Source organism: Ascaphus truei, chromosome 2 (assembly GCF_040206685.1).
Source record: "Ascaphus truei isolate aAscTru1 chromosome 2, aAscTru1.hap1, whole genome shotgun sequence".
Lineage (NCBI taxonomy): Eukaryota > Metazoa > Chordata > Amphibia > Anura > Ascaphidae > Ascaphus > Ascaphus truei.
Genome location: NC_134484.1, coordinates 453,246,010 through 453,314,423, shown reverse-complemented (window position 1 = coordinate 453,314,423; position 68,414 = coordinate 453,246,010). Strand labels below are relative to the sequence as shown.

Here is a 68,414-nt window from a genome sequence, read left to right as displayed (position 1 = left end):
ACATTAACCCTTTGCTAATGAGATGCATCACAGGATTTGTTTTTGCATACACTTAGCTTTGACGATACACGTTAACTTTGGGGGGGAATAGTTCCCGGTTTAGATAACGTCACGTTATTTGTCATGATTTAGTATAACGCATATTGGGCCTACGTTCTATGTTTTGCAAAATAACTGTTCAAATATGACCATGGTACCCACCAAGATTTTCAGGAACTGGTTTTTAGCTGCCCCTGAAAAATGTTTAGCTGGGTGGCAATTTGCCTAGAATGGCGGTGCAGTTCCACTTGATAGGATCAAAAAAAAAAAAAAAAAAGTGTTTGTCTGCCAACTGTATCTTTTATACGGATCAAATACATCCCAGTATATTTTTTATTTGCAAGTTTTTTTTTTTAAGAGAGTCTAAAAAAAATAGAGTTAAAATCATTAAACAGGGCTTTATAAATTAGCAGTGATCACCGCGATGGCAGGATCACCTGCTGCATCGTTTGATCAGGGGTCTCAAACTCCATCCTCAAGGGCCACCAACAGGCCAGCTTTCATGGATATCCCTGCTTCAGCACAGGTGGCTCAATCAGTGGCTCAGTCTGGTTTACATGCTTATATTAGTATATTTTTCCTTGTATAGCCCTGACCGTGTACGCAGTGTTGTACATAGAATTTTGCTGTGATGATTCACTGCTCCGTAGAGCCTAGAATCTAATTTGGTGAGATTGAGTGACTGGCCCCAGAGTCACAAAAGCAGACACTAAAATTCAAACCGGGTTCACCCGCTTTACGTGGCAGTCTCAACACCAGAGATACTCCTTCGCTCCTTTATCAAAAATATATTATACATCATAAAAATTAACCAATGCCCGTCACTATTACAATACCGAGAAGAAATACCAACTATATCCTTTATTTGGAGTCTGCAATATTCTAGGAAGTTCTGCGCTCTATTCCTTTAACATGGAGAATCAGCTTTCAAGTACAATAGGGCCCCGCTTCACGGCGCTCCTCTTTACGGCGTTTCCCAATGTATACCCATATTAATTACGTTCAGTGTTTGTTCCGTTTTCCCGGCGATTTTCGGCATGACGTGCACAGTAGCCAAGTATCCGGCTGTCACTAAGCAACAGTTTTAGTGCGTGCGCAACTCCTTGTCAGATGCCATTTGTCAGCGAAACAAGTCAGTTTACAGCTCTGCATCTGTTTTCAAAAAGGTACAATACAGTCCAGCAGGGCCCCGCTTTACAGCGATTTCCGCTTTACGGCGGCGGCCTGGAACGGAACCCGCTGAATGAGCGGGGCCCTGCTGTATACAGAGAATTTGTTTTAGTAGACTTTTTTCCTCAATAATATGTATTGTACAGCGATGCCATTTTGTCATCTAGCACAATACAAGGCAACTTCCACCGTAACCATACAAATTCTTTGCTTTATCAGATGTTCAATCACTGTGCCAGAAGATTTAACTCAAAATATTTTTGGTGAGAATTCGGAGTAAAAAAAATAAAATAAAAAATCAACTCTTTAAAACAGCAGATACGATGGTGGGGAGATTCAGTAAATTCTACTTGCTTCATTTAAAAAAAAAAAAAAACAACGAGTCGTCCTGTTTCGGCTTATATCAGGGGTGCTCAACTCCAGTCCTCAAGCCCCCCCCCCCCTCCCCTCCCCTCCCCAAACGGGTCAGCTATTCAGGATATCCCAGCTCCAGGACAGGTGGCTCAGTCGATTACTGAGCCTCTGATTAAGCCACCTGTGCTGAAGCAGGGACTGCTGGAACCACCTGTGCTGAAGTAAGGATATCCTGAAAACCTGACCCATTGGGGGGAGATTGAGAACTGGAATTTAACACCCCCGCCTTACAAGTTCCATGGTAGTCTTGCCTATGTACTCATGTGACATCCCCCTCCTGTATGCATTGAGTAAACATGTACACTCACAATTATACAGAATACCGGCAGAGTAAGAATAAGGCGGCACTCCAGGTTGCAGTTTATGTTTATGTTCTCTGGAGCAGAACGGCCTTCATTTCAGCTCCGGGGACCCCCTGCTTCCCAAAATACTTACCTCAATGGCAGCTTTACAAAAATGCCGCTTACGTGGGGGCCCGCTCCCCCTTCGTGCCACCCTCCTCCTTCAGTGTCAAATGACACTGCGATGTCACGTGGCGTCGCGTTGCCATGGCGACGGGGGAAAAAAAATTAATGGAAATTTGTTGGCCCGGGCCTAAATGGGAAATCTGCCAGTCCGGGGAGGTGCTGGTACCGCTGCGGGTAGCAGCTCCGGCAGGGCTTGCTGGGGCTAACATAATGGTGGCATTAAATGTGCCGTGTCTTGCGATCCAATAAGAAGCCGTGACGACATCCCGTTGCTGCGGACGAGGGACATATGAACATGGAGATACCGGCGGCTACTGCAGAGGGAAGTATCTTGGGAAGCAGGGCGTCCCCACGGCTGAAATTAACGTGGTTCAGCTCTGTAGACCCCGTTTCAATCCAATAACTACAAATAGTAAAAGAAACAAACTGCAACCAGGAGGGCTGTTCTAAAAGCATCTATCTGCCCTACATTTAAAAAAAAAATTTGCATGATATAATTATGAAAAACGGGTTTTTTTTGCATTGGAGATTCAAACAAGAAATGCATTGACATGTGAATTCCAGCAGTGTCACAGTAACTACTGTACAGTCATAATGGATCTTACCTGGGATTCGGAGGAGGTAGTACTTAATTCCAAAACTACAGGTTCATTTAAAAAAAAAAATGCCACGTGGACCATTGATGCTCGTCCATATCAGAAACAAACCTAAAATCTCTCAAACTGTGGGACTGCTATAATTAAGTGAAAGTAACTGAGGCAACAACAGTAATCATTTGTACATCAATTGTTTTAATGTGACCTATAAACAATAAGTCAGTGTATTTCTCAAACGTTAAATAATGCACAAACCCTCAGAATACTGGCAATTGGCACTTAAAAAAAAAAAAAAAAAAGACACTATTTGTGGTTCCCAAACTTCATAGAAAAAAAATATATATGTTTTGTGGAGAGAGGAAGACATTATTTTTCATTCCCTGAATTACAACTATCAAAAAAACATCAGGTCTACTCCGTTAACAAAATAACTTTAAGAGTAGACCGTCACGAAGAACAGCAGACCCAGGAAAGTCAAAATAATCTCTTCCACCCGTCACGGTGCATAAAAAATACAAGAAATATCATCTACATTCAAAAAAGGAATTTCGTTTACAGGAAAAAAAAAAAAAAGACATAATACTGTGCTGCTTTAGCCTTGCATCTACTTAACCAAGAATATTTTAATGTTATATCATAATGTACCTACCGGTACATTACTAAAATAGTTTAAAAAAAAAATATATATCTAAACATCGACACTACAATTGAAATGATCTGTGCATAGCAAAATGTGAGTGTAGACTGGAAAACAAACGAAGGGGCTTATTCTGGAAAGTGTGGTAAGCGCAGATGATGTGCTATTGCATGAAAAGTGCCACTCGCTCTAATGGGGCTTTTCCTGTGCTAGCACGTCACCTGCGCTTATCACCCCGTACAGAATAAGCCCCTTTGTATGCTTTCGTATGCTCCTTGGGTCCGAGGTCATCAAAAGAACAAACTACAAAACACACAAGTTTTATGCAATCTCAATGATGATAGTTCCTTATACGCAAAGGTAACACTGCAGGAGAGCAACACGAAGATGAAGCATATTGGAATACGCAGTACTCGCAAAAGTTCATTGGGGTCATTTCCATAGATGTACTACAATGCCTGTGAGCAACGCTGGCATTCTAATACAGGGAAATAGCACCCTGCTCATCAGCACACAGAAGCGGAACAGACTCTGCAGGACCATATAGCTGTTTCTCAGTTTACAACGGGTGGGCTGTTAGGGTTTTACAGGGTATCAAAGTTTGAGGGGCGAGTGTCCTTAGTCGCAACAATGTATTGTGACTCAGAAATGGTATTTTGAGACTAAATGTTGCAGTCGGGAGGGTCAAAACGACTTTAAAGAACAAATAGTGTAGCAAAATGTTACATTATTCATTAGATATAGACAAATCAGAAGCCACAAAATGAATAACAAAGAAAAGTGAACATACACTTTGCAGGTCCGGCAGGGCGGCCTTCCTTTAAACAGCACTGTGGGCCGTCGTTACTAAGTGGTGGTGTGCTATAAGACAGGGGTGCGCAAACCAGGAGGCGCGGCGGTTTCAGAGGCCCAGAGTTCTTCCCCAAGGCATTTAAATTAAATGCCAGGGGGCGCGTTGCCATGGTAACGCGACGGGGGTCACGTGACCCCGCAGCGTAATTGGCCGCCGGAAACAAGGTAAGGGGGGGGGGGGTTCGAGCAGGGAAGGAAGCAGGCAGGGGGGTGGGGGGCGCAGCGGGGAAAGATTGCGCACCCCTGCTATAAGACACCTTCTGGGGCCTGAAGAAAATACTTACGGCTCATTCACTTGAACGGGTTGTACATTTTCTTGTAGTGCCGGGAGGTGTTTAAAGCTGCAGTTCAAGCAATATCCTACAAGAGGTTTTTTTTTTTTTTTTAAACAAATCAGTTCTGTACTAGGAGAAAATACTTGTAGCATTTAAAAAAAAATATATGTTTTAAAGACATTTTTAATGTTTCTAATGTAGGAAGCATTTCCAAAGTGACAGCCCCTTTCCCCTTCTGATAGGCTCTGGTTCGAGCCCCGCCCGCTGTCTAGCAGTGAACCAATTGTATCTAGTAACTGCCCAGTAACTCATATTCTAGGAACTAGATTGCCCAAAATGCTGTGCAAGAACTGAATTAAATAACCCCGAGCAAGCAATTACAGTCGATTACAGGAGAACAGAGCGATCTGCAGCTTAGCTAATCACTTGCCAGTGTGCAGATTGTATTGATGCACATATTGAATGGGAAAAATATATATATATTTTTTTTAAAAACGCAGCTTGAACTACAGCTTTAATGTTATAGCACTGCTCAGTGAATATGGCCAACAATGTTTATAAGCAGTTAAAGCCCCTTAAAGCGGCTGCCCAAGCTGTTTTTTCTTTACATAGGATTGAAGCAGGGGGTCTCCAGGGCTGAACCCTGTTCATTTCATCTCCGGGGACTCCTTGCTTCTGCAGATACTTACCTCAGAAGCGAGTGCCGGAAGCCGCTCTGGCTCGCATCCAGGGTTCACATTATGACCGCTTTTCAAAGCGCCTGCAGGCCAATAGGATGCCGTGATGTCACCTGGTGCGGCTTCCTATTGGCCCACGTAATACAAGAGCTATAAACTGCAGAGAGATACCAGCACCCCTTCCGAGGCATCTCCGGAAGCAGGGGGTCCCCAGAGCTGAAATCTATGGGGTTCAGGTTCAGCTCCGGAGACCCCCTGCTTCAACCCTGTATAAACAAATACATTTTTTTTTTAAATGCGTGAATTGCTCCTTCAATATGCTATGAAGGTCTTAGCCGTGCTGGAGAACAGTTCAGATCCCTTCAACGGTATGGGGTTCAATTCCTCTCCAGCGCAGGGAGAGGGCTTCACAGAATATTGAATAGGAGCATACATGTGATGGGACAAAGCTGAAGTGCAACCTACTCATCCAGTTAGGGAAGATATGAAAAGGTAGCAAAAAGCTTGCTATATACAGTATTTAAATTTAAATGCAAAGCAATGAATGGAGGTCAGATATGAAGTCAAATTGCATATAACAACTCCCACCGCCTGAATATTAAATATTTGAATTGTTGCGGACAAGCAGAATTTAATGATGCAGAGGATGTCTTCAGTGGGATTACATACTTGGTTACTTTTCTAGAAGTAGAAATGTAAGTGGCATTGATGCTTTAAATAAAGAATGCAAGTCAGTAAACTTTTTTTTCAATAAAGGAGAATAGCAATAAATTGTGTTACCTGAAATCCACGTCAATATTCTGCAAACGCTTACAAAAAAAGTCAATACGTACGTTTACCACTTCAGTGCTTACAACTTACATTGGACATTACAAGGGCTGGCATGGTAGTGACCCTTATGCAGAGTATGTCGTGCTTAGGGCTGCTCGAGATCGAGTCGAGTCGCTTTCTTGATCAGAACATAAAAGGAGGACTTACTCATCCTATTTCCAAAATTAGTGAGGTTTGTCACATGACCTCGGAGACATGGGGACATATTTACCAGGCAGTAACAAATCTACAGCACTCACTGTCTAATAGCTAAATGATGAAAACAGTTGTAATGCAGAATAAACATTTAATAATAAAACGAACCAGAAATAAATCAAATGTGTTTGCAGAAACCAGTATCACAAATGGGCATGTCACAAAGTGAGGGGTGGGGGGGCAGGCGGGAAGGAAAAGGGGAAAAAACATGAAACAAGGAATATACACAAAAAACGGAGAACGGCAAGTATGCTAGGGGGGCGGCGTTTCGAGGGACTACCTCTTCATCTGGCCCATTCCCCCTGGTCCAAAAGGTCCCAGAGGTACTTCCCTAAGCCTCCCTTCCCCTATAACTGGTCACATCAGACACCCCTGAAAATAGATAGCAAACATACAGTGTAGGCTAAATACAGCTAAACAGCTAATAGCAGGGCAGCAAGAATCCGCTAAAGTCAATGCACAAGGAGTCCACAACAGTCAATGAATGGTTAATGGGAATAGCAAATGAAGACAGTAATCAAACCCTCTGTGGCTCTGCTCCCTGTGCTCATGTGGAGAGCACAAGGAGCAGAGCCACAGAGGATTTGATTACTGTCTTGTATTGTATGTCTTTATTTATATAGCGCCATTAATGTACATAGCGCTTCACAGTAGTAATAATCGAATGTGGTAATCGAATAAATAACAGATAATATAAATAACAGATCATGGGAATAAGTGCTTTAGACATAAACATAACATTAAGGAAGAGGAGTCCCTGCCCCGAGGAGCTTACAATCTAATTGGTAGGTAGGGAGAACGTACAGAGACAGTAAGAGTGAGTTATGGTAAGGGCGTCTGCAGGGGGCAAAGCTTTATGTATCATGTGTTCACAATATCCACAGTGCTATTCGTATGCTTCTTTAAGCAAGTGTGTCTTAAGGTGGGTCTTAAAGGTGGATAGAGAGGGTGCTAGTCGGGTACTGAGGGGAAGGGCATTCCAGAGGTGTGGGGCAGTCAGTGAAAAAGGTTTAAGGCGGGAGAGGGCTTTAGATAAAAAGGGGGTAGAAAGAAGACATCCTTGAGCAGAACGCAAGAGTCGGGATGGTGCATAGCGAGAAATTAGGTCTTCATTTGCTATTCCCATTAACTATTCATTGACTGTTGTGGACTCCTGGTGCTTCTTTGCAAGCTGCTTTCTTGCAAGCTGTGTTCAGCCTTTACTGTACCATTTCCCACAGTTTCTTGTGGTACTTGAACTACTTGCATTGACTTTAGTGGATTCTTGCTGCCCTGCTATTAGCTGTTTAGCTGTATTTAGCCTACACTGTATGTTTGCTATCTATTTTCAGGGGTGTCTGATGTGACCAGTTATAGGGGAAGGGAGGCTTAGGGAAGTACCTCTGGGACCTTTTGGACCAGGAGGAATGAGCCAGATGAAGAGGTAGTCCCTCGAAACGTCCCCCCCCTCTCCCCTAGCATACTTGCCGTTCTCCGTTTTTTGTGTATATTCCTTGTGTTTCATGTTTTTTCCCCTTTTCCTTTCTCCCCCCCCCCCCCCCCCCCACCCACCCCTCACTTTGTGACATGCCCATTTGTGATACTGGTTTCTGCAAACACATTTGATTTATTTCTGGTTCGTTTTATTATTAAATGTTTATTCTGCATTACAACTGTTTTCATCATTTAGCTATTAGACAGTCAGTGCTGGTACTTACGTAGATTTGTTAGTACTATACAGGGGAATAAGGGTCCCCTTTTGTTCCGTGCACCCTGCAATTGCATAAATTTAACACTATCGGAGTGCTGTCTATCGTCCCCTTTTACCCTTATATTTACCAGGCAGGTTTCTGACAAAAGACGCCTTGTGGTGCTGGAAGACACCTCACAGCTCATTTAAGTCAATGGGCTATAAGGGCTCTTCCAGCACCGGAAGGCAGAAGACTGCTTAGTAAATATGTCCGATAATGTCCACAGCATTGCAAAGAAAGGGTTAATACATCCGTTTTTGACTAAACATCTAGGGGTATAAAAATGACTTTGATTTCTGTAGACCTTCTTTCAGAAACTCGATGTAAGTAGAAGTTGATAAATCCTCCAAACCGTCAGAAAAGCTAAATATGCCGCTTTCCATTTCCTCGGGCTTCATGGAAGTGACATCCAAGAAATAGTTGGCATTAATATGGTGGACTACAGTCCCATTGGGAAGACATATCATCATCTCTACTGGGAAGTTATATTTCTCCAAGTGAAGAGAAGCAAACGTTGCATGCAACTCATTTTCCTTGTTACTCTTCAGGTCTTCCAGTTCACTCACTAATGACCAGCTACTAACAAAGCTCTCATTCAGCAAAGCAAGAACGGGCAAACTCTCTAGGACTGTCTCCCGGAGAGTTCGCCCCGAACCTCAGCAAGACTGGTCATCTAATGCACCCCAGAGTACGATGGAATGCACAAGTTTCTTTTCGGCAAATGCTCGGTCAAAAGCTGCCGTGAAAGGAAGGTATGCTACCTTCTTAAATGGATACATGGAAACCTCCAGTTTTTCAGCAGCTTCTTCCCAGCTTATTTCAGACTGCCAGATGATATCCTCAAACATAAATTCGATGGGGTCCCCTTGAGAATTCATGCTGTCAATTACATTACCATTCTCATCATATATCACAGAGGGGATGGAGGGGCCCAAGGACTCTAATTCCATCAGAGGCAGGTAACCAATGTCGACCTCCATGTTACTGCTTTCACTTGCTCCGTACAACCACTCCATGTCAACATTGAGAGAACGGTTATTAGGGACAAAAAGCTTGAAGTATCTTACATGAGATGCATCTTTTGAGATCACAATATGACCAGTAAACTGACCAGGAGAGAACCAAAAAGGGAAATTTGGATGTTCATTTAACTGGAACTCGGCATGGATCCGGAAGGCAATATCATAGTAAAAGTCACTGATTGCTCGGACGCACGCCACCGAACCTTGTGGAGCAAATCTAGTTTTGATGAAAGGACGCGGATGAAACATAGACAGAAGCTTATGAATGATAACTTCTTTTCCTGTAGGAGTGGGCGGATAAAATCTGTTATTAGGGAGATATCCTGTATATAGGTTTAACTCGCTTGGGATTATCCACCAAGGTTCACCCAGATCCAACGTGTTTATTGGTGGGAGGAACGGTTTGAACTGCCTGGCAAAAAACACATTGTTAGACAATTCTGCGGTGGTCCAGTTTCGCAGTCCTGACAGAGCACTGCGGGCGATACCTAAAAACCCATCTTTGCTCTTTGTCATTGTGTCCATGACCAGAGGTTGAAAGTGTGCAGCCATAGACAATGTCTCTCCACTTGGATCCAGCATCTCTTCTTCTTCATAGTCAGAAGCAGTGGAAACGACAGTTAATTTCTCGGCTATTGGTTTAAACTCTTCAGGACTGATGTACATATCCTTGTCAGTGTCCAGTGAGGAGAATATGTACAGACCTTCTGTGCCGAGCAATCTCACTGCTGCCTCCTGCTGCTTCACCATTTCATTATCACGGTAAAACTTCACTCCAAACCCCGCAGCTATCATCAGTAAGACAATCATTACATTTCGGAAGCATAAATAGCACAAAGGGTCATTTCTTTCTTTCTGGCTTTTTTCTTGATCCGGAATGTCTTGGAATATGGCATTGTCGTCATCGGTGTCTTTTTTCCTTTTTCTAAGATCGGTTGACATAACTAGAAAAAAAATAAATAAATATGTGTGTGAACTAAAATTAGATTCAAGACAAGACAGACACACGATACAAGTTCCAGTAGGCAAAGAATTGTGTCTGTGCTGATCCTAGCACATCCAGATATCCCCAAGGACATCAATTCACCTCCACAAAACTTTCTCCCGCGATCGAACGGGGCACACTGCAAACGACATACAAACAAAAAAAAAGGGAGCGCAAGGAAAGACCATATCAATTCAAAAATAAAACCACTTTATATAAAATAGAAACAGTTAGAAAACGTACAATATAACATATATTGGAAGATATCCACACAGTCCCTCCCAACTGATGGACAAGATGGTCCTGTGAGGTCCCTCTGGTAGATGAACACCGTGCAAAAATAGCCGCGAAACAGCAGAGGGATCAAACTCCAGTCCAAATGTAAAGAGAGAAAGTTGCAGAGCTCTAAGCAACTTCCTCCGTGGGCTCAGGGAGGAAACGCTAAGCGTCTGATGTCACGGCGTCCTGCGTGATACTGTATGTAGACCTGTCACCTCTACGCGTTTCCTACGCTTCGACAGGGGGTTTATTACTCTAGCGGTGATCCTATATATACGAACCAAAACTTCCCTATTAGCTAGCTCAAAAATAAAACAATTTAACTCTTCAGGGTGAGAAACATTAAAGCATAACAGAATTGAAAAATAATCAAGAAACACATTGTACTTGAAAACTATGACTAATATTAAAACCAATTCTGTATATTGGGTAATATAATGCAGTATTAGGTGCTGTATTGGCATACATATGGGAAACTCAGAGTATGGGTCTTGAGAAAAAAAAGGGATAGAATACTCCACTTAATTTACTTATTGTCATATGACTAGGGCTCAGATCATAAACTAAATCAGTCCCCAATATATCATGTAATGATGTATATATCATATAATGGATATTGGTAGCACCAGAAACCACATATAAATATGTATTCATGGCAATTTTATAACGAAAGAATGCTTCCAATACTCAATATTCCCCAAAATCTACTACTTAGATATCATTTTCCCTCATGGTGCAATATCCAGATTTCACATGCATTGTACATACAAAAATCAGAGGCTCAAAGGATCACAATTGGAAAATTGTCATGTGGTTATGGGAAATAAAGACCCTTCAGGCTAGCCGGATTACCTCTGCCTCAGTACCAGATTATGACCCATAGGTGTAGTGGAATAAGGCCAAATATTGGGTTTAGTGACAGATCTCCGCACAACTTGTGCAAGAAATTTATACGTTTTTGAAAAATGTGTCCGATAGAAATCCTTCATTGGTATACATCATAATTACATACTATAAATGTATAGAACAGAATGGCATGAGTTAGTCCATGTTAACAAAAACCTGCTCTGTCACTTCAATAACCCATTTATTAATATAATTTGCTAGCACTTGGGAAATCAATCGATGGTACTTAGATTCAAAAAGGGGAGGCTAAATGGCTCCACATGATCTTCTCGTTACAATATAACTATAGCTCACATAATGAACTACATCATTCCCCAACATGTCAAACTCTTGATAGTACCAGAAACCACATAAAAATGTATTTTTAGCAACGGATAAAGAAAGAACGTTTCCAACACACAATATTCACAAAAATCTGGTACTTAAATCTAATTCTCCCTAATGGTACGATAATTCATATCCAGACTTCACAGTGAAAGATCTTTATAGCATGTCATATATAAAGATGTGTATACCATGCCATAAAGATCACAGGTTCAAAGGATCACAAATAGATATAGGATATAGTAATAGACCCGCCCCCTGACGAAGCGTAGGTAATGCAACACGCGTAGAGGTGACAGGTCTACATACGGTATCACGCAGGACGCTGTGACGTCAGGCGCTTAGCGTGTTCTCCCTGAGCCCACAAGGAAGTTGCTTAGAGCTCTGCAACTTTCTTTCTTGACATTTGGACTGGAGTTTGATCCCTCTGCTGTTTCGCGGCTATTTTTGCACGGTGTTCATCTACCAGAGGGACCTCACAGGACCATCTTGTCCATCAGTTGGGAGGGACTGTGTGAATATCTTCCAATAATATGTGATATTGTAAGTTTAGTAATTGTTTATATTTTATATAAAAAGTGGTTTTATTTTTAATTTATATTCTCTTTCCTCGTGCTCCCTTTTTTTTTTTTTTTTTAGATACATGATGGAATTTTAGCGGCCCATAAATTAACCACTGGAGTCATGTTAAAGCAAAACTGAACCATGAGCTTTAATGAAATACAAATTATTCGGATCACAAGTAAATGCAGTGATTATATGTAGTATTTATTCCCTGGTCTACCTCAATAACAGAATATACTGTAGTGCAGGGGTGGGCAACTCCAGTCCTCACGGGCCACCAACAGGTCAAGTTTTAAGATATCCCTGCTTCAGCACAGGTGGCTCAATAAGTGTCTCAGTCTTCGACCAGGTGGCACTTGAGAACTGGAATTGGCCACCCCTGTTGTAGTGTATAGTGGTGTCGAGTATGGCTAAGCACTTTTGAAAGCCTTATAAAAGTTACCCCTAAGTTAAGCGCTAGTCAGTTGGCTCACAAAAAAAAAAAGGCTTTTTCAAATCTTGTCATCATTAAAGCAAACATTTTCCATTATTTGGTTTCTTATTAGATACATAGAATGGTTCATTTCAGAACCTTGAAAAGGACAATGCATGTCAACCATGTTATTTTCTCCCTGCTACAGAAGTTAGGGAGAAGACATGCCTTCCTCAGCATCCAATGACATACCAGGAGGAGTAGGAGCTCAATAAAAAGTCAAACACCTTTAGCTTAAGTTAAAAAAAAAAAATATATACCACTATTCCGAAAAATGCTCGATTTGTGAAAACAGTAAATCAAAATCAACCAGATGTCTCCCCTCAGCCCGACCACAGCCATTAATTCACGTTGATTCTAGAAAGGAACTCTGCGAATCTCTTGAGATGCTACACCACTTTCCTTCACATGCCTTTGCCATCCAACGCGGGAGGGTTGTGAGGGAAGGGTGCAGCAAAGGACTCCTTTGTTTAGTTCACGGGAGTCTTGCTGTGGTTAGGAACATTATTTAAAACCACAGCATGTTCCTTTTCAGGAGTGATGGAGACAGAAGGACCTGTGTTGTGCTATTTTTCCAGCTTGTCTGCATTTGTTGCAATGTAAAAGCACGTTTATTATGAGATTAACATGCCACTTGCACATTGGTGTAACAATGCATTCTTTTATATTTCCTATTTGTAGGCAGTGCACATTTACAAGAATGAAGCCCTGCACCAAGGAAATTGAAAGTCTATTGTAACCAAGGAAGAGTAACTTGGTCAAAGTCCAGAGAAAATGGTACTGAGCCTCACACCCTGTATTCTTACATATGTGCAAACTTGGGGATTCTCTGTCCTAACGTCTGCTCACTGCTGACTCGGGCCAGTTTATGTACTTCCTACTTGCAGCTGTGAACATTTCCTACATTTCTAGCAGATAGTTAGTCGCCTGGTGGGAGGCGTTTTCTTTTTAAAGGAAAGAGGAACAAATGCTGACTGGGTCAGTGAATTTGCTACATCTCACCATGATACGTGGATTGCTTATTCGCCCCCCAACTCCTATTATGGTCTCGAAGGCTGGGTCCATGGTGCCTTCGCCCCTTGCGGAGGCTGGTCAGTGAGCGGGCGCTTACCTGGCCATGGTGGATGGGCCGTGGGGTGCGTGCCGAGGGACGTCACGGAGCTGGTTCGCCTTCATTGGGCGAACCGCTCACGTGACCGGCCTGTTGCGCCATTAAATCAGTTTGAACCGATTTCTTGCACAACGCGCGCCCCCTCCCGCTTCCGCACACGCGCCCGCACGCCGCATGGATGCGAACAATGCCTTAGGCCTGGGACATAGTACGGTGAGCCTTGCAGAGCCGCGTTGAGCAGATGCACTTACCCCCTGTATCTGTCATCAGCGCGGCGTTAGCAGCCGCTTCCGCATGCGTGCGGAGGCTCAGATATTTTGGAGAGACAGGCAAATGTAAAATTTGCCGCTCAGGGGAGCAGAGGAGCGGTCACGTGACCGCTCACATCCAATGGGAGAGAGGGACTAGCCCCGCCTCCTGCCACACCTGTTCCGCCTCCGCCCCGCCCCCAAAGCACGCTCACTGCCTCGCCTGCCAGGACACAAAAAAGCTCCAGTTGAGCAGGTGAGGCAGAGCAGGAGCGCGGATTAGCGCGTCCCGAGGCACCATGCCCGAGGCCTTAAGGTAGTCTGTTCGCTCAGCGTGCGGACACTACCATGGCCCCAGCCTTAAACTGCCATCTGAGGCTCATGAAGAAAAGTAGGTCCAAAAGTCAGCTGAATGATAAACTGTCACTAAGTGGTACAATACACCTTCTATACCAGGACTGGCCAACTCAAGTCCCACCAAAATGCCAGGTTTTCAGGATTCAACAACTGAGCCACCTGTGCTGAAGCAGGGATATCCTGAAAACCTGACGTGTTTGTGGCCCTTGAGTTGGTCATTCCTGGTTCAGAGCAGAGTACCAGCAACATGCAGAAAACAGCCCCAAATAAATAGATTTCAGGCATGCACTAAAGAAGGGGGGGGGGCAACTCTAGTCCTGAAGGGCCACCAACAGGTCAGGTTTTCAGGATATATGACTGAGCCACCTGTGCAGAAGCAGGGATATCCTGAAAAGCTGACATTTTGGTGGGTGTGGAGGACCGGAGTCGCCCACTCCTGTTATATACTGTTATATACGATCATCATTAGCAGCTTCGTGTGTCGGTAAGCATAGAAATGAAATATCTGTACTTTAAGCTGCCAAAAAATGTTTACATTACCAAAAATAAAACGTGCAATGCGTGTTATCTTTAGAGAATAAAACGTGCTTCAGATGTTATGTTAAATAGAGCCCTAAATAGTTTCTCTAAGGAATTTGAAGGTGTAAACGTGTACGTCAACAGAAGTGCCCCCCCAGGGGCGATTGCTTGCCAAATGATAGCAACATAATTAGAGCTAATGGGAAAAGAACAATAATTACCAGGTAGCATTGGATTTAAACGTAAAAGGAAACCACTTTTTTTTTTTTTTTTTTTAACTTGGAGGAATTTAGGATCACTGGAAACAATGACGTCAAGCAGGAATGCCCCTTTAACATGGAGGGAACAATTCATTGGAGGGGGGCACATTGGCCCACAACTGGAAAGAAATGTAACAAGGATGAAATGTTCTGACAATGTGCTCACAGCCCCCCAGCGCAGGGCACGTATTACACCGGATAAATACCGTAGTAGCTAATTACAGCATGCAAGACTGGATACTAGTAGCATTAGTGGCTCCAGTTTCAGCCCTTCGAATGATTTTCTTGCACGTGGGGGGACACGGAGATCAGTGCAAACATCTGACCAAGCGCAGCCCACTTTGGCAGATCTGAGGATGAAATAACACGCATATAGGATACAGCCAGCAAGCCCCTCTGGCACTCAAGGTGTTAAAAAGAAAGCCCTACACAGGGTTATGTTGGCTGTATACATGCATGTGCCTTAATCCATGCAAGCCCCTCTGGCACTCAAGGGGTTAAACAGACAGCCCTGAGCAGGATTGTGCTGGCTATATGCATGCATATTAATCTATGCAAGCCCCTCCGGCACTCAAGGGGTTACTGGGATAGAATGCGGGCTACCAGGATAGAATGTGGGTGACACAGCGTTCCACTCGCCTGTTCCATGCAGAGAACGCGCAGCGCCGCTCTTACCTCCCCACACTCCCACACCAGACTGAGGGCTCTGCAGCCTGAACACAAGGCGGGCCCACCCGGCACATTTACCGGGGGGGAAGAAACCTTCACCGTGTGCTCATGACACCCCCGGGACTCGGCTGCAGCGAGGGTGATGAAAGCGAAGATCAGGATTGGCGATGCCCTCCCGTGAAAGGGAGGTGAAGAAGCACCAAAAGATCCTCTTTAAGCTTGCTTCCCCCCCCTCGTTAGTGAGAATGGTATGGTCGAGGGCATCATAGTGTTACGTAGCTCTGCCCAGCTATTCCACATTAACCTGTTCAGTGCCAGTCCCTTGCATTGGATCCTGTTCCATCTTTGTATTACACTGTTTGGGGTTTTTGAGATTTATTAGGATAACAGAGGGTTGCAAGTGTCTGCTTAACCCTTTGTCACAAATCTAAACAGTAAATATCAGGGCTGCATTCAAACAATAGGTTGGACTTCATGGATACATATTTATTTGGGGCGGGGAACCAACCTCAGCAACACTGGTACTATATAAAAAGACAAGTCTGTGTAGCCCCTTTTCCCTAAGTGAAATACATGGGCAACTATGTGTGCTGCTGCATGCTGTAACCTGTATGCTCACAGGAGGCCGAAGCCTTCGCTTCTGGGAGCCTGGGGCGAGCTCTATCTCCTTGTTTTGTGCTTGTGACTCGGTTCGGGTTCAACATAAGAGATATCTTCATCCTTATCCTCATAGGATCGGAAGGGCCACTCTTACGTGGGGTAGGGTTCATTACAGGAACGCCTCATCTTGTCCTCCATTTTGGGGCTATTAGGTGTATTTTTCTTCCTGACCTCAGGAGGCGCTATTGCAGCTGTTTTCACTAGAACCCCAGTTGGTAGTCCTACAGGTGAGCAGACTTTGCTTGCAGAGTTTGTACTGTAGCTCTCACAGGCATCTCTATAGACTTTTTCTTTTTTAGTTTGGTAGGTTCTGAAACATCAGCGGTACTGTGCACACATTCTTTCTCAGCAGTGATACTGGATGTGCCCGTGCCAAGTAAAACTTCTATATCTTCCTTGTGACCACAGCGCACTGCTTACTGCTGCAGTTCCTTGGCTCGTTGAAAAAAAATATTCCTCTGGCTGTGCCCTTTTTCTGTGGCTACATAGGTATCATCCTCATCATCGGAAACAGGCCCGAAGGAACACTGCTCTGTGTGGCTAGGCTCTTTACACCAGGAACATATTTTCTTCCCCATTCTTGCAGTCTGTATTTGACTTCAGCTGGGTGGCCATTTTAAAATTCCATGTTTTTGTTTCTTTTCTTTCCTGCTTGGATGTGTAGCCCTTTAAATCTGGTCACTTCTGCATGTGATTTTGTTTTGTTGCTCAGACAGTATGCAGGCAAAAGCACAACAAATTTCACAGGCAGTCTCCGGGGGCCCCTTTGAACTTCAAGGGCCACCTCTCATCCCACTTCTGACACCATATGTAATAGATGTGTGCAGAGATACATAAAATGGAGACCGATTTGGGTGCAATTATATCTTAGTTTTATTGAGCCTGTTCCTTTATCCAGGCAAAACATACAAAAACAACAAAATAACAAACCCCTATCACTTTGTAAGGTCTAACTTATTTCCCCAGACCCTATCTGCAGGACTGGAGGGATATTCCCATTATCAGCCTATCACCCCAAAGTCTCAGGAAGTACCTTAAGCAGGTGGCCCTTCATGTCAGTCTCTGACAGGTTCCTGGGTCCTCTGTGTCCAGGAAATATAGGTGTCTGGATGTCTTGATCTCAGCACAACCTTTGTGCTCAAGACAGTGTCTGTGTGCAGGCTTCTCTGCTCTCCTCCGTCAGACCAAGTGTGAGCTATCACTCTGCTATCTGAGAAATCTCTCCTGTGTCTCACATGAGGCTTTTTACAGAGCTCTCAGTCCAGGTGGAGATTAGTTAATTGAGTGGCTGCAATTAACTCTCTCTGCTGGATGCTCAGAGCTCTGAGGCTTCTTTATTTAAACAGGGATAAGTCCCAGTTACAATCCCATTTTAAGTAGCATGCAGTGCTGGAGTTTAAAAGGGGGTTCAAAAGGAGTGGACAACACAAAAACCTACTGGCCCTGATTCCTGCATTTGAACTAGCTGGAAAGGAGGATATGATCTATCCCAGACTGCACAACTCAGCACTTAACTATTGGTGCCATGCCTCCTTTACTATTTACTAGCTGAGAGACCCGGCGTTGCGCGGGATGTAAATGCGTAATAGGTAGTATTATTTATAAATCGTGGAACAATAGGTGAGTATTTGTTGTAAAGGTTTGGGGGGGGGGGAGAAAGGGGAGCAGGGGGACGGGGGAAAGGGGAGCGGGGGGAAAGGGGAGCGGGGGGAAAGGGGAGCGGGGGGGGTGGAGAGCAGTGGGCATATGTATTGTCATAATTTATGTATGGGCATTTCCCCCCCCTCCTCCGTGCGTCCGTCCCCCTGCTGGTTCGGCTGGTGGCCCCCCCCCGTTCCCCGTGACTCCCCCCCCCCCCGTTCCCTGTGACTCGCCCCGCCCCCGTTCCCCGTGACTCGCGCTCCCCCCCCCGGCGCCCGCTTGGTCCCCCGATGTGCCGTCCTGCTGAGTGAGGCGTGCAGGCGGCGGCAGGAAGCGCCCTGTGTGGGCCTGAGACTCGCGCTCCCCCGCTCCCCCCCGGCGCCCGCTCGATGTGGCGTCCGGCTGAGCGGCGGTAGGAAGCACCCTGTGTGGGCCTGAGGCTGAGGCGGCATGCGCAGTGGGCCTGAGGCTGAGGCGGGACGCACAGTGACTTACCTGAGCGGGTGGTAGCGCCGGGGAGGTAAGGGAGCGGCTGGGGTAGGAGGGCCGCGCTTCCCGTCCGGAGCCAGTGCAGGGCGGCGCACGTGATGGGGGGGGGGGGGGCGGACAGAGGGTGTGTGTGTGTGTGTATAGAGCTGCTGTGTTGTGTGTGTGTGTGTGTGTATAGAGCTGCTGTGTTGTGTGTGTGTGTGTATAGAGCTGCTGTGTTGTGTGTGTGTGTGTGTATAGAGCTGCTGTGTTGTGTGTGTGTGTATAGAGCTGCTGTGTTGTGTGTGTGTGTGTGTGTGTATAGAGCTGCTGTGTTATGTGTGTGTGTGTGTGTGTGTGTGTGTGTATAGAGCTGCTGTGTTGTGTGTGTGTGTGTGTGTGTGTGTATAGAGCTGCTGTGTTGTGTGTGTGTGTGTGTATAGAGCTGCTGTGTTGTGTGTGTGTGTGTGTGTGTGGCCCGTCACTCCGCCTCAGGCCAATGAGAGGTGTGCGGGGGCAGGCGGCCCAAGGGACCAATGAGATTTCCCCTAGGGACACCGGACATCCAGGCAGGCAGGCATACAGTGCTTTCACTAATATAGTATAAGATATTTGCTGTGACCTCACTTCTTCTCAAATTACACACTTCTTTCTCCCATTGAAATTTGATAGGGAGCCATCTTTTATACAAGGGGATGGTCCCACACCTAAGCTCCGGTAATATGGGCAGTACTCCTCCAGTGAGCCCACCCCCGGCACATGCTCCAAAGGTTTCCAGACTGCACCTGGAAACCAATACAAATTAACAGCTTGCTACATGCTCAGTTACTGTTACGGCTAATCAATGCCCCAACCATGGTTCCCACGTTTTATAAAAGTCGTCAGTCGAGTGTTTCAGAAAAACAGTCATTTTTTCCATCATCAGCATCACCTCATTTATTCTTTTCTCTACAGTTTGTCGAGCGGGGGGGGGGGGGGTTCCAGGCCACAGCAGCACATCTGGCCGCCGTCAGTATAAATGAGATTAGGTGCCTCATAGAACAGCTGATACCTTCGACTGGTTTTGCCAGCAGAAAACTCAGCGGGTCCAGGGGAATAAGAGGCCAGTTATATCTTCGATAATATTTTGGATAGTGAACCAATATTTCTGAATAGCTGGGCATGTCCACCAAATGTGCGCCATGCCGCCTCTTTGTCCACAGCCCCTCCAACACAGATCAGACACTGCCGGGTAAATTTGCTTCAGTCTGCGTGGCTTGAGGTACCAATGAAATAGGATTTTGTAAATGTTTTCATTGATATTGGTACATATTGTTACGCCCGCAGACCAGACCCGTCCCTTGTACTGAGGTGGGGACGTATATGTGCACGCACCCGCAGCAGAAGGAGCGTGTCCGGAGTGTGGTGTTTTGGTGTTGCCAGGCCAGGTGGATATAGCTATCGCAATACTTGCCGGTACCGGGTAAAGAAGAGACGTAGTAGTTGCCGTTCGTTAGCCAAGGTCAGGGAGAGATCCGGAAGGTCGAGGTCCAAGCTGAGATCTAGGGACGTGAGAAGCCGCGTAGTCAGGAGGGAGCCGGGATCAAAAGCCAAAGAGAATAGTCAGCCAAGTTGTAACGCAGTTGTAACCTGCGTAGCAAAGAGAAGACAAAAGCCCAAGTACACATCCACAAGTGGAAACTATGTCGAGCGATGTGGGAATGCTGGACAGGCATTATATAGTGCGGCTGGCGAATACCAAGAGGGTGCAGACTTGGAGGAGCGCGTGGAGCAAACCTGGATAGGCTGCTTTGAGAAGTATACAGGTGAGCAGCTTTAGGGTATGATTGCAGCCTATGCGTGAGCTGGGGGCGTGGCTTCACTGCAGGAGCAGTGAATAATTGAACTTGGTCCGGCGCGCGCTCCGTAACGAGTTGGAGCGCGTGCCCAGGAGCAACAGCAGCCGCCTGAGTCCCAGCTGCCCGCGGAACAGCGACCACCCGCCGGGGATAACGGGGAAGCCCCCCAACCACGGGGAACGGGCAGGACCGGTGAGGGAGACGTCTTGCAGCAGCGGGAGCAATGAGAGGTGAGGTCACGCTGCGACCACCGTGACCCCCGAATCCTTTGGGAGGTCTTTGCGGCAAACTCCCAAATATCCTTCCAATCTTCTCTATCAATTTCAAAGTTTAGGTCTGCAGCCCATTTGAGCATATAGTTGTGGTCGAAGGAGTCCACCAAAGCCTCCATACTGGCATAGATTTTCATGATCAGGCCTTTCTGATATAGGCTTCTTCTACAGAATGTTTCGACATTTGAGAGATGGGGGAATTCTAGCTTTCGAGAGATTTTTTGCAAGAAATGTCTAATCTGGAGATATTTAAACATGTGGAGATCTGGTGCTTCGTTTCTGGTTCGATGCTTTTGGAAGCTACTGTAAGAAATTTCCCTTTGTGTAGTAAATCGGCTATTACCCTAATGTTCTTAACTTTATATTGGTTGAATTATTTAGGTTCACAGCCTGGGGGAAAATTGGGGTTGTTGAAAAGTGGGGTGAGTTGTGAAGCGGGTGATGTGAGTTTAAATTTAACCTTGGACTTAGTCCAGGTATCCCAGGTGCATCTCATTGATCCCAGCTCAAACGTTTTCATACTCAGGTCCCTCTTGTCCGGAGCCCATAGGAACATCAGCAGAGAAGACGTTTTTGCGTATTGGTATTCTATGGCCGGCCAGCCAGCAAGCAAGGAGCTGAGAATTTCCCTTAGAGGAATTCAAATTATACAGTTTTGTATAAAATTTGGTAAATTCTTGAGCGATTCCTTTATTGTCGTAAATAATGGTGCAATTTTTACCTTTGACCACCGTTATTTATGACCTCGCCCGCTCCCCCTTCATCAAATCTGTTGGCTAGAAGTCGATCAGCTTTATTTCCCTTGTCGTAGTATCGTTGGTTGGTCCATTTCAGGGCCTTCTCTACGTGTTCTAATTGTATCTGTCTCAATTCTATTCTGTATTTGTATATATTTTTTGATGGGTTGGTTTTATGTAGTTTTTCTAGATTTGTAATTTTATCGGTTAGTTCTTTGTAAATTTTTAATTTGGCTTTTTTTCTGTGGGATGCAATGGAAATAAATGTCCCTTGATTGTTGGCTTATGGCTTCCCAGAGCATCGCCGGAGATGAGACTGAGCCTTTGTTGATATTGAAATATTCTTTTAGGGAAAGCTTCATTTTGTTCTCTATCTCAGGGTGGTTAAAAAAGTGAATAGTTTAACCTCCAGTGCAAAGAGTTGTTTTTGACAAAGGGGAGGGTGAGGGTCAGGTCAAATGGCGCATGGTCTGACCAGGTAATTGGACCAATGTCCAAGCAGGAAGAGGCATGAAGGATATTTTTTAACGAATAATCTATTCTGGAATAGGTTTGGGAGGGGGAGAATAGAAAGTGTAGTCCCTCTGGCCCTGATGCTGTGCTCTCCAGATGTCCGATTAGGGAAAAGTAATTTACTATATCCCTAATTTTTTATGCTGTTTTTTGGATGTGGAGCTTGTGGGTTTGACCTGGGGTATTGGACCTGTCAATCTCAGGATTGAAAACCATGTTCAGGTCTCCTCCCACTATAAGAGAGGACAGGAATTGAGGCTCAATTGCTTCTAACACTGATTTCAGGAATTCCGTTTGGTTCTCGTTCGGCAAATAGAGGTTAACTAGGGTTATTGCCGACCCCGAGAGTGATCCGTGAGTTCTAAGAAATCTACCCTCTGGGTCGGTGACTATTTTTTCAGCGTTAAAGGGGACCCCTTGTCTGAATAGAATCGCCACCCCTCGTTTCTTACTACTAAATGAAGATTAAAATGCCAGTGGGAATGCATTCCTGAATGTGTTGGGGGGGGGGGGGAGAGGGGGTCGCGGACGTTGAAATGAGTCTCCTGGAGGAACTATTTAAGTTCCTGGAGAGACAATCTCCTCTTTCTATTAGTCTGGAGCCCCTTGACATTCAGTGATAAGTTATATAGAAGTGAGATTAGCCATGGTCATGGACAGTTAGTTGAATTACTAGGACTCCCCCTTTCCCACTGTGGTGGTTTTTATATATTTCTGGGATTTTGCTGATGCAGTTATCTCGGTTCAACCCCACCTTGCAGGTGTAAGTTTTTGCGGATGGGGGGGGGGGGAGGGGGAGAGGCGGAAAGAACAGCAGGGAGAGGACAAACATGCTAGGAACACAGAGAGGGCAAGAAAAGAGCCCCAAAATAAGGAAACCAGTCAACCTAGTGACTGGACTGGTAGGCATGATGCCCTTGGAAGACATCCCCGGTCCTGGGGTCAGCAAAGGGATGGGTACAAGAGAAAGAAAAATCCACACAAAGCTCGCACTTCTGTGGTGAGTGCCCGCCTCCCCCCTTCAGCTCTCTGCCCGGCATTAGTATCGGTATTTGGTACTTCATTGTGTCTAGGGTGTTTTTAGTGACCAGATGGTCTTTTTATTTGTTTGAATGTTAAAATGTCAATTGTGTAGTGCTAGTGTACACTGTTGCACTATAGCGGATATTGTACCGCTTGTCTTGTGTATGTTTGTGGTCCATGAAGACCTTTTTATAATGAATAAAATATTTTCCATATTAACACTGCTTTTATAGAAGGCTTTACTTCATAAGGAATACATCCATTATATTGGCTGTTCAGTAAAATCCGGAGCGCTTTGTGTGTATTTTTCTTTGTCTTTGGGGTCTCCTTCTTGAGACCCTTTTAGGAGCGTTTTTGAGGAGGTGCTTCTACACAGTTAGCAGCAAGGGGTGACTGACTTCGAAAGAAGGTCTGGGACAGCTCGAGCGCGGAAAGTCTATTTTTCCTGTTCTTCAAATGGGTACAAGAGACCCTCCTCTAGCGCAGGTCACAGTTCCCTTCCACAGCAAGGGATAGGTGAGAAAGTTAAGATACTATCTGCATTTGTTTCCAACCGATTGTTAACATTAAACATTTTTTGTATGCCCTTGTTTTGTGGGCAGAGCTTTTAATTTCGGCCGAGTGTGTCTAACATTTTGTGGATCATCTTTTCAACACCTGGTTATGGCTTTATAGAGCAGATTAATTACATCTTGACCTTGGTTTATATCATAACTGTGAGTAAGACATAGTAACATATATACATAATTTTGTCAAGTTTGTGGGGTGGGGGGGAGGTGAAGGGAGGGGATGAGTGGGGGTTCGGAACGGGTGTGTATCTTTAGCATTTTTGGTTCAACTTTGCAACACCTGGTTATAGCTTTACAGAACAGATTAATTACATCCTGACCTTGGTCTATATCATAGCAGTGGGTGAAATATAGTAATATATAAACACATTATTTTGTTGTGGGGTGGGGGAGAGGGGGGCAGAAAGGGGGAGAGAGGGAAAACAGCATGTGGTATAACTATCGCTATCGTTAACTTCTAGTAACTTTCAAATATGGGCTAGACCTCTTGTAGGGGTCCTCAAAGCCCACGAAACATACTTAACAACTTTGGTAGGTTGGGTAAGTATCACATATTAGTATAGCTTCAGACCGTTCCAGAGATCTTTCAGAGAATCGTATTGTACTAAACAGGCATAGTTTGTAATACTATACAAGTTATGTCTAGAGCCTCCTGTTCCCTGGCTCGCTCTAGTTCCCAGGCCTCCAAAAACCAGAATAAATTTATCCAACCTGTGTCATGGGAAGCAGATCGACTCCTCTCCTCCGTGCCCCAGGCAGAACATCCACGAACTCGCCCCCGGGTCCAGATCAGCAGAGCATAATAGTCGCCCATTCCCCCTTCGGGGCCCCGGGACAAACCCGGTAAGAAGATAGGGGCGTTGCACCTTTCCACCGCCACCCCAACCCCCCCGGACCCCAAGGTAACGACCCTCTGGGCCACTCGTCCGGCGATGGGGGGGGGGGGGAGGGAGGAAAGGAAGATTTCCTCTTACCTCTCCCATCGTAATTTCAGTGTCTCCTTTGTTAACACCTCCTCCTGTATCGCTCTCTCTGTGGGGGTATCCCAGGGCTATGTCCTGGGGCCTCTTCTCTTTTCGCTCTACACACTCTATAAGTGACCTATGGTTCAAATATTTTACTTTTCTATCCCTGACCTCACACCTGCTGTACAGAACAAAGTCTCTAATGTCTTTCTGCTTTATCAACCTGGATGGCCTTCCGCCGACTCAAACTTAACATGTCCAAGACGGAGTTCCACATACTTCCTCTCAAACCTGGCCCTACTGCCCCCTTCTAGATTACTGTTGGCATTACTATCATACACCCAGTATCACAAGCATGCTGCCTACGGGTCACACTTGACTCCTCCCTCACAATCTCTTCTCACATTCACAATGTAGCTAAAACCTGTCGTTTCTACCTCCGCTACATTGCAAAGATACAACTTTTCTTCTGTCCCTCTACTGCAGGTCCTCATTTACTCCCGTCGACTATCGTAACCTTCTACCGCCCGGCCTTCCTGCCTCACCTAAAATCTATCCTAAATGGTGCTGCTAGAATCACTTTACTCTTTCCTAAAATCTATCTCCGCACCTTTCCTGCTGAAAACCCACTCCTTGCTTTCTATTAAATCCCGTATTGCACACAAAATTCTCCTCCTCTCTTTTAAGGCTATACAATGCCTTACAACTCAGCCCTAATTTCTCGCTATGCACCTGCCCGGCTCTTGCATTCTGTTCAAGGATGTCTTCTGTCTACCCCTTTTGTATCTAAAGCCCTCTCCCACCTAAAACATCTCTCCCTCACTGCCCCACACCTCTTGAATGCCCTTCCCCTCAATATCCGACTGGCACCTTCTCTCTCCACCTTTAAGACCTATCTAAAAACACACCTCTTTAATAAAGCATGTGGGTAGCGCCGCTGGCTGATACTATACATCTCATATGCATGCACCGTAACCCCTTGCAGACACTCTTACTATAACATCCTACTGTCTCTGTAAGTTCTCCCTAATTACCACTTAGATTGTAAGCTCTTCAGGGCAGAGACCCCCCTTCCTATTGTTACTGTAATGTCTGAAGCACTTATTCCCATTATATGTTATATTATTATGTAATGTGTATTACTGCTGTAAAGCACTGTGTACATAAATGGCACTATATAAATAAAAATATACATACACACATATGATCTCTAAAGGATATACAGTAAGGGTGCGTTATTCTTATGTCGAATTACTAATAAATAAAGGTTTCTAATATGTAGTAGGTTGATACAGGAGCAACAAACCCTACTCTTGGGTAACTTGTAATCCACTTTGTGCGCCTGAGGCACAGGGAGATAAAGCGATATGCCCAAAAGGCCTCATAAATGAAGATCCCCCACATCTCTCTGCCAACCAACGACTATTGGCAAACGACAAATATTACAATTCTTTTCACTATGATAATTCTATTTAGTAAACATGTGGTTGGATATTTAATGGAAAAAACAAAACAAAAAACAATGAACGTTGGGACTTGTGAATTGCCGAGTAAACACAAAAGGTGTGTTAAAGTTTAGCACTTTTTTGTACATCTGGGCCTAAGTGCCCCTTTATTTACAATGCATTTTGTCCATTCGCCTGCCACCAGGATATCATTTCTCTCTATGCCTTCAGGAAGCTCCTGCCAGCTCGTGTCAGCACTTTGTATGAATGTTAAAGTAACCAGGCCTGCAAGAAACAAATTGGAGCAGCTATTAGGCTTTAGTGAGCCCTCCTTTTGTCCTCCCCCGCCCTTGCACCACTTTGATCCTTTATTCAACAGTTATATGACCAGGTGTATTTTTTCACAGGCACTAACAGTTAAACAAAAAGATCTACACTCTTGGGAACTGCATTTGCATGTAAACAACAGAACTGCCCCTTTACTAAATGTCTAAAATGTGCCAAGTAAATGTATTATTGCCTACTTAAATAAAAAGCAAATGTGTACAATATGAGGCTTGAAATGTCCACGTTCTGTGAGGTCTTTAACCTTTTGGGTGCACCAAGGCGTAGTCACTACGGCCTGGGGTCTGGCACGCCAGCTGCAGCATACCCGCCGCGTGCTGCCTTTTCTGGCGAGATCGCACCATGCGTTCCCATGGAGCGCAGGGCGCTCTCCGAAGGGAAACGGTACGGGACTTTTGTATCTGGGTCCAGGACCCAGACTGTGCCGGTGCGACCCATGGCACGACTGTGCCGGTGCGACCCATGGCACTAAAAAGGGGGGGTTAATAAAGCACTCCAAAACACTAACAGGAAAGTCTACCACAAAGTAAAGTGGCCATCTGCAGGTCACAAATCTTTGGCCCACCTACACGAAGGGCCGATAAATGAAAACAAAATTGGCGTCATCTGTGTTTCAAGCCAATTTAATTGATCGACTTTTTCACCCACGTTATATTATCAGTGGTAAAGTAGTGATAAGGGTCTGGCGCTCCAGGAACCCCCTGACCTAGTGCAAGAGTGGCCAACTCCAGCCCTCCAGGGCCACCAAACAGGTCAGGTTTTCAGAATCTCTTTGCTTCAGCACAGGTGACTGAGTCTTCGACGGAGCCGCCTGTGCTGAAGCAGGGGTATCCTGAAAACTTGACCTGTTGGTGGCTCTTGAAGAGTGGAGTTGGCCACCCCGGCACCAGGAGCATATTCGTGTATTTTTGAGGTAGTGAATACCACATAAATCCCTGCATTCGCTTGTAATTCGACTGGTGTTGGCCACTCCTGGTGTAATAGTTACATCATAATCTATTTGTTTGTTTTTGTAGGGCAGATAGCGTTCAATTGTGACCCTAGTGGAAGAGAAATCCTGTTCTGTCACCAGGGAAGAAGCGATCACATGATGGCCAGTGCCAGAGGGGTCGTGGCACTCAAAGGATTTAACGTGGCATACACAATGAGCATGCACATAATGATGAGGAAGAGAGAGCAGTAAAGAGAGAGATGTAGATATAAATATAATGACCAGCTTAAGCACAGACAACATAAGACCAGCCAACCTAGGACTAGGTGATACATTTGGAGGAAAAATAAAAAATAAATAAAAAAGTCAATGTTTTTTTTTTTTATCATCTACCAACTTGCTGCTCTATTTAAAGTGAATATCATCCTTTCTGCAACGGTAAAAACAACTGACAGAATCAAGAGTGATCCTGTGACTGCAGCAATAAAATCGTTGCAATACAGATATGTACTCAAATGTAAAAAAAAAAAAAAAATGCATTTTATTTTCCCTTCTGAATACATATTTCATGTCCACACCCAGAATGTGCATAACAAGAGTAATATCTATACTATAATTCTAAGATGGATTCCGTCTGTTTGTTTGTATGTCCGAAGCATCGAAATTTTAGAAACGGCACCACATAGCACAACGAAACTTTCACTGTACATTCTGCTGCGGATTTGTAGGTTAACGCAACTATTTTGAGCTTCCAATGTGACTCACATCCCAAATTATGGACATTCTACGTTTCCCTTGGTTGTCCAGCAAATCTGTTAAAGCAGGAGGCGGGGGGAGGGCGTGGCTACTAAGGAAGGGGTCGTGTCCTTGCCTGGATCAGGGCTGTGTGTCTCTGTGTGTGATGTGAGGGGGAGATGTGCCAGCGGGGGGTGTGAGATATGCCAGCTAGCGGGAGGAGATGTACCAGAGGGGGGAGAGGGGGCGGGGGAGAGACATGTGCCGGCAGCAGGATGGGGGGAGGGAGGCCGGGAAAATGTGCGGCCAGCGAGGGGAGATGTACCAACTGGGAGGGGGAGGGAGATGTGCCGGCAGCGAGGGGACATGCCACAGCAGCGCGGGGACATGTGCCGCCTGCGGGGGGGGGGGGGGGGGGGGGTCTGGGACATGTTCCGGCAACGGACGGAGACACACACACACACACACACACACACACACACACACACACACACACACACACACACACACACACAGAGAGACAAATCTCACCCCACACTACATCCAGCAGGGGGTGGGGGGGTGGAAACATGTATTCAATATTACATTCCCTGGGCACAAAAGCTAATATACCTATATATCATATTTCCAATAGTAATTAATGGCAGACAAGGACCACTTGATAGCCTGGCTATTTTCCTACGCTTTTGCAACACGCTCTATAAATTTGTTTAAACAATTGTGACTTCTATTTAAAATGGACCATAGTGATGATGAATCAACATAAGAAATGAGTCAGTAGTTGTACAAAGCAAGAAGAAGATTTACATTACAAATTATTCAACCACCTCATTGCTGAAAGCAAACGGTTAAGTCTTCCATCCCACAGCAATCATATCCACCCGCTTAGTCAGCATTATTAAGAAGGTTATCGATAAAACATGGAGAATTATTCATCCACTTGTAGTCCAACAGTTACCAGTCCTATTGTGATTGGTTTCTTGACATGTAACAGTACTTACAATATATACACAGGAGATATATGTTATTCATCCTCTGCAAGCTTGTTCAGATACTCTCTGTATACTAGAGAGGATACATTTGCATTTCAAGTCTGACCACTTCTCATGAGACAGATCCATTTTAAGACCTTATGTGATCACAAGCACAGCAGCATATCCTCCTCCTTAAAAACTGTGCAGCAAGAGCTATTTCCAGGCATTTCTGTTAAATGGCAGTCAGTAAGAAAACCAGCGGATCGAACATGAAGGATGTACATTTCACATTGTTTTATTTCCCCCCCGACAAACTGAAAATCATTAGTTTTCTTGAGGTAATAATTTTTAAAAATGTATAAGTAGATAGATCCAAAGAGTTGTAACATTGACATTTTGAAGTCTATTTTTTTGCCTGTACTTCCAGAAAATCCTTCGCTTCATTAATCTTGGACGCCAAATATGGAGATCCACCTACACACAGAAAACAATGTTAGAGCCATTTTACATTACACAATGCATCTAAGGGATATCTCACCAACATCTGCACCAGCCGATCCCCTTAAATATACTGTAACTCATTAGAACCTATACTCTAAAAAAGGTATTGTAATGGCTTTTATACTTTGTTCAGGGACACTCGCTAACTAACCTTTACTTCAGTAAAGTATCTGTAACAATTCTATTGACAAGCAAACAGACTGGACAATGTCACACCACAGATCAGTGTTTTTTTTAACAAGGGGGTTCCTGTAATTTTTCAGGTCATTTGAAAATTGTACCAAATCTAATCTCGGACGCGCTATTAGAGAGGGTTGGGGTTCCTTACAATGGATCTGATCTCAGACGCGCTTTTAGAGAGGGTTGGGTTCCTTACAATGCATCTGATCTCAGACGCGCTATTAGAGAGGGTTGGGGTTCCTTACAATGCATCTGATCTCAAACGCGCTATTAGAGAGGGTTGGGGTTCCTTACAATGCATCTGATCTCAGACGCGCTATTAGAGAGGGTTGGGTTTCCAAAAAATAAAATGTTGGAAACCACTGTCATAAGTCTCAGGTCTGCAATGTGAGAGATGGACCTAAACAATTTTCTTAGCTGTTAATTATACAGAATTCTAAAATAATTTAATCCCGAGATGTTACCTTCCATAACATGCAGAATGTACAATAATTGCAATTGAATACATTTAAACATATATACATACAAGCAGAAAGGGGAAAAAAATAGACTATTCACTGACAAAATGTGAGCTTTAAGATATAATGCAGAACAATCTAACCTGGGCCCGGTTGGTGCTCGGATCCTGCGCCCCTACCGCTCGGCACCAAAAGTCAGTACATCAGTAAAGAAAAATGGATCAGCACTCAACAATACATCATCAAGTACAAAAATAAAGAATCATGCAACCAAAGCCAATTTTAAAGCAGCCAAGTAGCTGCTATTTAATGAGTGTCCCTCACAGGGTATACCAAATAAACCAATAGCTCAGCAGAGTCCCATAGGATGTTAACAGTTTGGACACATACTTACAAAGTGCAACGTTTCTGGGCCCGTGGCCCTTTCCTCAGGCTTGTATTGCCCACCCTATGCATACCTTATATACCCTCTTTTGTAATCCCACGAGGTCTCAGCAAGGAGCGTATGGGAGCCATCTTGGTGACGCAACGTCGCTTCCAGTGCGACATGAATTGGCCTCCTTAGATACAGTTCCCATGACACGCATTGGGTGGAACTCGGCACCAGGCTTGGTGCAGCAGGATATTTATTCCCAAACTGTTAACATCCTGTGGGAATCTGCCAATTGTTTTTTTTTTTGGTATACCCAGAGAGGGGGCCCTTATTAATCACTACTTGGCTTTCGTTACATGATTATTTTCGTACTTGATTTATTGTTGAATGCTGATCCATTTTCTTCAATTAGAAAACACAGGCAATCATCTGAACTTTAGCAGCCAGTAAGTGGACTATGATTAACACTGGTTAAACACATGGGCGTACAGGCAGTCCTCGTTTTACAACGCTTCGTTTTACCACGAATGGCTTATCCAACGCTATGCAATGCACACCTATGTTCATTTTTACAACGCCAAAATGGCTTATGCAACGCTGTGTGTGTATGTATGTGTGTATGTATGTATGTGTAAAGCAGAAAATAGCCGTGTTAGTCCAGTTGCGATAGTGCAGAATAAATGAGTTCTTCAGTATTAGGTGATACCTTTTTTATTGGACTAACAATTTATGTCATAGGACAAGCTTTCGAGAGTTCTCCTCTCTTCTTCAGGTCAAGCAATACTGATATACAAAGGATTAACAGTGTAGAGAGAGGAAGAAATAAAACAACAGATATGTACTGTAGATAAGGTAGGGTTTTAAAAAAGTGTTTGAAGCCAGGGGTTGGTGACAAGGAAAGGTGGGGAGGGGGAGGGATGCTTGGTAGAGAGAAAGTGTTGATAAGAATGGAGGCAAGCAGGATAATTCCAAACAATTTTGATAGGGTGTGAGAAAACCCATGTCCGCATTAAGTCCTTTGGTTTTGGTGTCAAAGAGTCTTATCATTCTGAATTCAAATGTTTTCCGTTCTTGGGTGCTTTTAAACATTCCATTGAGGATTTTGATTTTTAGATCATTTATGGAATGATCCGGTTGTGAGAAGTGATGTCCCACAGGTGAGCAGTATCTTCCTTCTTCGTGATGGACTATAGAGTGTCTGTGCATATTCATTCTTCCTTGTAGTTTTTGGCTGGTTTCCCCAATGTAGCAAGCTTGGTCACATTTGTTGCACTGAATCATATACACTAAATTCCTGGATGTGCAGCTGTATGATCCTTTAACATTGAATATTCTATGGTTGTGACTGGCTGTGGGATCCTGGCAAATATGTTTGCAGAGTTTGCAGCGTTTGTTGCTCCACGGTTTTGTGCCATTATCCATGTCTTTAAAATCGTTCTGAAGTTTTCTGCTGACTAATTTCTGTTTGAGGTTTGGTGGTTGCCGGAATGCAAGAATGGGAGGTTTGGGAAAGATTTCTTTTAATGTTGTATCCTCTGTCAGCATGGGTTGCAGATCTTTGATTATTTTTCGTATACCCTCTAGGGTAGGGTTGTATGTGGTCACTAGTGGTATGCGTGTGGTAGGTTCTTTCTGTCTGTATTGTAGCAGGTGTTCTCGTGGGGCTTTTATTGCAGATGTAATAGTTTTGGCAATGGTCTTTGGTTTGTATCCCTTCTGTCTGAACGATTCGGTCAGGGTTGTTAGATGCCTGTTTCTGTCTTCAGTGTCAGAACATATGCGGTGGTATCTTATAGCCTGGCTGTGTATACCTTGTTTGGTATGAGTGGGATGGAAGCTGGAGTTGTGGAGGTAACTGCATCTGTCAGTAGGTTTCTTGTATACAAATGTGTGTAGTTTGCCATCTTTCAGTGTTACTGTAGTATCTAGAAAGTTTACTAGGTTTGCCGAATAATCCATTTTGAGTTTAATTGATGGATGGAATGAGTTCAGGGACTCGTGGAATTGTTTTAGGTTTTCTTCACCCTCTGTCCATATTATAAACAGGTCATCAATGTATCTGTAGTATTTGTAGGGTTTGTGGAGGCATGTAGTTAGGAATCTTTGTTCAAGATTTGCCATGAAAAGATTGGCATATTGCGGTGCCATCTTTGTACCCATGGCAGTCCCCATTAGTTGTAGGTACATTTCCTTGTTGAAGCTGAAGTAGTTGTGTGTGAGGATGTATTCTATCAGTTTGGTAATTACATCAGCGCTGTATTTCTGATCCAGGGGAGATGTTGTAAGGAAATGCAGGCATGCCTCAATACCATCCTTGTGGGGGATGTTGCTGTAAAGCGATTCTACATCCATGGTAACTAGCAGTGTGTTGGATGGTAGTTGGTTGATGTTAAGATTATTGAGAAAATCTGTGGTATCTTGTATGAAGCTGTTGGTGCTTCTGACTAAAGGTTTGAGGATATTCTCCACTAAGCCTGATATTTGTTCCGTGAGTGTATCCATACCTGTTATAATTGGTCTGCAGGGGTTTCCTGGTTTGTGGATTTTGGGAAGCATGTAGACGATCCCAACTCCTGGGTTGTCAGCTATTAGTTGTTTCAATTGTGGTTGCAGGTGGTTAGGGAATGTTTGAATGAGATTCATGAGTTGCTTTGTATATTCCTGGGTTGGATCATGCGTGAGTTTCTTGTAGTAGGTGTTGTCTGTGAGTTGTCTATTGCCTTCTTCTATGTATTTATTTGAGTTCATAAGCACCACTGCGCCTCCTTTATCTGCTGGTTTGATGGTGATGTTGTGGTTGTTTCGCAGTTCCTTGATAGCAGATCTCTCCATGGGGGAAAGGTTGTACATAGTTTTTTTCTGCTATGTTGATGCTAGTAAGGAAACTTGTGATCTTAAGCTCTGTATGTAGCTGTCAAGTATGATGTTGCGTCCTGTTGGTGGGGTGAAGTACGTGTTCTTCTTCTTCTGGTTGTTGTTGTTCTCTGTCATTATGAGGGTGCTCTCTTTTTTGTGGAAGTATTCTTTCAGTCGTAGTCTCCTGAAGAATTCTTCTAGGTCTGAGAATAATTGGATTTGATCCAGTTTGGTGGTGGGACAGAATGTTAGTCCCTTGGAGAGAACAGAGATCTCAGGTTTAGAGAGTTTATAATCAGACAGGTTTATAACTCCCTGGCAGGCTTTGTACTCTTCTGGGTTGAGGTGGTGTATCTGTCTTGAAGAGTCAGTTCTGGTTTCTAGTTCTAAGTAGTTGTCCTGCTTTTTGTTGGTTTGAAATCCCTTATGTTGTGTCCATGGTCTGCAGTCATACTGAGAGAGGCGTTGTAGTTTCTTCTGTTTCTTCTTGATTAAGTTCCACTGCAGTCTCTTGTGCAGAGTTTGCATATCTTTTTCCAGTTTGTTGGTATTTGCACTGCTTACGCTGCAAACTCTGCAAACATATTTGCCAGGATCCCACAGCCAGTCACAACCATAGAACATTCAATGTTAAAGGATCATACAGCTGCACATCCAGGAATTTAGTGTATATGATTCAGTGCAACAAATGTGACCAAGCTTGCTACATTGGGGAAACCAGCCAAAAACTACAAGGAAGAATGAATATGCACAGACACTCTATACTCCATCACGAAGAAGGAAGATACTGCTCACCTGTGGGACATCACTTCTCACAACCAGATCATTCCATAAATGATCTAAAAATCAAAATCCTCAATGGAATGTTTAAAAGCACCCAAGAACGGAAAACATTTTAACTCAGAATGATAAGAATCTTTGACACCAAAACCAAAGGACATAATGCGGACATGGGTTTTCTCACACCCTATCAAAATTGCTTGTAATTATCCTGCTTGCCTCTATTCTTATCCACACTTTCTCTCCCCACCTTTCTTTGACACTGTCCCCTGGCTTCAAACACTTAACACCCTACCTTATCTACAGTAAATATCTGTTGTTTTTTTTTTTTCCCTCTCTCCACTCTGTTTTAGCCATTGAACCCTTTGTATATCAGTATTGCTAGACCTGAAGGAGAGGATAACTCTCGAAAGCTTGTCCTATGACATAAATTGTTAGTCCAATAAAAAAGGTATCACCGAATACTGAAGAACTCCTTTATTCTGCACTATCGCAACTGGACTCACGTGTGTGTATGTATGAATATGTCTGTGTATGTATATGTGTGTGTGTGTGTATATACACACACACACACACACACACACACACACACACACAACATTGCAAAGCGTCGTAAGAGCGTGTGTATATATATATATATATATATTACATTATACTATGTAATATTACATTATACTATATATTATTTATTACTGCTGCGGCACAGTTTATTCGAGCATTTGCCCGTTCTGTGCCGCAGCAGTAGCCTGGCGCGCGCCCGAGTGTGACGGGCGCGCGCCGAAGCAGCGGAAGAGCGCCCTCCGATCGGGGCGCTCTCCCTCCCGCTGCCGGGTCCGCCGGGTCCCCCGGAACCCCCTGCCGCTGTCCCGCGATCGCGGGACACCAGGGCTCCCTCGGGGAACCCCTGGACGCGCGTGCAGGGGGCGCACGCTCCCGAAGACGCGTGACCGCGCGTCTATGACGCGCGGCACGCCGAGGGGCGGCCACTAGCAAGCCGGGAAATCTCCCGGCTTGCGGATCTGGCCGCAGTGCAATTAAATGTGTCGCCAGTGTATGTTATATAATGTTATATTATGTTATATAATACAGTATATACACTATATAATTTATGTGTGTGCTGCATATCTTATTGCCTGCGTAAAATATTTGGTGTATTTTAGTGTTAAAAATGCCTTCAGGAACGGAACCTTTCATTTGAACAGTGTTCCTATGGGAAACCGTGTTTCGCTATCCAACGCCATTTTGAGTAACGCATTGTCGGATAACCGAGGACTGCCTGTACATTTAATCCCCCACGTCTTGTGTCGAGGAGTCATGTTTTGCCAACATATATTTGGGACTTCAAAAAAGTTTCTGAAAGGGCCATCACCAAAACCTTTGAAAAAAGTCCAGGAAGTGAAGAAGACTTCAAGTATGCGATTACCTTTATCTGGGTGGTTCAACAACATAATGCGTCTGTGAGCTTCCCTTAGCTTTACTTTATTGGCAGTTGGGCTACAGTAGTTTGAAACAAAATAGTACACATTAATGTTAAGAGACATATTCCAAAGCTGCCTCACAGTGCTGGGCAAGGGGTCAGCTCCGTTCAAATTATGGATACTAAACCCTTCCCCAGCACAGGGCGCTTCACAGCACACTAAGGGAAACGGACAGCTGTGACATTTACTTGTTATATATACACACATTAATGCCTATAGTAAAAGTGCCTCTAACATTTTGTGGGGAAGTCACAAAAAACCGAAACATTCACAAAAGCCTTTCCCCCCAGATTCTCACTAGGAATCATACAGACTTTGTTCATATTACTTTGTGAGATATACAGTAGAAATCATTAATACAGCATAAATAGGGTTATTCATTAAACCAGTGATGCCAAATCGGGGCACTACTGCGCAGAAACTCCCATTGACTACGGATGGGCACGATCAGTTTATTGAATGACCCCCAAAGCGTTAGGTGAATTTATTTACTGGTCTCTGATTTCACTATAATAGGTTTTGGATACTCTCTAAAGGCCGCGCTTATAGTGCCGGCGACGTCGTCACTGGAAAAATCAAATTTACGCGCCTTCCAGCGATCGCGACCACGCCGTCGCATCGCACCTACTATAAGCGCACAAGACGGCGTCAATACATTTGTTTTGCCACGTCGCTATAAGCGCAGCCCTAAGGTTACGCGTCAGGCAAATAAGTTATAGCTTCCGGGGTAAGGGGGGGGGGAGGGAAGTGAGGGTGTGGAGAAATGTTGATCCAGGACTTGGGTTTTGTATAAAAATCGGAGATGTAATGCTGGAGGCATTTTAGTGGTTACACACTCTGACCATAGAGAGCTCACTGACAAAATAGAAACAAAAAGGCACTAGTTCAATATGCTGTGAAGTCGCTTCTCCAAGTCTGGGAAGTGTGTGAGCTTCACTCATTGTATTCACCTTTAGCCACGTCTCCGTGTGGGGGAGCCTGCACTGACATGAATGGAGAAGCCGTTTCCTAGGCACATTGAATAGGGGACAATGTATAAAGATCATAGAAGGCAATATTATTTTATTATATTTGGGTAAATCTGTTTTTTTTCCCCGCCCCTAACCTACTGAGGAGTGGGTTTATAATCCAGACTGGGATTTTCCTTGTGGTATGGTTAAATGCCATAAAATCAGCACCAAGGTAAGATAACGTATCACTATACAGTACTGTACGTACAGTAAACACATTCACAGCTAATTGCTTTGGCTTTGTAATATTTTTTCACCCTCAGGGCCTCATGCAGAGAGCAGCGCTGGGAAAAATTGGCGAGGGGAATAAATTTTACCTTTAATGGTGTGTTTTTTTCTCTTTATTCAGAAAGGGGCGAAATCTGCAATTAATAGCATGTATGAGTGTGGTGAGTTTGAAAGGGAGAGATGCGCGCTGTTTAAACGTGTAAAAAAAAAATCGCGTTTTTTTCCCCCTTCTCCCTCTGGCCGCCGAGCTCCAGTTCCCTGCCAACTTTTGTTGGCGGGGCTAATTGTCGATTTTAACTCCAGTTTAATGGCGCGATCAGCCGCTAGATGGCGATCACGCCTTTTTGAATACGGCCGTTTTAAAACCTGGCGAGATTTAGGTTCTCGCCAGCCGCGCGGCGTTTTAAAAAAATAAAAAAATGACGCTTTTTTCTACACTCGCCATTACCTGCCTTTCTAAAGGCAGATTTCGCCAAAAAATGCCGCTTTTCCTGTTAGCGCTGCTCTCTGCATGAGGCCCTCAGAATTAATCAGAAAAGCAGCTTTTAAAAGATTGGCAGTGTCTCCATCTAGTGGACATTTGCGGTCTAACCAGTTACTATAAAGCAAAACTAGCTGATCATGACATGTACGTACGCTGCGGCTATCTGCACTGATTGCGTCTCTTTATAATTCTTCTGTTCACTACATTAGGAAGAGACCATTCTGGGACAAAGGAGGCACTGCCTGCCTGAGACTATTTTCAGAGATTTGATTGTGGACTGAGGGAACTTTATGCCTTTTGGAACGTAATCACAACACCCGATTTCCGCACACGCCAGGAACATAACTGTGCCTCATCTCCTTCACAGGGGCTGGTAAAATAATGCTGCATTTCCCAGCACTGAATAGGGCAAATCATGTGATACGCGTACATTAGCAATTTGTTATGTACATGCAAAAGTACAATGAGTGTGCAGTGTCATATTATACTTTCGCATTGTGGACATACAGTATACGTGGTGTAGGGGGTACCTCGTACCCCCCCCGCCCCCCCAACCACCTTTGACACTTCACACCGTGACTATTTTTAGTTAAATTATAGGATTATGGCTTTTTTTTTTCTTCTTTTTTTGTGGATTTTTCCTTTTTCTATTTTTTATTTTTGAGTTCTTATGTACATGAAAAGCATCTTAACAAGCCAATCCAAGCAGGCAATTTATTTATTTTAATTTGATTTTTTTTAAACATAGGACTGAAGCAGGGAGTCTCTGGAGCAGAGCTCCATTATATTTTAGCTCTGGGGACCCCCTACTTCCAGAGAAACTTGCCTGCGTAGGGGTGGCGGTAGCCGCTCTGCTAGCAGGGATCACATAATGGCTGCATTTTCAAAGCTTCCGCACGCACCCTGCGGGCCAATAGGAAGTCGTGACGTCATCAGGTTGGGCTCCCTATTGGCAGGAGCTTTAAACTTTAAATCCCAGCCGGAGATGCTACCGGAACCCCATGCGAAGCAGGGTGTCCCCCGGAGCTGAAATGAATGGGGTTCAGTTCCAGAAACCCCCCGTTTCAATCCTATGTAAAATAATAATAAAAATAATCGCCTGCTTTAAAACACACTAAAATCCTTTGATGTATATTTTTTGAAGACTAAAACTGATTGTTTTTAACCTTCTCCCTGCGCCTTTGGCAACGTGCTGCGATCAGCTGAAAACGGTCACTGAGTTGAATGTCATTCTGCGGTGGTCGGCTCGTATTGAATATATACAACTCTCGTACGTCAAGATTTCACTTCAAAATAACGGGGACAATAAGTATTAATAAAGATCACAACTAAAGAAGCCATCACATCTTAAAGTCCATCGGTAAAACGATCCCCGCTTACATCCCGGGCCAAACGGGTGCAATTAAATAGTCAATATTTTAATCGGCGACTACTCTCCACTTGTGCACCAAGTTTCTGTTGACAGGTTTAATAATGTACACAGGTTGCTTAGTGACAATTATTCCCCCTTGTATCAGAGAAACAAGACCTGCGCTGTAAGAGTATTGTGTTCTCTATTACAAAATGAACCTCAGAAACCAGCAAAATGTGTGAAAAGAGGCCGAATGCCTTCACTTTTATTGCAAATCCAATGTAAGTAGGTAAATGGGATGGCATCTAACAAAATAAACCGAGCACCTATATAGTTCTTTGTCATTAATATTATATAAATACCATAGGAAATCAGCAGATTAAATATGATATTACATCAGATGGTAAAGTTATTGTTTACCTGACTCCTAACACTAATGCTGCTTCCCTTTTGGTCATTTTGGGTTCAAATCCACCTCTATAATAACCACCGAAGGCCTATAAAAAAATAATAATATTGCAGTAAATAAAATAAGAGGGTTGCAATTAATAAAAGGGACAATAATCCGCACACACACACAATAAATTAGAAAATAAAACAGCCGGTGCAATAGCAAAATATATATATATATATATATATATATATATATATAAAAATAGAAATAAATATGATTAATGGCAATCATTGAAAGCATGTGGAAGTGTGTGCACATGAAATGCGTTGGGGACATTTGGTTAATTGGGGCCTTGTATTGACACGTCACATGGGAGACTGTTCAAGCGTGATGCTGTTTATTTTTAAAAGATATTTTAATCAGGGAAAAATACATTGAGAGTTAGCTCTCGTTTTAAAGTAGGTCCTGGGAACAAATAACGTCATACGATTGCATTAAAATTTGCTGCACTTCACAGCCAAGCAGGAACCTAGGAGGACCACATCATTTGATATTATATATGCTAACCTATACAGTACGTGGATATTGTTTATATTTGTATTGAAATTCTGTGTACTAATCCCACGTTTGTTTTTGCGCTTTTTCCTGTTTCGGGGAAAATAAATCAAATCAATACTTTCCATTCACAGTTATGTTCATGCATTACATAAAGGCAACACTTACACGGTCAGGGCGAGGACACGTTTAAGTCCATGAATAATAGAAAGAAAAAAAAAACCGCTTGAAGAGTCTTCTGTTGTGTCCGAGTTACACGTGCAATAAGCTTATGTCAAACTGCTCTGGGAGAAGCACAAGCTGAAACATCAAAGGAAAGTCAAGCGTCTCGGCTCCCAAACATAAACTACTTACCGACTTTGGCAGGGTCTGAAAGGCTTGCTTTACTTGGGGCTCCATCTGCTTCATGGCTTGCAAAGCATAGCGTCCTGAAATGATAAGGAAATCAAAATTATGTGCTGGCTCCACATTCTCTATTTGGAGGACTTTCTTCATTAGTGAACTACAACTATTCTTCCATTCCTTACGGGTTTCAATGGTTTAAAAACAGACCAGGACTTCTCCAGCCCCCACAGACATTCCTAAACCTTTTTTAGAGTCTCAAACATCACGTGGTTCCGAGATCAAAATTCTATGTATGTCCATGTTAAAGAATACAGTGTGTGCTCCAACTTCTAGCAAAGGTTGTCTACAACTTAAAAGACGTTGTCTTAAAAAACAAAATCTCCCAAAGTGCGAAGAACTGGGTCCCCGGAACTGAACCGCTTTGATTTCTGTTCCAGGCATCCCCTGAGATACTTACATCGGAAGATGATGCCGGTATCACAGTCCTGTTTAAAAGGTCCCACAGCACAATAGGAAATCACAAGGGATTTGCGACTTCCTAGGGGCCTGCGGAACGGGTGACCTTTAAACAGACTTTCTGTGCCCAGCTGAGGCAGCCACTTTCCATGTATCTTAGGAAGCTGGGGGTCCTTGGAACTGACATCACGGTGGTTCAACTCCGGAGACCCCCTGCTTCCAATCTTGTAAAAAAAAAAAAAAATATAGATAAATAACTCCCGACCCACCCGAGAGGTAAAGCCCCTTTAAGTCTACTGCACCAATCTCTGCGGCTCACTTTGTTTTGGGATACTGTGCTGTATATACTTCTCCTGGCTCCAGGGACCCGCTGCCGGGGTCAGCCTTGGCTCCGGTGACCAATGGAAAGCTGCAACGTCATCGAGAGACAACGTGGCAGCTTTCTATTGGTGATCCCAACGGCCACATTTGTAAGATTTTGCCAGAACGTGGCAGAGATTAAAAGTTACATTTACCGGCAATAAGGTAATTCCCCGGAGCTGGAAGCACCGTGGCTTAGCACCGCGGAACCCTCCCGTTTCTACTAAAGTAAAAAATTAAATACAAATCTGATAGGGATTGCTGCTTTCAGAATTTGAACTTAATTTTGAATAAAAATGCAGGTATGGAAAAAGCCATTCCTCAACCCAATGACTGACACACACACACAAACACACACACACACACACACACACACACACACACACACACACACACTTTAATTATCAGAAACTGACCATTACATATTAGTCTTGTATCATTAATCTTTCAGAAAGTCATGTATCTTAGAAAAGATGACAGGATACCCAATAACAGAGATAGATATCAGTGTGTGTGTATATATATACAGTACATTTTTTATCATCTGTTGGGTATTACTAACCTGCAAATCCTGCAACGGCTATGGTCAGGCCAGCTGCTATCATAGTAGTAGCCTGCAAAGAGAATGGAATGACAAAATACATGCGTAATAGTAAGTCTGTCACTATATTAGCCGTTACTGCTCCCACTGATGCGTTGCAGCGGGGGACAGGAATGGGACAATGTGCCAGTGATAGCAGGCGCCATTTAGTAATATTAGACGCAATCGAGATATGGCTATTGCATCCGCTGGCACGTGGCAGCAGGTACCATAACGTCTGTACATATATTAAACAAGCAGTCCTCTGAAGGAAAGGCTATGAGATCATGGGAAATCCATGCATATTATTTTATAGTCTGTAAATTGGTTAATATGCACTGAAGAGACTACTAAACCATTTTTAATAATAAATACAAAACAATTGATATAGAATAACGAGGAGCATTAACACCATAGCATCAGGAAACAATGTTTGGTTTACAATTGACTAGCATAATTGAACATTTTAAATCTACTATGATGAATAGTACAGTAGGAACCGACTTGTGAAGGTGTTATCATTGCAATGTAACACTAGCAATTTAGATTTATTGTCAAACATTGAGTGAATTCCAATCTTTGACACCAGTGTTTTCTAAGCACAGAAATAGGACGTCGTTTTGAAGGCCACGTACAGCAAAAATATATATTTTTAAACAACTTATTCATTACAACTTATGCAATTGGCTACATTAGAAAGTTGAATTTCCCCACTAACGTTACATTTTCAGTTTGTCTTGGGTTAAAGTGTTTTAATTATTTGCAGGTTCACTGAATTTGAATGTTATCTGGTCATTATTGTGCTTTTCCTTTAATCTCTTAAAAAAAAAAAATGATGCCGCCATCATTGGCCAAACAATACATGGAAGAGTAAAGGCGATGGAGGATCGTTCTTGCTGAATATGTAGTTTACACAAGAGATTAAGTGAAGGTTGTATAAATACTTTTATTATTATGGAGACATTAAAAGATATATATATATATTTTTTTTAATTCTTACCCTGCTCTGTTTGCTAAAGTCCCCCCATAATCCTTTGTGCAGCGCTATGCAAAGCATTGTGGGGCACAACTTTGGGAGCCAGAGCAGTGATTGACAGCTGCAGACTTTCCCCAATTGACCAGTTCTCTGATAAAGGGATCTCACAGGTCACATTTATGCATGTACATGTATACATTGTTCCTGAAATCTGCTATTCATGCATCAAAATAAAGTTAAGGAGTATTTGTACACTTTAGTCACACTGCCCAACACGCTTTAATTAGAAGGTAGACTCACTCGTTTTTAAGTGAATAATGTATGCCTTTTCCCCTCAGCTGCCCCTGAAAATATTTCCCTAATCCCAGCACAAATCAATGGAAGTTTTAGAGATCACCTGGAGTTTCATCCCACCTCTCCCTGAAAGATTTCAAAATGTTGGCCAGTACGATCATACCACCAGTTCTACCAGTCTCCCAAAGTTGTCACTGGCCCACTGCGGGGACCCAGTGTTGGGAAGTATACGTGCACAGAACAGCATCGGAGTGAAAGCTGTCAATCACCGCTGACTGACAGCTCTGCTCCGATACCATTCTGCACGCAGGATTTCCACCACCAATACACACACACACCACACACACACACGATAGGGATTAAAAAAATCATTGTTAACATTGTGTTGTATTACTGATATGAAATATTCCTTCAATTATAAAAGAAATACATTTTACTTCTGATTAAAAAAAAAAGAAAATGCAACCACCAGAGGCCACACAGATCATTTAACCCCTTCCCTACTAAAATCAAACTTCAGTGCCATGACCCCTTCCATGCTAGCCCATGCAGTTGACACAGGCACAGTATTAACCTGCACACTGCCACATGGAGCCTGAGAACTGTGTCCTGCTATGAAAACAAAACTTACCATTGTCAAAAAAAGCTATTATACAAAGAGCTGAGCTAGGACACTTTCCCCAGCCCCTCTCCCTATAGTGTGTGCTGCATTGCACAGAAGCACAGGGAAGTCCTAGTGATCCCTCCAGCCACTGCCATGTGATCAGTCTGCACCAGCACTGGGGAAGGTCACACTAAACCCCGCCCACACAACAAGCACTGCAGGCTGCACCATGGGGTTAGGTTGTTAAACAGAGATGTTCTGATTGGCGGATGCTGTTTTTTTTTTTTTTGTAAACCAGATCTTTATTACTATACAAACAGTAACACAAGCAAGTATCTTGTTAACAGGATCCATTCTCTGCTTGTCTTGTAAAAGCTGTCTGTGAGTAGGGTTACTGGCTGTGCACTTCTTTAACCCAGGCTGTGCTGGAAAGCTGTGTAATGAGGCAGGCATAAGCTTATTGGGGGGTCCATGTTAAAATGGATAAGAAATAAAAAGTGACACGCTGAGTTCTCGTTTGCATGTAATTACCCAGAATCTTTGGCCACAGTAAAAGCATTGTATGCTAAGAGATAATGGGGAAGGGCAGGGTTTGTGGCCCTGTCTGAGACATGTGAAAGTGCTCACAAGTGGTATTTTTATGTGCTGTACGGTGGAGGGTTTTTGTCACTTTTTTGTTTTACTCGCCATAACTTACTTAGTGCCAAACTAGTTGATTTTACAGGAACAAATCCTCCCTAAGTCTGCTGGTCAGAAAGCGCATTGCACAGCAGATGCTAATGCCAATTATTGACTATGGAAACATAGTATATGGCTCGGCACCCCAAACCCACCTTAGCAAACTTGATACCCTCTACAATTCAATATGCTGTTTCGTTCTCCAATGCAACTACAACACACATCACAGCGAAATGCTCAAAGAACTAGATTGGTCACCACTTGAGTCTAAGTGCAAAGTTAATCTTTCCTGTCTTGCCTTCAAATACTTTCTGGGAAAGCTACCCAGCTACCTGAACAAGCCACTCACCCTCAGCACATGCAGCACTTATCATCTGAGATCTGACTGCAAAAGACTGTCCATGGTCCCAAGCAGGGCCACAGACAGATATCCCGGGGCTCAGGACTACAGTTCTGACCGGGCCCCCCTGACGACAGTGTTGCGAGCCCCATTTCACACCTCGCGAGTCCCCTCTATTTCCCTCCCTCTTTCCATATATTTCTCTCTGTCTCACCTCTCTCACTACCCCCCTCCATCAATTACCCCACGCTCACTCAATCCCTGCCCCCCACCTCCCGCCTCACATGTATTTCTCTCCCCTGCGTCACAACCAAAGGCAGAAGATCCCTCTGGGGATCAAAACGTCGGATTTTTGTGTCTGTTTCAATATATTGTTTTGCTGACACCTCTGAGTGCTGTCTGTCTTTGCTGTTCTGCTGCCCTGGTGGATGGTAACATACTCTTTACATTATTTATGGGACTAGCACCAGGCCTTTTTGGACATCTACATTGGAGTGCTTGACACACACACACACACACACACACACACACACACACACACACACACACACACACACACGTAGCCTTGCCTAGCCTCCGGCCGCTACTTCTTTTCCTGGGCCCTTCCAGTGTAAGTCCTGTTAGGTGCAGGCAGTGGATGGGCTAATTCATTCAGAAAGGCCTTGTGTGCTTTTGCAGCCTTGGATACATTTGATGTATCTAAGTGCGGGCCTAGCAACAGCCAGAGAGTGTAAGCCTGAGGGATTGGGTCACCTACTGGATGTGATGGCCTATCAGTATCCAGATCTGTCTTGTTATGAGGCGGAGTTACAGTCACACCCAAGGGTATAAATACTGGCACTCTCACACAAGTGGGTGTGTCTCTTACCTCCCCCTGTGGAGTGAGTACCAGCTACCATGGGCCTCACTAGGAGGCCTCAGGAGGAGCATCATTACCATCACCATGCAGAGGAGAGCTATGCAATGCTTTAAGATCAGAACCTACAATAAACACCATTGTACCATCATCAATGTGATTCACTATCTAAGATCTAAGAACAGTGTCAGTATGGACTCTCCTTCCATCCAAAGGACCCATGCCATCTTGCGGCGCTGCTAACATGAATAAAGTACCCTGTAAACCCTGTCCTGTCCTCCCCACAACACAGAGGAGCACTCATCCCTCTTGTTGCCACACAGGTACGCACCAGCGCAAATATGGAGTAGCAAGAGAAGCAGACCCCAATATCACTTGGGGGGGGGGGGGGGGAGGTACAAGGGCTACATTTGGAGGCACTGCTGAGTTGTCCTATGCTCACAGGACAGGGTTACCAGCAGAATGAACCACAGAGAATTAAGTACAGTTTCAGCTCCAGTTCTGAAGAAAGAGAATGAGAGGGGGACAGGGGTAGTAGAGGGGATTTTCTAATCTGCCAGAAGCTGCAACCTGCTCTGCCCTATGTGTTTGGTTGAGACATAAGCTACAGTCCTGTTCTAATGTTCTAAGTTGCCCTGAGGTGAGTAGTCGGGATGCCTAATGGGAATGCTCAGGCCAAGTGGTCCCGGAGGTCTCTAGAGAGGATCCGCGGTAACGGTAGCTGGAGGGGCGGCATAAAAGTAATGATGGGTATCGTACTGAGGAGTTACCACTTTACTAGTAGCAATGTTTCAAGAACAAAAGATCGCAGAGAACTGGACTTTGCATTAGCAAGATGAAATGTGCTTCAAGGGAGGTCTGCCTGGGGATGCTTCCCTATAGAAAAATACCCACAACAGTGATTACAAAATGGCGGTTCCAGAGAACTGGGAGCCGCATGGCAATGGACTGTGTTCCCGCCGATACCAGGGAAGCCGCATGGTGTTTTGCAAAAGTTGCAGGCAGTTGCAAGCTTTTACTCTGCTCAGTTTGCAAGAAAACAGAGCAAATTACCGAAACTACGCCCCCTTACTTGCTCCTGATTGGACTATCGCGTTCACCAGAGGGAGGAGCTGGGTGTGCCCAAACGGAGCGAACAAGATGTGAGGAGCCAGATGCACTTGTACCTCAACAGATACAGTCGTGTATGCAGAGCAGCCTTGCTTGCTCAACAATAGAGACTATTGCACAAGAAAATTATCAAATCTATGATCTTACTGGTGGAGTCCTGGTGCTTGAGGACCAACAGGAGACTCTCTTTATAGGAGTTTGCCCACTGTGTAATCATCCAGGCGGACAGCTTCAAGAGATGGGGAGTTGCCCGGTGTGTCGTGTGCCATTCATGTGGCCTAAACCAGAGGAGAATTTATGGCCCAATCCTAATATGAGCACGGAAGAGCTGTGGACACTCTACACCTTGGTGCGCAAGCTGATTGCCCTAGCTCAAGGATCTGCTGGTGATGCCACTCAGCATTATCTAGCCATGATGTATGAGCTTTTCTGCCCTGACTTACAAATGGTAACGGACTATCCAGAAGCCGAGCTGAGTATGGAGCTACACTCCGTGCGCCATGTGGGGTGGAAAGAGGGTTCCCTTCTAGGCCTTACAGCCTGGGTGAGTGCATTCCGGAACGTGCCCAATACCACCCCGCAACCGGAGCTGTGCCCTACCGTGTTTAGTGTGCCACTTACCCCGAGTAGCCAACCATCTGAGCCCCGCGGAGACGCACGACCTCCATACTGCGAGGTGCGCTCTACAGCCACTCCGGTACGCTGCTCCACAAGGGAGAATATCCAGGAAGTGACCGCTGTCAGTGAATCGGAAGACGAGGCCGATGACATCCACGAGGTACCTGCCGAGACCTCCTAGGTACCCGAAACGGATGCTGATCCGGAGGTTCCGGTAGTCATCATCAGGGACCCAAGGGAGATCCACTATGCTGATCCACGCTCAGACCAAGCGCAGAAGGCTGCCGATCTGTCCCTACGCTACCGCCAGGAGATGTGCGATGCCCGCGCTAGAGCTGCCGCCTATGTGACCGCTGCGGAACGCAACTTCGATGCGCTGAGGCTGTTGGTGGAATTTCCTTGCGACGTGCCGGCCGTCACCACCCCAGATGTCTATTATGTCACCACGATTATAGCTCCACCACCAGGAGACAAGAAGGCCGCAAAGCCGTCTGGCGGGATGGGCTTACCTGCTACCGCTGCCGCTCTGGTGAGTGACAGGTCCACTGTGGACCCCTTCCTTCTTCGTTGCAGGGAGGGGAAGGAAGCAAGAGACTCTCTCAATGCCATCGCCAGGGCTGAAGCCCGCGTTCTAAAGGCTGCGGTCAACTGAGCCTTCCTGGGACTGTGGACGTTTCTATTGCTCCTCCTGGGGAGACTTCCAAAAGTTTTCTCTTCAGAGACGTTAGACTGTCCCCAGTTGCCCCAGCCACTGCCCAACCTGCCCATTTTGTCCCGCCTTCCACTACCACCAGTTCTAGAGTAAGACTCCTGACTCATAGACCCTTATTCCCGGTGAGTCCCGTGGCCCCAAAAAGCAATGTCAAATATGATAATATGTCTGCCATGCATGTTATGTCTGTATCAGCTGTGGGGAAGTCTGTACCATGGGTGGACCGGGTGGAACAGGAGGAAAAGTCCTCATCAGAGTCAGTACAGAAGGGGTCAGCTAAGAGTAATTTGTCAGGGTCAGTACCCAATAGCTCTGTAGTTAAGGAGGAGACTGTAGAACCACCTTTATGGGAAGGGTCAGTGTTTGGGTGCTACCTGGCACGGCCAGAGAAAAGGGCCTAATGAAGTACAGTAGGGCAGAGAGAGTTCTAGTACAAATATTCTGCCAGATGGGATATGAGTATTCATATTTCCCTGAGAACCTCATAAGGAGTGTTGAGGAACACAGGATGGAGTGGTTGGAGGAAGCTATAATAGCACACTTAGCAAATACTTCCAGAGACTCCAGATATCGTGATTTTGACAGGGCAAAACACCTACTCAAGCTATGGGTAGTGGGCCGCAATATACATATAGACAGAGTAGAATATATATACGAGTCTGGGAAAAGGAGATGCTATTCTGTCAAAGAACCTGACGGTCAGGGCAATATGGTCAAAAGCCTGTTCCGTAAGGACAAACTGTGTTAAAACAGAAGACTATTGCTCTGGTTCTAGTCACCCTGGGGTCTGAGGAAGCCTAAATATATCTGCAGGGAGTCTTGTTGCCTGGGGCCTTGATACCTGTATTGTGAGTCTGAGAGGTCAGAACCCTTGCGGTGGCGTTTCTAGTCGTTGGAACACGGAGTCAAAGGGTACTAAAGCTGGAGTAGTATTAAGTACAGTGTACAGAAGGGAGTTTTGCTTAGCAGAGGGATAGTGCTGTGTCAGACTATCTGCAGCCTAAGGAAAATTTATGTGCAAGACAGGGTCTTTAAAATGGCGGCCACCGCGTGTTGCCTGGTGCATGATGTCCAAAATGGTGCTCCCGCCAAGAAACGGAGCTGCATGGGTTAGCAAAAGTCAATTTGCAAAAAGGTCTGCAAATAGTTGCATCCTATCAGCGCTAAACGCTGGCACCGCCCCCCAAAGTGACTGGCTCAGTCGGAGTCAGGTCCACCTAAAGTTAACAGCCCCACCTCTAAATTTCACCCAGGGGAGGAGCTATGCATTTTCAGCTAATCAGAGCACGTGTCCCTGCTGGAAGTATTCTGCAGCGCATCTCCCAGAGTTCATTCATCTTTGAGCAGAGCAAGCGAGAGGAGCCTAAGTATATCTATACCAGACTACCTCATGGTGTCCCACTCAGAGGCTAAAGATGATCTAGAAGTCACCAATTACACGCTTCCAGGTGGCTACCTGATCGTGCATGTGAAAGACCAAATTCACCTGTGGTGTATCTGCCCGCAATGTCGACTGCCCCGAGGAGCTCTTGGCCTACATGCACGGTGCCAACACTGTGGCAAATACTTTCTGCCCTACACCTGCCATTCCAGCCTGTGTTAACGGTGCCGACAGTCCCAGGACTGGGATCTGTGACTGCGGAGGGTGAGTTGACTGCCCCAGGGGTGTCGGGTGTGAGTCTCCAGGTGACCGCGGAGCAAGGTAGCTCCATTCGCATGGTCGCCCAGGCGACTGGCTCGCCCCGGCATTGCGTCCTGGCGGAGGTGTCCCCCTCAAGGAGGAAGAGGATCTTTACCGGGTGGAAATGTGGAGAAGAGCCCTCAGCCTACCTGCCGTTCGGAGAGAAGATCCAGCCTGATCGCGTCCATCCCCGAGGCCGCGGATGTTCCGGAACGTCCGAGGAGCTCCGCGACTCCATATAACACCGGTGCATGCTCACAAACTGCCTGCAGAGGAACTGAGGGACGTTTCCTACCTGGCGATGGGTAAGCCGCCCCTTTCCTACTTTGTTGCAGATCCAGTTGCGGCCTACCTGAAGGAGGCTCCGGGTGTGGTCTTGTCCAGTTTGTCGCAGGGTGACGAACTTCCGGTTTCACCAGATGTGGCGTCATCGCCGCCACCGGACTTGAGCCTGCCTGGTGGACTCGCTAGACTGTCCATGGCTAATGACGTCAACAAGATGGCGTCCAAAGAATCCACGGAGCCTGCTGCACCACTGCTACCATCAGCAGCGGTGAGTGTGTGTCAGCTTCCACCAAATGCTCCCTGTTATGTGGCCAATTGTGAGGGAAAAGGTCATCAGGCCTCTGAATCCCTGCTTTTGCCACTGCCCTGGGGCAAAGGGAAGCCCCGCTATACAGGACAGTTCATGAACTCTGCTGTACCCCAACCACTGGCCCCAGCATCCCATGCTACCCATGTGCAGGACATTGTGGACTTTCCCCAGGCCTATTCTGCCCCTGTCACTGCCCCATCCTCGACCAGTAGTTCCCAGAAAGTGAAGTATATAGACCCCACTGTCACACCATTTGTGATACAAATGTGGGGGTGGCAGCTCTGAGGAATCTGAGGGAGAAGTCAATGTGTCTAGTTGTGTTAAGAGATCTGGGTTTAAGGGACCTTATCATTCCTTCAGGAGATCTCAGGGTCTCAGTCTCAAGTATACAGTGCATCTGGGTCATCACAGTTAAATACTCTATCCAGTGCATTTTCCCCTGTATGTACCAGACCTTTTAGTCTAGGATCTGGATCTTTATCTCAGGACCCCCTTAGATGGTGGAATTCTATATTCTGTGGGTATGTCCCCATGTTAGTTGACCATTGGTGGAAGAAGGGTCAATTTGCTCCAGAGGAGATGGCAGAGTTACTTCGCAATCAACTGGGCGAGATAAACCTTGGGGTAAGAGTACCAAAGGGCCCCTCTATATTATACCAGGAGGCGGACCCTAATGACCCTGGGTTTTGGGTATTACCTGACCAAGGAGCAGAGCAGACAGAGCCATACGAAATAGGTACCGGTTGTCCCATGGGTTCAACGCCCCCTATGTTCCAGAGCCAATTATGCAGGAGATTGAAGATGAATGGCATGACTGGTTAAGGTTAGCTGTTACAGAGTATCTTCATTCCCATACCAGTTATGAAGAGCACATAACTGAATCCAAAATCTGTGAGATCATGAGGGAATGGCTTACTGGGATCTGTATCTTTTTTTTTTTTTTCCAAACATTTTTATTAGGCATAATCATCTTTACAGACATTGGTTTTACATTATCAGTGTTGGCCTAATACAGTTGTATTTTCCTTGTTCATGTGGGGGGAGAGAGAAAGAAAGGAAAGATCCCCTAAGGCCACGTCATAGTCCCTGGGGTGTGGAAAAAGAAAGAGAAGAGGAGAGAGGAGGGGGGGAGAGAGAGGGAGTCATTCCACCCTCTCCTCGTCCGGCCGGGTCCCGGCATCCATCCTTCACGGCCTTACTGTGGTTCAGATCCGTCTGGGGTTGTATCCTGATTTGGTTCGGATTAATGGGTTAACCAGGGTTCCCAGATTTGATAGAAACCTTCAGTTGAGCGTTTCAAGAAAGCCGTGAGTTTTTCCATACGCATAACATCGTTAACTCTTTTTTTCACCTACTGTTTGGGACCTGTATCTTTAAGGATAGGGTAGAAATTCGCTATGATACTGGCAGACCCCGAGTGTACAGTACTCTGTTTGGGTCAAAGATTTTGAGGGAAAGCCTATAAAGAAGCCTGACCCAAATATTATAAGTAATTCCCCATACTGTTTACTGTATGTTGAAAGAGTAGTATTAGTTATCGAAACCAGCACTCTGACAAGGTAATTAAGACCGAGCAAGTCAAGTTAAGAGACATTTGATGTTAACTTCCTAAGAGCCGGGCAGAGAGGGTTACATCTCTTTCTATCTTTCTATGTTTAACTTCCTGTTCAACACACGTGTATCTTTGTATATTACCGCCACATATTGTCTGTATTATAATAATAATATTAGTAGTGCTATATAAATAAATATATACTATACATATGTAGTCATGTGACCTCTGGATAAATATATATTTCTGTGCCCGAGTACCATAAGTCCTGGTAACAGCAGGCAGTGTTGGGGTTAATACCCTCTCCCATTGTCTAGCAAGTGAGCTTCATCCCCCGGTAAATTAGTTTGTTGCTGTTTCCAGGTGCAGCCTCAAAACCGTTGGAGTCACATCCCTCCTGTGCAACATGATTGTAGCAACTTACAGGCTCATGTCTGGGCTTGTAAGCTGCTGGGACCACATGACAGGAGGAGGGTCTAGCTGCAGTTTTGGTTCTGACCAATCAATGGTGCAGAGTGGCATGGTCCCTCCCCCTGTATAAAAGATGTGGGTGTCCATCAAATTGGGGTGTCTGTCAGAGTTCAGTAAGTGTTCTGGTGTCCTGCCCAGCCCTAGCCATGGGCTAGGTGTGTCTGGCGGTTCTGCCTGATCCCTTAGGCGGGTGGTACAGTAGGTAGTGTTCTCCTTAGGGAGTGTGTTCCTGCCTCATGGAATGAGGGTGCTGAGACTAGCCTAGTGGCCTCAAGCCTCTGCGGTGACTAGTCAGTGGAGGGAGAGAGGGTTTTACCATTTCTAGTATTTCATGTCTTCATGGAGTGAAGATGCTTAATCCTATCCTGGCAATGGAAGGGATGATACCCCTGGGCTGGGAGCCATGGAGAAAGAACTATGTTACCTGTTGTGCCAATAAAGCTGTTGTACTACCACTGACACTCCAGAGTCCTTCTTGTCCTATGGAAGTTCCTGTGGGGATTAACCCCTGCCTATGGCAGGAGCCCTGCAGGTGGAGGCGCTGCACCAACAACGGCTACCCTGTACCCCAAAGCTCCCTACCATCGTGGTGACTCAGCTTCCTGAGACTCAACAGGTGGGCACCACAGCACCATAATACTCTATACAGCAGCAAATCTCCCTTGGGGGTTGCGGGGGAGGAGGGTAGAGGTGTTACACATATATACAACTCATACAGTTCCTGAGTAGACTGCAATGCAGCACTGACATTACAGATGTCTGCTGGTGCTTTTACAGGGATCTTTTGTTTTTTCCGATGATGCCATTTTGTTTTTCAATCAATAAAATCCAATAAGTACCTTTTTGAACAAAATCAGTTGTTTTCCCACAGATTTGCATCTTGCCGTATTCATTAAGCCCTTATCGCGTACCCAAACCATGTGAAAGTAGGCATTGTTTATGCAATTTAGTCCCGGCTTCGTAATCCCCATGTGACCTAGAAATATTAAATGCAAATGAGGAAAATTTTCAAAATTACATATTCAGTCTAATGGTTAGCATTCAATAACATTAAATTTGATGGGTCATCTGAAACCTCCGTGGGCATCCAAGGCAATCTCTCCCTCTCTGCAGTGAACACTGCACGTTCCTACAGTCTTCAGTAATCATATAACTCTCAAATTGGAGTCTCAGGAGACTAGAGTTCCATCTGACATACCGCTAAATATATGCCCAGCATCATAGCAAACATCTGCCATCGTTTACCATGAAAAGCACCATAAAAGCTAAGGAGTCTGTGCATCAGGGCGAAGACACATATATAAGGTTGTGTTAAGTTAATTAGGTTTTATGGCAGGTTTATGCCCCCAAGTATTTGTAAAAAAATGTTAAGCTGCAAAAGAGCACCTGACATATTGAAACCCCAATTCTTACTGTAACCCTGCCCGGCTCCCTGGAGAGGTTACAGAGATGTATTGAAGGTACAGTATGTATTGAACATGAGTATAGATTTACCTTGTCTCAGGGTACTGGCAGTGGTCGGTTGGGCGATGGAAAAGACGGGCGCCAGGAGTTCTTATAGTACAACTTTAATCTTTATTCATGTTCCAAGGCTTGGGAACACTGCATGCACATTTACAATAAGATTGACATGGTTGTACCTTTTTCTCATCCATACCGCTATCACTCTAAATTCATTTTTCCCAGGGTGCCCACATGTAACACCCATGGGAAGTACATTCCCTTGTTACTGTTCTGACTTCATCTGGGGGAACGGACCCCCATTTTTAACAACATCCTGGAGTTCCCTTTTAATGCGAGCACCTGTTGAGATCCTGGCCTGTTCTGTGTAACTTCACTGTTACTTTTCAGCCCTGTTCTAGCACTGCCACTTCCTCAGGGGTTTTGAATACTGTGGCTGGGGATCCAATGGTAGAGCTGATCCCCACACATCCTAGGGGCTTCTCTACTTTGCCCAGTGAGGCATGTCTGCATTCCCGTTACTGGAACATGCTCTTCTCATGTAGTCATACTATAGGATCCTAACTGATGGGGCAGTGTCCCTAAGTGCAACACAATAACAGGGAGGCCTGATCTATACTATACTTTGGGGAACTTATCCCTTACCTCTACTCCCTGAGGCTCCTCTCCTTCTGCTATGCTGGAACCTAACCTTCCAGAACTCTCTCTCTTTTATACCCTTTCTGACACAGAACCCCTGAGCTAAGGGCAGAGCATTAACTAGAACAGATGTTAGTGATAATGACATTATAATAAACAGCGCATATCCACAAAACTTAACATGGCATTAGTTAAGTCATACTTAAACTTGACATTACTCACAACTATACCTGCAATAGCATAACAGTACTGTACATGAACAATCATGTCAATTAAAGAGGCATCTTTCAAGTTAAAAATAAATAAACCTAGTGGTCCCCCATTTTTTCATCACTTACCCTAACATCACTTATCTATCACCAGGAATTATGGAAAACAGAGACACTTCCTTGTAGGAGAATATTACCCGCTCCAACCACTGTACAGGATCATTTTGTTAAATAGCTAATTAATGAACTAAATGATGGATGTTAGCCTCAACAATCTATGCATCTGAGGAAACGGCTAATTAAAGAATGATTTGACTGGTGTAAGCTTCAGATACCGGGTGTGGCTGATGAGGCTTCAGAGGACTTATTTCAACCACTACATTAACACTTTAGTAGGTCGAGTCCTCATTGAGCCATAGTAAATCCATAGCTAGAGAGACCACACCGACAAATTGAATCTCAAGGGATAATGTAAAGGAAACTGCACTTACCCTATACAGAAGTGTAGCCACCCAGCAATCATCTGCTTGATGTTATACAGTACAATGACGTATTCCAATTACTGCATTATCACCAATTTGCTAGTTTTTTAAATAAAGTCCTGCTGGCAGCCAATTTAGTGGGCAAGATGTCAGAATGTCTGTGTTTGCAGGGTGACTGATTGAGGAAAGCAAAGGAGGGAGAAAAAGAAAGGGTGTTTGGGGCATGAATGAGGGTCTTGGAAGAGGTGTGGGAGACAGAGCTGATGGGGGGAGTAGGAGAGGGTGTTGGTGGGGGGTATGTAGGAGAGGGTGTTGGTGGGGGGTGTAGGTGAGGGAGTTGGGGGCGTGTAGGAGAGGGTGTTGGTGGGGGGTGTAGGAGAGGGTGTTGGTAGGGGGTGTAGGAGAGGGAGTTGGTGGGGGGTGTAGGAGAGGGTGTTGGTGGGGGGTGTAGGAGAGGGTGTTGGTGGGGGGTGTAGGAGAGGGAGTTGGTGGGGGGTGTAGGAGAGGGTGTTGGTGGGGGGTGTAGGAGATTGAGTTGGTGGGGGGTGTAGGAGAGGGTGTTGGTGAGGGGGTGTAGGAGAGGGAGTTGGTGGGGGTGTAGGAGGGGGAGTTGGTGGGGGGTGTAGGAGAGGGTGTTGGTGGGGGGTGTAGGAGAGGGAGTTGGTGGGGGGTGTAGGAGAGGGTATTGGTGGGGGGAGTAGGAGATTGAGTTGGTGGGGGGTGTAGGAGAGGGTGTTGGTGGGGGGGTGTGGGAGATTGAGTTGGTGGGGGGTGTAGGAGAGGGTGTTGGTGGGGGTGTGGGAGAGGGAGTTGGTGGGGGGTGTAGGAGAGGGTGTTGGTAGGGGGTGTAGGAGAGGGTGTTGGTAGGGGGTGTAGGAGAGGGTGTTGGTAGGGGGTGTAGGAGAGGGAGTTGATGGGGGGTGTAGGAGAGGAAGTTGATGGGGGGTGTAGGAGAGGGAGTTGGTAGGGGGTGTAGGAGAGGGTGTTGGTGGGGGGTGTAGGAGAGGGTGTTGGTGGGGGGTGTAGGAGAGGGAGTTGGTGGGGGGTGTAGGAGAGGGAGTTGGTGGGGGTGTAGGAGAGGGAGTTGGTGGGGGGGTGTAGGAGAGGGAGTTGGTGGGGGTGTAGGAGAGGGAGTTGGTGGAGTTATTTGTGTGGGAGAGGGAGAGAGTGATGGCTTCAAGGCTGCCCATAGTTTTTAGGCCGAGGCATACCCTAGAGGGTCTTAGAGAGGAGGAGATGATAGGCTGGTTTCACTTGAACAAACCTTCATTTATGGTTAAATATAATAATTTAAGACCAGGCCCACCTAACAGGAGTCATGCTGTTCCTGGTAAGTTGAAAATCTGTTTTCCACAGTCTGTGGAATAGTGCAGTCTATTTGTTCGGCTTGTTTCCACCAATTTCTGTTTGCTCTGAAAAGACACACAGGGGAGTATATACATTTTCCCAGTTTGAGGACAGTGTGACAGAAGCTGAAATGTTGCTATAGAATATCTGGCCTTCCTAATGTAACCCTTTTTGTGAACCGGCCGACCCACCCAATCTCACATTGGCCCCTCGTGGTCTAACCGGTCCCTTTCCCTGCAACACACCTGCTCCTAAAGGGTTACTGGTAACTGTATAACACCTGTGGCTCCAGGAGATTTGAGCCTCCGCTAGCTGGGAGCCTGGGGAAACCCTTACCATTACCTGGTGCAGCGCCTCCACTTACCCAGGATCCCCGTTATGAAAGATAGTCCTGGGTAAGAAATACAATAACACACGTATACGATAAACCAATAACTAACACTTTACTTAACAGACACATATAACTCATTACATAACATCACATAACATAACCTGATGCTCTACCCGCATCACCTCAGCCCAATGTCTGGTGTTCCCCACCCAGTGTCCTGTGATCCCCCACACCCAATTGTCCCGCACTCCTACGGAAGGTCGTGGGTGACTGCGCAGTCACTAAATTAAGCTAGGGCCCAGTTGGTGCACTTAGAATACTTGAGAGATACCTTCCGAGCACTCCGATGCTCGGGACCGCAACACACTTCTCAAAGGGTCAGATGTCCGTCTGATCCTTTCCAGGTACTCTGCCGGTGGACCCCAACGAGGGTCCCACCGCTCCACGGGAACTGCAACCGGATCACGGCAACACCAACCGCATGGGAACAGCAACCGCCGCTATCCCTTCCTATCACTAACTACTCCTAGAGTGACAGCAACCCTAACCTAGGGCCTGTCCCTGATGAACCGCAACCTGGGATGGCTTGGGGAAAACTCCTAGGGCCTGTGGAACCATAACCTGCCCCCCCTTCCCCTAGCTACCCAGTCCTCTCTGTAACTAACAACTAGCTATTAACTAGCTACTCCTAAAGCACCTGCAGCTGACACACCGCTCACACTGTCAGCCTGCAGGGATCCACACACGCTTCACACACACTGCACGCACTGCGCCCAGCACATGCAGCGACAACACACACAGACAGCTGCAATCACACACAGCCACCTGGATCCCGCAGCAATTCCACTGCTTGCACACTGTGCCTCTTTGCCAGTGCCCACAGCCCTCTCCGCTGTGGCACTGCCAAACCAGCACCTTCCACACCTAAGGGTCACCTCCCTAGCTATGGCCGTCCCTCTTCAGTTACCCCCTGCCCTTCCCGGGAATTGGGGCCTGCCTGGGGATCTAGGGAGAACCCTTACCTCGGTACAGGAGCCACGCGCTCCCTGCACCCTTCCTACTCCTTCCTTCTCCTCTGCCTGACTGACGCATGCAAAGCCCGGGAAATGTATCTATATTCCCGGGCTGAGCTTCCTCCAGCCCTATTGGCCACTAAGGCACCTGATGCCTGTCTCCCTAAGCCTCCTGGGAATTGTAGTTCTACACTGGGGCCGCGTGCTTACCTGGTGGCATGACATCACATAGCGTCCCGTTGCCTTGGCAATGCGGCGTCATTTGACACCGCGCAGCCATGTTCAATGCAGTTGGAGGGGGAATTGCACAAGAATACCGGAGAATGCCGGAGATGCCACCACAGCACGCCGCACCCCGCTGCTACCACCGCCACATGGAGATTGATGGGCTAAACTCGTTGCCTGGAAGTACCCAAAACCCGGAGTCTCCGGGTCAAACCCGGAGAGGTGGCAACCCTGCACGCATAGCATCATAGCACTCCAGAGAAAGGGAACACGAATACCTCAATCGAAAGCATTTTCATTCCCTCAATGTGCAGATGGTACAATATGTGATGCTACACGACGTCTTCTGAATGTGGTCACCGGGTTTTCAGGTCCCTGTCACGATGCCGATATCCTGCTTTACTCATCCCCTGGTTGCCGTTTCGAGAAGGGCAGATATGGAAATGGCCGGCTGTTACTGTAGGTGAGTAAGTATTTGAATTATACATGACTTGAGCACACATTCATTGAAGGATTCTAGACTTTCACACCATAACTCCCATTCACTTTACTGAAAGTGTAGGCGTGCCAAAGTGTAGCAATCTTTCCAGAATTCGCAGCTTAATATAATGAATACCAACATGCAGTCATTTTGTCCTGTTTGTATTGTTTCCCCAGGCGATGCTGGATAGGGATGCTGGACCTAGCTTCTAACCCATTGCTAGTCCAGAAGTAATATGGTGTAATAAGGCACAAATAGCTATAATAATATACTACTAGATTATAATATAATAATAATGAGAATAATAATAATAATATAGAGCAGACATTTGGAGTGTTAACATTTAGAAAAATCAGGTGGTGTTCTGTAATATAGACCTGACAAAGTGATTATTATTATTTTTTGTGTTGTATTCTACATAACAAAGTGATCAATGTCATTTGTCAGATAACATAGAGCCGGAGATCCAGAGAAACCCCTGCTGGAGCAGAGGATAATTTCAGGTGGCGGCTCGGGAGGGAAGACAAGTCCAGAACTGAGTAATTGCCAACACATTTGGCTATAAGTATTAATGTTCACAATTACACAACTTCCCTGTTTGGTCAGCCAGCACATGCTGGTGGAGCATGTGCGTTAGGAAAATATTTCTTCAACATAATGTAACATAGCAACACAGCCCACGGAGATCTATTTATCAAACCAGAGACAAAAACTGCACCAGATTAATTAAAGATTAATTAAAGAACAAATGTTCATTACTTTCAATGGGATTCTTATCTGGTGTCATGTTTTTCTTCAGTTTTGTCCCCGTTTTGAAGCTGGGAGACTGATAAATAACACCCATGATGTATTAAAGATTCTTTAGTCAAGTGTGCTATTGCTGTATAAAAACAACTGCAGGATAAAAAAAATCCCATTGTCCAGTTTTGAAGCAAGGAGACTAAATGTAGTGTTGGATGCAAACTTGCATGTAAATTCTAACTTATGTCTGCACTTCTACAGACATGAAGTACTTACAAAGAACAGAAGGTGGCAGTAGACATCCATGTTTGCTTATGTAGCCATGCTGTAAAATGGACTGCAGTTTCCTCTCCGGCTGGCAGTAAGGCCAGGTAAGTTACAGGGATGCCAGCAGTAATCATGGAGGTTTGCCCTCACACCCTGGTGAGGTGCCCTATGTGTGGATGGGAGTGGCTACATACTCTGAGTCCACCGTTAGTGACATCAGAGATGTGCCTGCCTCCTGAGAGATATAAGGCACAGCACTGTTCAAAGTTAGTGTGTTGGAGTAAAGAGCAGGTCTGCGTTGAGACCTGAGGGAAAGAGGCCCACTAGTGCTGTAACTAGTGGCCCCATTCTATATCAATCAGCATCAAGTTATCAACGCCATACTGTGTCCAGGGACCTGGCACAGGGGTGATCTCCCGGAGGGGAGAGGGGATCCCACTCCATTGGGAGGGTGTACCTTTGAAGGGGTCACACGCCAAGATGAGCGGCTGAGTATAACCACGATGAGGGGCAGTTTGCCTGAAAGTACAATGAAGAATGACCTTGCATAAAGACACTTCACTGTGTGAGTCTGGGGTTACTCAGCAGGGGAAGACACCACCAAGAAGGAGTTCCTCATCAGAACCATCTTCCTGCGGATGCAGAGATCCTGATGAGGTGGAGGCGCTGCACTGGATATAGGTAGGACTCGCACCCACTACCTCAGCTGCCTGTCTGGGTTGGCAAACCCCACACAACATCATGCGTGAGACTCAGGAGTCCTGTTGCCAGCAGGTGCACCACCAGACACGACCATGTAATGGGGACTGGTTACACCACAGGGGCCAATGTGAGATTGGGTGGGTCAGGCCAGGCCAGAAAATCCGTTACATTTGGAGGCGCTGCTGAGATACCTGTCAACAGGACAGGCTTTTGCTAGGCACACTGGGAAACAGGAGAGTGTATGCTGCCACTTTGTGCTGTGTTGGGACGGAGCCTAGGGGTAGTCAGGGGGCTGATGGAGTATTGTCAGCTCGCAGGGACGACCTAGGGGCCTGAGAGGAGTTGGGGGTTTGGAGAGGGGCTATAGCTGTCCTAATCACCTTGAGGCAGTGCTAGTGGTAGGATGCCTGAAGGGATAGCCTGTTTACGAGGTCAGGAATTCTGGACAGGGTCTGCGCTAGGCTAGCCAACAGTAGGTAGACGCCCAAGTACTGCATGGAAGAGCCAGAGTACTCTAGCCCATTCCAGACCACTTACCAAAGGGAGCACAGACTGGGAGGAAGGAGATACAGCAGACACAGAAAGAGTGAGCCTAGCCTGAGGTAGTGCAAATGCGAGTCAGCCTACATTAGGTACACAAGGTGGTGCATCAAGGTAATCTTTATTGTACCGGTATGGCAGCTGCCCCGCAGAGAGGAGCTCCATGTACAATCACAGTAAATACAGCGACCAAATGGCGACCGCAAGAATGGAAGATCCGCGCGGTGCGGAAAGTCCAAAATGGCGGACGGAGGCAGATGGAGGGAGCGCATGTAGTGTGCGTTCCGCTGAAGAGCAAGCTACTGATGTGACTTTGGCAAGCCTGTTGTGGAGTGACGCGAAAGCTGTGGCCGCGCCGTTTTGGTCCTGCCTAGGACCTAGGGGTACTGCCCCTGAGGATACTGAGGAGGACATTACCGTGATATGTGGAGAATATGATGATCGTGCTTGTCAGTCGACATACAAACAATTAAACGCTACCTCAACCTTCAAAGAGACTGACAGTGCAAACCAAAATGGCGGCTCCCGCTTCCCTGGGAGACCGCGTGGAGCAAGTGTAGAAAATTCTGCAAATGCGGGACTTGTAGAAAGTTGGCCAGAAGTGGCGCCAACAGGAAAACCCCACCCTGATGGGGGGTATGGCGCGAAAGCTGCAGCCGCGCCCTCATGGACAATGACTAACTCAGCCCAAGTGCTGGGTCACCCGATCAACCTGTGGGACCTCCACCTAATCTCAACAAGGGGGAGTGGTTTCCAATTATGCCCAGTGGGAGCGGATTCAGCTGAGCGAGGAGCTGGTGAGCCGGCCGCGCCCTTACAGAAAGTAGTTCCTGTAATTAGTGCTGCCGGTGGAGGAAGAGACAAAGAGTCTGAGAGAACTTGGCCGGGGATGGCGCCAAATAAGGAGTGGTGCTCGGGGCGTGGTGGTGCGAAACCTGAAGCCGCGCCCCCCAGGACTGTGAAAAGTACAGCACTAATCCCGGGACATCCTATAAAGTTGTGGGACCCGCCCATAATCTCCACTAGTGGGGGTGGTTTCCAGCTTTGTCAGATGAGGGTGGAGCTAATCAAGGGACTGGTTGGCAACTCAACCCCTGCTTGTCAGTCACGAGGAGCCAGTACGCTGAACAGACCACTGCTGCGAGTACCTCCTACCGTGACTATGGCCTGTAAGCAGGAAGAGAATGCCATGGTGTCTACCCAACCCTACTCGGCACCAGGAGGCTTCCAGGTGATTCGGGTGGCGGGCACTGAGACAGTGGCGTGCCTCTGCTTACAGTGCAGACTACCCGGTGGTGCCGTGGGTACAGCTGCACGCTGCCCGCAATGTGGCCTCCAGTACTTGAGGCCTATGCCTACGTTTGTACCCATCCAGGCCGTTGAAGCAGTGGGAGATGCGGCTATGCTGTCGGCCGAGCTCCCCGGCGCGCTATGGAGGGAAGCTGCGGATCCCAGAGAATGGGGATCGGGGCCGGTTGCCAAAACTGAGCCAGAGGAGAAAGAAACTATCGGCAGGTGTGCTGGCCGAGAGCCTAAGCGGCGGTCACCCCGGGGGGTGCCCCCAAGCAAGGTAGAGATGGATTCCTCATATGAGGAACCCGTGGCGTCGTCCGGTGTGGCAACCCGGCAACCAACAAACTCCTGTGGCGGTAATGGGAGAAAAGTGCCACTTACCGGGGCTGTCGGTGAGAAGAACCGGGTGTCACCAGTGCCGCGGAAGACCGAGAGACGGAGCCCCCCGGTTCCGGGGACCGGCGGTTCCAGTGGTGAGGGCCGATCCACACCAACTCCCAGGAACGGTAAGAGCAGTCCTTGTTCTTACCAGGCTCCGACGGCGACATCGACGGAGGAAGGGCGGTGTCAGGCCAGGTGGTGCGACAGAGACAAGCGGAACTTCCGGATGTTGTGCTGGAGGAAGAGGTCCCGCTTGGGGACCCAACCCAAGATGGCGGAGCATCTAGCACCGTAGAGGACGTCACTTCCGGTGGGCGTGGCGGTGCAACCGGAGAGATGACCGCGCCTCACCGATCGGGCAGTGCTTCCCGATCGCCCGGACCAAAGAAGAGCTGGCAGACATTGAGAAAAGTCGAGAGCGGTGAGACCCGATCAACGGAGAGCCCTTGCGGCAACTCCGGACAATGTAGTGGTAGAGAGCGGGTCGGAACCCCACGGATACCAACTGTCCGCCCTTATGCCCAGCCCCATGCCCTAGTTAAAGCCCCAGTCCCGGTCACATTTTCCCATGGGTCCTCTTCAAGTTTGGGAATCTCTGGAGGGTCCCAGGGCACCTCCGAAGAACGGACTGGGGAGAGACTGGAAAGTTTCACTTCCGATGACGGGTCGGTGGGTGGAGGGTATTCGCGGGAAATGTCTGTATCCAGCGATTGCCCTAGCATAGTGAGTGTGACCCTCGCAACTAGGCCCAAGAGGGTGGGGCGGCCTAATTCCCGATCTACCGGGACATTGGGGTGTCTTCCTGGGGGGAACCAGAGGAGGGGGAGTCGATAGAGTCGGCCCCAGAAGAGATTAGGGAGACCCGGTGGTGGGCCACCTTATTTGAGGGTTATGAGGCGTGGTTAGACCACACTCGGTTCCTGCTAGAGAAGGAGGGTGTAGTTGACTATTGGTGGACCCGAGGGGAGTTCATTAAAGATGAGCGGAAAAGGGAGATGCAGGAACGGTGGTACCAGATCCGTCATGATATCATAGAGCCCATGGGTCCCAGTAGATTGACGGATCCTGTGGAACCAGATGAACCCCAATCATGGGTGCTGCCCGGAAAAGCGGGCAACACAAAGTTGATCCGTGCCAGTAGGGCGGAGAGGGCCATTATAACAAAATATAAGAATTCCCATGGCCTGGAATATCCTTATGTTCCTGAACCCCTCATGCAGGAGATTGAGGATAACAGGGACAGGTGGCTGCGGGAAACAATTGAACATTACATGGTGAACAAGGGTGGTGCTATTACTGGGCGCAAGGCAGAAGAGAGAATTGCGCAACTCATGCGAGTATGGAGTATAGGGCGGAGCATTTATATGCATAAAGCCGTATATAGACCAGAAAGTGGGTTAAAGCGTGAATATAGCATCATGGTCCTGGATATGGGGGGTCAGGAAGTTAAGAAACCGGATCCTCGTCATTACTATTAGGAGGCACAGGACAGCTGTTGCGCGAGTTAGTGCCTGCTGGTCTGGGTGTGCTTTGTGTGATACTCTTACTGTGATTTAATAATGTTGTACTGATAATGTGTTTCATTTTACAGTGTTTCCCGGAGAAGGTACATAAATTTAGGTCCCAGACGGATCGTTGGGATTCATCAGGGGGAGAATGTAGCCTTGCTGTAAAATGGACTGCAGTTTCCTCTCCGGCTGGCAGTAAGGCCTGGTAAGTTACAGGGATGCCAGCAGTAATCATGGAGGTTTGCCCTCACACCCTGGTGAGGTGCCCTATGTGTGGATGGGAGTGGCTACATACTCTGAGTCCACCGTTAGTGACATCAGAGATGTGCCTGAATCCTGAGAGATATAAGGCCTAGCACTGTTCAAAGTTAGTGTGTTGGAGTAAGGAGCAGGTCTGCGTTGAGACCTGGGGGAAAGAGGCCCACTAGTGCTGTAACTAGTGGCCCCATTCTATGTCAATCAGCATCAAGCTGTCAACGCCATACTGTGTCCAGGGACCTGGCACAGGGGTGATCTCCCGGAGGGGAGAGGGGATCCCACTCCATTGGGAGGGTGTACCTTTGAAGGGGTCACACGCCAAGATGAGCGGCTGAGTATAACCACTATGAGGGGCCGTTTGCCTGAAAGTACAATAAAGAATGACCTTGCATAAAGACACTTCACTGTGTGAGTCTGGAGTTACTCAGCAGGGAAAGACACCACCAAGAAGGAGTTCCTCATCAGAACCATCTTCCTGCGGACGCAGAGATCCTGATGAGGTGGAGGCGCTGCACTGGATATAGGTAGGACTCGCACCCACTACCTCAGCTGCCTGTCTGGGTTGGCAAACCCCACACAACATCATGCGGGAGACTCAGGAGTCCTGTTGCCAACAGGTGCACCACCAAACACGACCATGTAATGGGGACTGGTTAGACCACAGGGGCCAAGGTGAGATTGGGTGGGTCAGGCCAGGCCAGAAAATCCGTTACACTTACAATATTGTTTATTAAAATGTGTCTAAAGATGCTTCATAGTGCTAAATGACCAAGACTCCTTCAACAGATGTAGCAGGCAGTGGGGCCTATGCTATGAGCCCCGATAAAAAAAAAAGTGCTGTTTACACCGCCAGTTTTTACAGCGTTGCCATCACGGTATTCAGAAATCCTCGATTACCTGTGATAGCAAAATTCCCAAAACTGACGAGTAGCCAGCGGCGTGATGATCACCTCTCTGAAAAGGTCTTACCCGGCGATTTCTTTCAGCGGCAGAGAGAGCTGCACAGAGGGAGCCGCCTCTCCCTGCGCAAATCTCACCAGCGATCAAAAGTTTCTAATATAGATGTTAATACTAGTGTAGATTTGAGGTCCGGAGACCCCCTGCTTTCCGAGATATGGGTGCCGGTATGGGTATGGTATAGGGTGCCGGTATCTCCTATGCATTTAAATGTCGCGCGTCGCGTGACCGTGGGACTTAAATCCATAGGAGATACCGGCACCCCATAACGAGGCCTGTATCTTGGGAAGCAGGGGGGTCCCAAGACCTCAAATCAACGCGGTTCTGCTCCGTTAGACCCCTGCAACAAAACAGTAGTATTAACATTAAAATAAAAAAATAAAAACAATTTGTTACCATAGCGGCAATCTGCTATGGTAATGAAGCTGCTTTAATTACATTTTTACTCATAGTGTACGGGAGCAGGGGGTCTCCTGAGATAAACCGCATTGATTTCAGTCAGGGACCCCTTGCTTCCTGATTTACAGGCCCTGGTATTTAAATACCCTTGTCACGTCACACGGAAGATTTAAAAAATGGCGGCGTAACCGCCACCCGATGCCCCATACCAGGGCCTGTAACTCAGGAAGCAGGGGTCCCTGAGACTGAAATCAAAGAAGTTCAGCTCAGGAGACCCCCTGCTCTCGCACACTATTAATAAAAATTACATTAAAGCAGATTCATTACCTTAGCGGCTATCTGCTCAGGCAATGTAGGGGTTAAGGCACAATAGCAGCTTTATTGGGGGCAGAGGGGTGAGTGAAGGGGGTACTTGGCCCAGGGTGGGTTATTAGGCGTACCGAGAAGGTTGCGGGAGGAGTTAACCCCTCCATACCATTTTCTTATGCACAGGAGTGATACCAGAGACCAACGGGGGTCCTCAGGTGGTCCCCGCGGATCCCCGCGGGCCTCCAGGTGGTCCCCACTGTCCTGCGGTACCAATCCTGTTCCGAAAAAATAAAAAGTGCAATACATGGATATAAATATACCCCCCCCCCCAATACATACAATACAGTAATGGGCAAAATTACTATTATCCACATATGTATACAAAGTAACTAAAACTTGCACTCACTCCTGCCAGCTTGCCAGGATGTAGGGCGTCCTCATCCTCATCACCATTCATGTCCTCCATTGTCATAAAAAATACAATCTAATGGGCCCTAACCCCTTAACCACGTTAGTGGTTATTAACACTATGGTAATTATGGGGTTAACCCTCCCTCCCCCAATACCCACCCTGGAGGCCTAATCACCCAAATCACAGGGCCCTACTACTCCCACTACCCATTCATTGGAACAGTGTTAAAGCATGCCCATATAATATGAGCATGCTTTGCCGCTATAGCAATAAATGGAGAAGCTAAAAAAAAAAAACAGGTCCAAAATAAAACACATTACATTAAAAATATACACATTACAAATACAAAGAAAACAATTAATTGGCACAGTGGTACCTTATATCCATATAATATGGGCATGATTTACCACTATTAAATTCAATGGTCAACCAAAAAAAAATACACAACCACCAACAATATCAAATTTTATCAAATCAATCCCCAAATAAACAATAAACAAGTAAACACAACAAAATTACCAGCAATCAATAAAGCAAATACCAAATAAACACCAGAATTAAACTTTTAAACCACCCAAAAATTCACATTATTCCAAATCAAACCACAAAAGAAAAATGAGAAATAAATACAAGCAAACAACCAAAATATATTTAAAAGAAATGAAACCACTAGCCAACAAATCTATTAAAATGTATGTATGTATGTCTTTATTTATATAACGCCATTAAGGTACATAGTGCTTCACAGTAGTAATACACATGACAATCATATAAATAACAAATAATACAAAAAATAGATCATGGGAATAAGTGCTTCAGACATAAAAGTAACATTTCGGAAAAGGAGTCCCTGCTCTGAAGAGCTTACAATCTAATTGGTTGGTAGGAGGAACATACAGAGACAGTAGGAGGGGTTCTCATAAGTGCGTCTGCAAGGGGCCAAGGTTTATGTATGAGGTGTTAATTATCAGCCATGGAGCTACTCATATGCTTCCTTAAGAAGCTGTGTTTTGAGGTGGGTCTTAAATGTTAATAGAGAGGGTGCTAGTCAAATATTGAGGGCTAGGGCATTCCAGAGGTGTGGGGCGGTCAGTGAGTAGGGGTTAAAGTGGGAGAGGGCTTTAGATACAATATGGGTAGAGAGAAGACATCCTTGAGCAGAACACAAGAGTCAGGATGGTGCATAGCGAGAAATTAGGGCTACATGTAATGAGGGAAGAAGAGTGTAAAGCTTTAAAAGTGAGGAGAATTGAGTGCGAGATGCGGGATTTGATAGGAAGCCAGGAGAGTGATTTCAGCAGGGGAGATGCTGAGACAGATTTAGGAAAGATTAGAGTGATTCTGGCAGCAGCGTTTAGGATAGATTGTAGGGGGGGACAGGTGAGAGGCAGGAAGGCCGGACAGCAGGAGGTTACAGTAATTGAGGCAGGAGAGAATGAAAGCCTGAGTCAGAGTTAAGCAGTCGAGCAACAGAGGAAAGGTCGTATCTTTGTAATATTGCGGAGGAAAAAGCGGCAGGTTTTAGAAACGTTTTGAATGTGAGAGGAGAATGTGAGAGAGGAGTCGAGTGTGACCCCTAGGCAGCATGCTTGGGCTACTAGGTGAATGATAGTACTTTCAACAGTAATGTGGAAGGAGGTAGTAGTGCCAGGTTTGGGAGGAAGTATGAGCTCTGTTTTTTGCCATGTTAAGTTTAAGTCGGCGGAGGGCCATCCAGGATGATATCACAGAGAGACATTCTGAAACTTTGGTCTATACAGCAGGTGTAAGGTCAGGTGTAGAAAAGTACATTTGTGTCATCGGCATAGAGGTGATATTTAAACGCAAGAGATGTGATTAGGTCACCTAGAGAAAGTAAGTACAGAGAAAAGAGAAGAGCTCCCAGGACAGAGTCCTGGGGTACCCCCACAGAGAGATCGATGGAGGAGTTGTTAGCAAAAGAGACACTTAAAGTACTGTATGATGGGAGAGGTAAGAGGAGATCCAGGATAGAGATTTGTTACGAATACCAAGAGTATGGAGAATGTGAAGGAGAAGAGGGTGGTCCACGGTGTCAAATGCTGCAGAGAAGTCGAGTACTATGAGCAGAGTGTAATGACCTCTTTCTTTGGCAGCATGGAGGTCATTAGTTATTTTAGTGAGGGCAGCAATAGTCAGCAAAGTCCTGGAGGTGAGATAGAGGAAGAAGAAGAGGCAGCTGAGGGTGGTCTGAGTAGAGAGTCAAAGACAGAGAAGAGTTGGCGTGGGTTAGACTTGTGCATGTTGATTAGTGAAGAAAAGTAGGTTTGTTTAGCCTGAGAGAAGGCAGAGTTGAAACAGGATATCATACATTTGTAGTGAAAGAAGTCTGCGAGAGAGTGTGAGATTTCCTCCAGAGGCATTCAGAGGAACGAGTGCAGGAACGCAGCATGCACGTGTGGGAATTTAGCCAGGGTCTGGGGTTAGAAGGCGAGGACGGCAGAGAGAAAGCGGGGCATGTAGATCAGGATAGGAGGATAAGGCAGAGTTGTAGTTCCTGACCAGGTTGTCAGGGTCTGGAGCAGAGCTGAGAGAGAGACGGAGGAGCGTAAAGTGGAATCAAAGGCTGGTAGGTTAATAGAGCGCAGGTTTCTGCAGAAACGAGGTGTAGATGGAGATGGATAAGGGGAGAAGCGAGAGAGAGAAAATGAAATGAGGTGATGGTCAGAGAGAGGAAAGGGGGAAATGGAGAAATCAGAGAGATAAAAGTTTTTAGTGAAAAACAGGTCTAGGTAGTGGCCATCACTAGCCAACAAATCAATTAGTTAACACAACCACTAGCCAACACATCAATTAAAACCAATAGCCAACAAAATAAATAATTAATTCAAACACTAAACAGTCGGAAAA

At 45.8% G+C, this 68,414-nt stretch overlaps 2 protein-coding genes across 3 annotated transcripts; both read right to left on the bottom strand.

Moving 5' to 3' along the window:
• Nucleotides 1-7,769: 7,769 nt before the first annotated feature.
• On the bottom strand, nt 7,770-15,807 carry SELENON (selenoprotein N). 2 transcript variants are annotated; one of them, XM_075587955.1, is made up of 2 exons: nt 15,606-15,807; nt 7,770-9,849 (listed from the first exon to the last, which is right to left on the bottom strand). In XM_075587955.1, the coding sequence occupies exon 2, from the start codon at nt 9,845-9,847 to the stop codon at nt 8,153-8,155; it is 1,695 nt and encodes a 564-aa protein (XP_075444070.1). In that variant the 5' UTR covers nt 9,848-9,849; nt 15,606-15,807; the 3' UTR covers nt 7,770-8,152. The 2 variants fall into 2 exon arrangements, with proteins under 2 accessions (XP_075444070.1, XP_075444071.1); XM_075587956.1 differs by lacking the exon at nt 15,606-15,807 and adding an exon at nt 15,137-15,544.
• A 13,180-nt stretch (nt 15,808-28,987) lies between these two features.
• On the bottom strand, nt 28,988-43,171 carry DNAJC19 (DnaJ heat shock protein family (Hsp40) member C19). The gene is made up of 6 exons (XM_075587954.1): nt 43,006-43,171; nt 41,087-41,138; nt 39,718-39,791; nt 38,835-38,911; nt 35,287-35,357; nt 28,988-29,189 (listed from the first exon to the last, which is right to left on the bottom strand). Exons 1-6 carry the CDS (start codon nt 43,006-43,008, stop codon nt 29,119-29,121), a joined length of 348 nt encoding a protein of 115 aa, XP_075444069.1. The 5' UTR covers nt 43,009-43,171; the 3' UTR covers nt 28,988-29,118.
• Nucleotides 43,172-68,414: the final 25,243 nt, after the last annotated feature.

Coding starts and splice junctions, on each gene's coding strand:
- DNAJC19 (XM_075587954.1), bottom strand. Junction 39,792..41,086: donor AGCCGTTGCAGGATTTGCAG/GTTAGTAATACC, acceptor TTATCATTTCAG/GACGCTATGCTTTGCAAGCC. Junction 38,912..39,717: donor TTCAGACCCTGCCAAAGTCG/GTAAGTAGTTTA, acceptor ATTTTTTTATAG/GCCTTCGGTGGTTATTATAG.